Raw genomic sequence first — 72,089 nt, forward strand, 5'->3', positions numbered from 1 at the left:
TAGTTTTGATGTTTAAAACTTATTTTTAAGAATCATTTTTCAGACTTATTTATTATCTTTTATGATTTATGGGTACCCTACTATTGTTTTAATATTTGAAATGAATGAAAGTCTTTTGAACTTACCTTATTTAATTAGCATTTATTTCACCATAACCGAGTGTCGTTTTGAGTTCCATGCATGCATGTATTTAATAACGACCTAATTAAGTCCTAGGGGGTCGGGTCGTTATAGTTGGTATCAGAGCCCATGTTTTGGGTTCTGTACACTGACTTACTATGTAAGTCTAGATTGTCCCTGTGGCCCATGAATGGATTCCTCGTCATCGCCAGGTACGTCTTATCAATTACAAGTTTTATGATAGTTGTGTACTAAAATATTTGTTTAGCTTAAATGCACCAGTTATGTTCTAATGCTAGGTCAGTGACTCGTTAGAAGTTATTATAAGAGGATTATCAGGTATGATACTACAAAAGGAGAAAAGTAAAATAGAGTAAATTATGAGGTCACTTGGTACTAGTTTATCAAAAGCCATCGAATCCTACACATGCATACTATACATTATAACACTTATAATATACTTGCAATGCATGCTACATACTTATCCTATGGTGGAATTTTAAATCTACATAACATACAATATGCATACAATAGATAAATTATTTAATTCATACATTCACAATGCATAATTAAATAAACACACTAAAATGGACCGGTTTTGGCATCCTAAGCTAGCTAAAAGCTACATTTATTACAAAAATAAGCAGAAAATAACCTCGAACTACCTCCGAACACTTCAGACTAGCCCGAACCGCTTGAAAAGGGCTTGAACCAGCTTCAAAAACCGCCCAAGATCGATCAAAATTGGTCAAACCAGCTTGAACCGAACTGGTCCAGACCATCTGGACCGGCTGGGCCTCCAAACCGAGCGTGCGAATCGAACTCGGGTTGGCTGGAGGGGGCGTGGGTCACCACTGGGTCAGCTGAAGCAGACGGGCGAGCGCACTTGGGCTAGCGTAGACGGCTTGGGTGAAGAAAATCAGGCTAAAATCGGGCTGGGTCGCGCGCTGTTTGGGCCGTCAATACAGACTAATGTGGGCCAAGCGTGGGCGGAATTGGGCGTGGCCTTGGATCGTCCACCAGGTTGGGTTGACGGACAGGTTGTTGGGTGTGGATCGGGTCTAGAAGCTACATGCGTCAACCATCAGCTCTGTGGGTTGAATCAGCCGTCCGGATCAGGTCGTCAGGTCAGTATGGGAGTGGAATTCAGGTTTGTGAGCAATTTCACCAAATTGGAGCTGTCCTCTTTACCGGAACCGAGTAATTACAGCCTAATTCTAACTCTAATGACTCTAGCAAATTTACAGACCCTTCACAACACGTTAAAACCCTTAAAACACCGGACAATTACAATAATTATTACAATCCAAGAGGAAAAAACAAATGCCAAAATCGAAATTATCTATTTTAGAACACAAGCATTCATCACATGAATCAATATCCACCATATGCATAAATTATCCAAAAATTGAGTACTTTAAGCATGCTCTGATACCAATTGATGGAATGGACACATGCATAGCAAAAGAAAAATGGATCTAAAGTACTCTAATTAGATTAATTACAAAGATAAGCATGCATGCAATAAAACAAAAAAATGGGGAAAAGAATACAACCTTTGTAGTCTTTGAAACTTCTCCAAATTAGCTTCCATCTCCTCATGAACAGTTCGTAGACCACCACGAGAGTCTTCCCTACTATTCTTCGGCCTTAGAACGAGAAGGTGGGATCCAATGAATGTCTAATTTGCAGAGGAAAAAGCTAAAATTTTGAGAGAAAAAAGGGATGAGATTATCACATAACCTCATTAAAACCCACTATGGCCAAGAGTTCTTCAAAAACAATAAACACTCCCTTTTAAATATCATTACATGCAAACATGCAACTTTGTGTTTGATGAGAATTTGACACTAAAAAATCCACTAACTTAAAGTGGGATTTAGTGGGACAAGTGTCTTCAAATGAAGACAACATTTAGCCATGCAAAAGTTGGAATTTTCCACTCACAAATATTGGATCTTTCCACTAACCTGGTCAAAGTTTGACTCTCAAAGTCCAAAGTAAAAAAAAAATTGACTTTTTAACTTTCAAAGGTCAAAAGTCAACAATTTGACTTCCATTGCATTTTTTACCTAGTCAACAATTTGACTTTTAATGCAATTTTGACCAATTTCATTTAATTTCAAAACTAATTCTAATAATCAATTTTAAAAATTAAATTAATATTAAATAATTAATTAAAAATTTTAATTAATTTAATTTAATATTAAATCCAATAATAATCCCGATCAATATGAATCACTATTCATAATCTTGATATTTAAATCTTATTTAAATATCTCATATTTTCTCTCTCGTTATGTTTAATTCATAATTAAACATTAGGTTAAATATATCGTATATATTAACGCTTTGCTCCAAAATTCGAATTTGAACACTTCAAATTCGTTCATCACATTGTTCTAAGGTTTAACCCGACATGAGCTAGTAGAGGGACCTCATAGACCTACAGATCATAGGCTCCAACGATCCGCGATTAACTGGCTAAACTCTATAACCTAATTAACCATCATTCGTTAACTACCATGTCACTCCACTAAAGTTCAGTAGTTGCACTCCCCTCACTGTAGATATATTATGTCCACTTGAGATAACTATGATTAGTAAGTCAGCCCTTCACAGGTTATTCGTAATAACGGTTGGTTCAAAAACTGTTTTACCCTCGAGATTACATCTTACCCTTTAAGTCCCACTAATCCTCTAATGAGCATTTGGTTTGTGATCTAATCACTAAACCAAGTTCCTCTCAAGCCAATGAGAGAGTGAGACCCTTTGTGTATTTACTTTTGCTTTCGCCATTGTCAGTTTGGAAAAGTATTTTTTATTTATAAGTATTGTGTGTAGTTACACTGTCTGCCAAACAAAAATTACTAGATAGGTAAAAGAAAACAATAACATTAAGTCTAGATATTCTCAAAATAAGAAGAAATACTTGATGTTCTATCAACTATGTCAATCTTATCTTCAGGAGATTCAAAGAAATCCGCCACATCCAAATTTGTCATATGAGATGGGTCAAATATATCATTATCCCAGTAAGCAAAATTTACTTCCATAACTTTTTTTCCTTCAGGGAGGCTTGATAGAGGTCAACTAAGTGTTTTGACATACGGTAGGTACGTGACTAATGTCCAGTCATTTCACATCGGAAGCATTTATTTTCAACACTTTTTTAACTCTTATCTTGTGGAACTTTTCCTTTGTGATCATCATTTTGCATGGTTCTTTTGAAATTTAAATGATAAAAATGACCACCACGAAAAATAATAATTATTTCTTCCTCTACCACGGTCACGACCTCGACCGCGACCATGACCTTGACCACGAGTATTATTAAAATTCACAGCATTCACTTCAGGAAATGATGTCGTTCCGATTGGTCTAGATTCATGATTTTTCATCAATAACTCGTTATTATGTTCGGTCACGAGAAGACATGAAATTAATTCAGAATATTTTTTAAAATCTTTCTCTCAATATTGCTACTGCAGGAGCATATTTGAGACATGAAATATAGAAAATGTCTTCTCTAACATATCAACATCAGTAATTTTTTCTTTGCATAACAACAATTTTGAACTGATTTTAAATAATATGGAGTTGTAATCACTTACTGATTTGAAATCTTGTAGCCTCAAGTGCATCTACTCATAATAAGCTTTAGGAAGAATAACTATTTTTTTTAATGATCATATCTCTCTTTCAAATTTTTTCACAAGATATAGGGATCTTTTATTGTAAGATACTTCATTTTGAATCCCTCGTAGATATGATGACGAAGGAAAATCACAGCTTTTGCTTTGTCCTGACTGAATGTCGTATTTTTTTCGTTAATTGTTTCTCCCAAGTTCATAACATCCCAGTGAATTTCGACATCAAGTACCCATGACAAATAATTATTGTTGTTAATATCAAGGGCGGAAAATTCTAATTTTGTGAGATTTGTCATGGAACCACTATCATAAAATATTGTACTTATGTTAAAAATTTAATAGATAATGAATATGCAAAATAACATTAAATTTATTAATTATAACGAAGAGGGAAGAACCGACATACCTATAGGACCTATCTTTAGCGGAAAAACGACAAGGGCTCGTTCTGATAACATAATCTGAAATTGAGGAGCACAATAGGAATACGAATGGTAATATAATATAATATAATATTAAAATAAATAAAAAATAATATATAAATAAATTAAAAAAAAAAGAAATGAGAAAACTCTCAACTTTCTCTACTTTCTCCAATTTGTATAGAATTTGCCTAATGTATGTGTAATTTTAAGATCCACCAAATGTCACTATTTATAGGCAAAGTGGGCAAGTAGGATATTGACTTACATGGACACCAAACATGAATAATTACAAGGCAAATGGACAACATGAAGGTGACACATGGCTTTGGAACACTAAGCAATGAACATCTATTTATTATTATAATATTCATAATAAATTACAAATATTAAATTCTGATGTATATTTAGTATTAAATAACGAAGAGTGTCTCAATTACAATTGAGATATGCTCACTAAAAAGTCATTGCAAAATCATTGTCAACTACAACCTTCATCACATTGCTCATTATTACAATAACATTCTAATAGGACGAAGATTCAAAGTTCAATCTTTTGATGAAGGGTATGTATTTTATATCATTTGAACTATGCTTAATATTGTAATAATTATTGAGTGTTATTCAAACAAAAAATATCAAATAATATTATTGTTCAATAAAGATGTGACACTATGGTTTTTTTTAATTTTTTAATAGTGATTTTGAAATGGTAAAAATCACTTTTGTCGTTTTCAAAATTATTGTCAAATATATTTTTAATAATTCAAAATTAATTTTGATGATATTAAAATTGCATCTAAATGTTAAATGAAACATTAAATTTATTTTACGTGATTAAAGATGATTGAAATGATTTGAACGTGACAAAAGTGATGTTGATAATTTCAAAATCACTCTCATGCATGCACTAAGTAGTTGTTTGGAAGTGTTGAAGTTTCATCAACTTGATTTATTATATACCATTTAGGAAAAAATGATCAAAATTTACCCATAAATTTGTTAAATTGTATCGATTTAAATTCCAACTTTTAATTTCATCAAATTACAACATCTAAGTCTGATCCAATTTGATGAAATTATAAATTTATAGTAAAAATGGATACAACTTGACAAGCTGCATTGATTTTTATTCTAAACTTTCAATCTCATCTAATTGCATCCTTAGATAAGTATTACAATATTAACCTTAACTTTGTAAAATGTTGTAAATTTTATCCTTTGATGAGTTTTTTTTTTTTTTTTTCCATTTGAAAATCCATTAAAAAACTTTTCTCATATGCTTTGAATTAATTATAAAAGATAGGTATAATACAGAATTGACAATGAAGAAACCAAAATTTACTCATAAACATGTTGTGTTATATCAATTTTCAACCTAAATTTTCACTTTTGTCAAAATTGACCATAAACTTAATTAAACTCTTAAGCCTTGCAATTTCTATCCTTTATTCAATTTCTACCGAACTAATTAAATAAAAGTCAATAAACAAATCTTCATAAATTCACTAATTTGAAATAATATCAGATTTTCAAATTTTAAGTTTGATTAATATACATATTAACTAGTGAATACTTTGTCACAATTTCGCCACTTAAAAACAATAAATAAATAAAATGCTGACGCTAATATTGTTTTTCTTTTAAATCTTACCAATTTTTTATTATTCGTATGTTTTATAATTAATTAAAAGCAGATGAAAAATATTTTCAAACTCATTTTCAAACGAAAACTTATCAAATGGTAACCATTGCAAAATACTTTTAAGTTCAAGTTTAGATTCTAGCTTCGTATAAATTTGGAATATAATTTGATAAAATTCAAAGTTTATGGGTAATATATATATATATTTAAAAAAAGGAAAAGTATTTTTTAGGTTCCTAGATTTTGAGACTAGTTTCTATTTAGTCAAGTTTTAAAATATTACAAATTTAGTTCTTAAGACTCATTTAGTAACTATTTGATTTTTATTTTTTATTTTTTAAAAAATTAAGCTTATAAATACTCCTCACAACTCTGAGTATCTTGCTTTGTCCCGTGCCTTTTACCATTGTACCATTATTTTTTATAAAAAAAAACTAAGCCAAATTTGAAAACTAAAAAAAAAAACTGTTTTTTGTTTGGATTGTTTTCAAATATAGAAATATGAGTTAAATTATTTATATATATAGCAAATGTCATTGTCTAAAGTGTCTATCACCATTTTTGTTTTTGAAATTTGATTAGGAATTAAACTCTTTTACTTAAGAAAACTACAACAAACCATTTTGAGAAATGGAGGGAAAACATGTTTAATTTTCAAAAACTTAAAACAAAATAGTTACCAAACGAGACTTAAGTTTTGAGTTTAATTTCAATTTAATCTCAAAGTTTGGACATATTGCAATTTTACCTTTGAAATTTAAGTTTTATTTGAATTAACCTCAAATTTTCACTAAATAATCACTTTAGCTATCAATTTTTATTTCAATTTGAATCGTTAAGTTTTAAGATTTACGCTTTTAACATTAATTTTATTTTAAAAAATAATGTTTTGAAAAAAAAAAAAAAACTAATTTTATGATTAGTATGTATTTTCACTAAATAAACGCAGCCCTTGACGTGTTCAAGTGGACCCCACTCTCCCCCCAATCGGCAAAGCGGAAATTGAGAGTCTTGAGAGTTTGGAGTGCTAAAAAGCCGAAGGCAGCAAAATCTTCAAAGACCATAAACAAAATTTCTAGGCGACATGATGAATCTCCGGCGATGGTTTATGGATCCAACTATGGTGGATTTCTGCGGTTTGGCTCTCTAACGATTGGTTTCGTTAAGACTTTGAGAAGCTTTGTTTTGTTTCTGAAGTTTTTGCTTCGTGAGAGGAAAGAAGAAAGTTCTTCCCAATTCTCCCAATCCAAACGGATCGAAGTCGTCTGAGATTAAATCCGTTTCTGTAATTATTTTGTTCATTCATTCGAGTAAATTTCTCTCCATTTGAATCAAAGAAAGATAAAGTTTAACAAAATTTTCGAATATTCCATCGACCATTGTTCTGATTAGATATTATTACAATAAACTGAATTCCAATTTTTGCTTTCGTATGAAATTTCTCTACAACTATCGAAAATGGTGATCGTGGATTCCAATACGGAGAGATTAGAGTATTATTTTATTTCTATTATTTGTAACCATCCTGAAAAAGGAAAGAGACAACAAAAAGGACCTCTGTTCTTTGTTTCATTGTTTGTTTTGATGGCTTAAATTTCAACCTTTTTTAAGTTGTCTTGTTAGAAAATGACAAGAAGAAAGGTTATAGAGTTTGATATCATTGTGTTGTGTCCAATTCAAACTTGCCAGCTTGTTTTGTAGTTTATAAACTTTGATTCTTGATCTTTTCTGTAACACTTGTTTGGGAATATCCAATGTAGTAGAGTATTCCATAGGAATAAAAACAGATTTAAAGAAGACTTTTGGCTGTTTTTTTTTAAAGAAATCTCTGCAAGTGACATTGAGCTTAGGTTTATTCATCAGCTTGATTTAAAGTAGAATTTTGATTGTTTTGTTTAGAGAAATTTTTGGAGTGATACTGTGAAGAGTTTGTTCATCAGCTTTCTTCTGCTCTTTAATGGCTGATGGTTTCTTTTCCTTCACACCATTTGATTTCAGTGGCTCACAAGCAGGAACTTTCTTCCCCTCTAATGGTGTCCACGAGAAACCGGAGACTGAGCACAGAGGAAAAGAAGACGATTGTCCATTTAGAATGGAGGAGTTTGGAGATTTCAACTTTCTCTCAGCTAATCAATCTGGCTTCTACCAACAGGACATTCCCAAGATTGGGGATCAAACAAACTATCAACAGCCCAACTCAGATTGTCTTATTTTTGACGAATTGCTATTTGGCAACGATTTTACCATTTCCGAATTGATTCAGGAGAAGTCGAAGATATCAGAAAACCCGGTGGCATATTCTATCAGTTTGAACCCCAGTAAACAAGTTTTGAATCCATGTTTAGAATCTTTGCAGCTGCTAAACAGCTATGGTACCAAAGTCAAGAGGATGAAAGGGACAATTCTTAACAAAAGAGGCGGTGAAGCCAGTGAGGAGAACAACACATTGTCAACTGAAGAGATATTAAGGGTAGCTGGAGCAAGATATGTTCATTTCTTCCCTGAGGGTTATGACGACTTTTACATGCTGACGCATCCGTGTGATTTTGCTATCTCTGGTCTGTTGGAGGATGAGAGAGAAGATGTTGAGCTTGCCCATGTTCTCTTTGCTGCAGCTGAGAAAGTAGGCTACCAACAATTTGACCGAGCGAGCTGGCTGCTTCAACGCTGTGAATGGACTGCATCCGCCTATGGTAATGCAGTCCAGCGGCTCGTTTTTTACTTTGCGAAAGCGCTTAGGAAAAGAATCGAAAGAGAAACTGGACAGGAAGCAATTAAGGAGCAAAAAGAAGAGGAAATGAACCTTGAAGCACTTAAAGGATGCATGAAACTTCCTTTTCAGCAAGTGATGCATCTAACTGCTGTTCAAGCAATATTTGAGCATGTAAAACTGATCAACAGAATCCATTTGATAGATCTTGAAATCAGAAGTGGAGTTCATTGGTCAGGTTTTATGCAATCACTTGTAGATCTGAAGGAGCTTCCCATTAAACTTCTTAAGATCACTGCTGTTATATCAGACAAATGTCACTTGACAGAGCAGGTAGGAAAGTGGTTGGAAAATGTTGCTGAGTCTCTAAACATACCTTTCTCATTCAAAGCAATCTTGGTATCAGATATGATGGAGATAAAAGAAGAACTCTTTGAAACAGAAGATGATGAAATGGTAGCAATCTACTGCCCCTTAGTGTTGAGAAACATGATTTCAAGGCCTGCTAGCTTGGAGAATCTGATGAGAGTAATTCGAAATTTAAATCCATCAATAATGGTAGTTTCTGAGATTGAAGCAAATTATAACCTATCATCATTTGTCAATCGATTCATCGAAGCATTGTTCTTTACCGCTTCATACTTCGACTGCTTGAAAACTTGCATTGAAGAGGATGAAGACAGCAGAAGAAAGATAGAAGCCTTATGTGGTAAAGGGATTGAAAACATCGTTGCATCGGAAGGTAGCGATCGGGTTTCAAGGAGTGTGAAGATAGAGGTGTGGAGGGCATTCTTTGCAAGGTTTAGAATGGAAGAAATTGAGCTCAGTGACTCATGTTTGAGCCAAGCTAAGTTGGTAGCTAAGGGGTTTGCTTATGGGAACTTTTGCAGTTTGGAAAAGAATGAGAAATGTTTGATTGTTGGTTGGAAGGAAACTCCAATTATCTCTATTTCAGCTTGGCAGTTTCTTTGAGTTATTTACCCAGCACATGAAAAAGGAAAGGGAAGCAGTCAATTAATGAAAAAGGGCTTTGATGCTAATGCCCTTCTCAAGTACATTGTGCTTCTTAGGGGTATTATTAATCCTATAATTGTGTTTGTGTTAGCTATTTCTTATATTAACTTTATAATTACACAAATAGTTGTTTGTGAAAACAAGAATTACAAATATTAGATTCTGATGTATATTTTTTCAATACAACAAATAGGATTGGAAGGTTAACCTCAATATTAAAAAACGGAGTACGTCTCAATTACAACTAAGATATGTTCAGTGAGTATTGTAAAGTTATTGCAAAATCATTGTCAACTACGACCTTCATCACATTGATCATTATTACAAAAACACTATATTAGGATGAGGATTTGAAGTTCAATCTGATGAAGGGTATGTATTTTATATCATTTGAGTTATGCTTAATATTCTAATAGTTATTGAATGTTATTCAAACAAAAAATATTAGATAATATTATTGTTCAAAAAAGATGTGACAATAAGGGCTTTTTTTTAGTGATTTTGAAATGGTAAAAATCAATTTTGTCGTTTTCAAAATTATTGTCAAAACTTATTTTTAATAATTCGAAATTAATTTTGACGATATTAAAATTGCATCTAAATGTTAAATTAAACATTAAATTTATTTTGTGTGATTAAAGATGTTTGAAATGATTTGAACGTGACAAAAGTGATGTTAATAATTTTAAAATCACTATTAAGCCATTAAGTAGTTGTTTGGAAGTGTTGAAGTTTCATCAACTTGATTTATTATATACTATTTAGGAAAAAAGAATCAAAATTTACCCATAAATTTGTTAAATTGTATCGATTTAAATTCCAACTTTCAATTTCATCAAATTATAACATCTAACTATGTCTAGTGGTCCAATTTGATGAAGTTATAAGTTTATGGTAAAAATGGATATAACTTGACAAGTTGTATTGATTTTTACTCTAAACTTTCGATCTCATCTAAATGCATCGTTAGATAAATATTGCAATATTAACCTTAGTTTTATAAAATGTTGTAAACTTTATCCTTTAATGAGTTTTTTTTTTTTTTTTTTTTTCATTTGAAAATCTATTAAAAAAAGGTTTTCTCATGTGCTTTGAATTAATTATAGAACATGTGTATGGTACAGAATTGACAATCATAGAAAAACAACGTAGAAGAAACCAAAATTTACTCATAAACATGTCATGTTATATCAATTTTCAACCTAAATTTTCACTTTCGTCAAAATTGACCATAAACTTAATTAAATTCTTAAACCTTGCAATTTCTATCCTTTATTCGATTTCTACCAATTCAACCACTTATTAAATAAAAGTCAATAAACAAATCTTCATAAATTCACTAATATGAAATAATATCAAATTTTGCACAAATTTAAGTTTGATTAATATACAAATTAACTGGTGAATACTTTTTCACAATTTCCCAACTTAAAAAAATAAATAAATAAAACGCTGCCACTAATATTGTTTTTCTTTTAAATCTGACCAATTTTTTTTTATTATTCATATGTTTTATAATTAATTAAAAGCATAAGAGAAATATTTTCAAACTGATTTTTAAACCAAAACTTACCAAATGGTAACTATTGCAAAATACTTTTAAGTTCAAAGTTTAGATTCTAGCTTTGTATAAATTTGGAATGTAATTTGATAAAACTAAAAGTTTATAGGTAAAAAAAAAATATTTTTTTTAAAAAATGTTAAATTGTAAAGTCAGTCTTCTTCTGTTATGATTTTCATATAGTAGGTTGAGCTTTGTTAGGGGTTTTGTTAGCTATTTTTAGTTCTTGTATTAGCTATTTATAACTGTACAATTGTGTTATTGATCAATAGAATACATATAGAAATCATTCATTCAGGTCTTGTTTCTCAACATGGTATCAGAGCCTTGCTAGTTGGTTATCTTCTTCTCCTTGTTCTCTGTCATTGCTGCCATTAACCCAAATCTAGTTCCCATGCATCCCCTCGCACCAGTGAAGGCAACTCTGCTCGTCGAACACGTCGTCTGTTCGTTCCGTATATCTGCATTCCATCTGTCCATTCATTGTTGTCGTTTGTTCAACGCACCAGTGAAGGCAACCCAGATCTGGTCTCTGTCATCGCACCCGACCCGAGAAGACCAGAGAAGACAAGCCCCCTTGACCCGTGCCCCGCACCTGATCTGTGAGCTGCTTGGCACCCGTGAAGAATCGCACGTCGAGCTGGGTAAGCCCAATCAAGTCGAGCCACTGAGCCAAGTGCACCGAGCCGATCTATCCATTTTTTTTCCTTTTCCCGATCCTGTTGGTCTTTTTTTTTTTTGTCTTTCTTCTCATTATAAATGGAGAAAAATGACATCTTTCGTCCTATCATCACAATCCTTGATGCCACCAACCATATTATTTGGACCTATCAAATGAAGAACTTCTTGATTGGCCGTAAACTGTGGCGAGTTGTAACAAGTGATGTCGTTAAACCTGTCAAAGGAGTCGCTGAAGAAGACAGTAAGTTTGTGGACAGAATAGAAGACTGGGACAACAAAAACCATCAAATAATCACCTGGTTAGGTAACACCTCCATCCCAGCCATTCACACTCAGTTTGATGTGTTCAACACAGCTAAAGAACTTTGAGATTTTCCGTCCAAACGATCCCAAATCGTGGGTCTGGCTCACTACTATCAACTTCACACTACTCTAGTAGGCACAAATCAGGAGATCGGGCAATTCATGAATGAGTATCTCGCTGTTCTTCAGCCTATTTGGACCCAATTAGATTAGGCCAAGATTAGTCCAAATCATCTACGACTTATCAAGGTCCTTATGGGGCTTTGTCCTAAGTATGAGTCTGTTTGTGCTGCCTTGTTACATCATAATCCTCTACCATCTCTTGATGCTACGATTCAGAAAATTCTCTTTGAGGAGAGGCGTCTTGGGTTAGTCTCCTCTTCTTCCCCGGACGTTGCTTTCGTAACCAGCCATTCACAATTTCCAGCTGAGTCAATTTTCTGCAAGAATTGCAAATAGCATGGTCACAAGTTTTCCAGTTGCCCCACCATTGAATGCAAGTACTGCTACAGACGGAGTCATATCCTAGACAGCTGTCCTACCAAACTATCTCGGCCTCCAGGATACACCAATAAATCCAAGAATTCTCCTAAGCATGGTTCTCTATTTTTTAGAGCAGCTGCCACTGCCTTCGATGTGGTACCCTCTAATCTTCCAAGTATCTAGATCAGCGATCTTTAAGACTTGCTGAAACAGGTGCTCTCTCTTAATTCTCCTGCCCTTGTTGTCACACCAGGTACATCTTGGCTCTTTGATTCAGTTTGTTGCAATCACATTACCTCGAATATTGCCTTGTTGTCTTCTTCCACCCCTGTACAATCCTTGCTTCTGGTATCCTCTGCTAATGGTAACCACATGCCTATTTCATATGTTAGGACTGTTAGTACACCGAGTATTAGCCTATCCACTACTTATGATGTCCCATACTTGACCTTTAATCTTGTCTTTGTTGGACAACTATGTGACCTGGGACTAACTATTCTCTTTTCCTCCCATGGTTGTTAGGTTCAGGATCCGTGAACATAGATGGTTGGCACGGTTTGCAAGGTGGGAAGATTATTTGAGCTCACGTCCTTTCAGCCTCCTGCTTTGCCATCTGTGTCTGCAGCTGTCACAGATATTGACACGTATCAATGGAACCTTTATCTTGGTCATGCGTCACCTGACAAACTTCGTAGCCTAATTTATGTTGGTACCTTAAGTAATGCCTCTCAATTTCGTTCATTTGATTGTCGTTTCCTACTTCAATATCTTTACGTGATAAACCATTTTGTCTTATTCATTCTGACATCTGAGGTCTAGCTCCTACCCTTACAATAGATGGTTATCGGTATTTTGTTTTGTTCATTGATGACTACTCTCATTTTACTTGGATATATTTTCTTAAGAATCGTTCATCTTTACCCCAAGTTTACATTGAATTTGCTAAAATGATTCAAACTCAGTTTTCTCAAACCATCAAAATTCTCTGAACTTGAAGGAGCTCTTAAACAAGAGTACCCATGAGCAGAAGTGGATCATTCCGATTTCATTGTGACAGAATTACCACACATACATTCTAACATACAGATATGCATTGTAACACTAATTACTGACATGCTTTAACAAATAAAATACAAAAGACCGAGAAAACGTACCAGTTGAAGACTTTCTTCAATCGAACTCGGTCCAGCGGAACGAAATCCTCACTCTCCTTATCGTCCAACAATCGGTCGCCTAGCAGCACCACAGTCGTCTACACGATCAACAACGCATGAAACAAACAGCAACTGGGAACGACACCACCACTCGAAGCCCTCGGTATTCTCGGTGTGAGAATCCAAAGGGTGGACTTTGATGGAATTGGTAGAGGGGAGGAGGAAACAGTGATTGTGTAAAACAAACAAGCAAGTAGGAGAAAGGGATAACTATTGTATAGTCGGGTGCTTGTCGTTTAGGTCGGGGTACACGATCTTGTAGGTTTAGCTAAGCGATCATCTATCAAATGGTAAACGATCGTTTAGGTCTGCTCAGCGTGCTAAGCGATCGTGTAGTAAACTTAAGCGATCGTTTAGTACGTGGGTGTGCGATAATTTAGGAAGACAGGCATTATCATATAGGCTCTCGACGATAAGCGATCGTATAGATTCACACTGTGAACGATTTTTCTTGCGTGTCTTGTATCTTCTATCTCAAAATGAAAAAAAATTTCATTTTATTATTCAGTTACAAGAACTAAATTTGAACTTCTCACTTTCGCACGATTCTGGAGAAATACTCGGCCAATTCTCTCATATCCACCTAATTAATTAATTAATTAATATAATCATATTATATTCTTAACCTATAATTGATATCATATATCTACTATAGTGTTTTCTCCTCTACTTGATATAAATCATATTTATATCCAATTTCCTCCAAAATAATGTATCTCATACATTTAGTCAATTATATTATATATAATTAAGCAGTTCAATTATATCATATATAATTGAATTGCCTCTTGTCAATTTGAACATTTCAAACTGACCCAAAAACTGATTCTCAACTTTATCCAAGCTACCAAGGGGACCTTATGAACCTTTTCGATCTTCCCATTCATTACCCGCGGGTCCTTCTTCGCCTAATTCTTTCCATTCTACCAACGAATAATCTATAATAAGTCGCAAAGAAGAAAAAGAACGGACTAAAGCGAGGAGTTCTATGGCTCGAAGCTCCAACGGTACGTGAATAACTGAACTCTTTAGCCACGAGATCCGCCATCTGTTAACTGTCAGGCATTCCACTAAAGACCAACAGCTGAACTCTTCTTACCACAGATATATTTCTGTGTCCATCGGATATAACCAATCATGAGTACAATGACTCTTCACAGATGCTAGTAAGTACAACTGGGCCAAGTTACTGTTTTTCCCCTGTAGTTACATCTCACTCCTTAAGTACCACTAATTCCTCTAATGAACAATACAACATAGTCCAACTATGTGTGAATACCTCTCAGGCCAAGAGAAAGTGTATGACGCCACATTGTTCAAGCCCTAGAATCAGCCCTTAAGGGAGCTATCTATTTACTTACCCCTGCTTCGGGGAAGAAGTGAATTCCATCTTGTGTAGCTGAGTTCCCAACTCCCAAATCAGACGAATCCCCAAAGTGGTAGGTTTGAGACGGCGACCTGGCCACTCGCATCCATGCAAATCAAAGGACCGCCTTCAATGGCAGGAGTTCCCAACTCACTCAGGATTGAGGTCATGTTACCTATGGTCATCCTAGTGAAGTGAAGTCTCTATCATGAACAGTGTTATATAACGAGACATTAACACTTCATGGTCAGGTTTTATACAAACTCTTTATATAGATGATAATGGGCAGAAATGCACGTTATCATAGTACTGAATCCTTAAACAATGTCGGATTACGTTGATGAAATATGTTAAATTACGTCCATTAAGCATAAATTCTATAATATTGCGGTCGCATGCATCTAATGCATTAGAGCAGTTGATCTTTATATTTTTTTTGCAAAATAATGCATTAACGCAATGCAAAGAATGTGATCATAGGAATACATTGGTCGAGCGCAACTTCGCCGCAAGACTTTGCATTGACCGTGCTCACAAACATTCACCCAAGAAGAATCACCACAACATGGTGGACGCATCCAGACGAAAGGACAATTAAGATCGATGGGACAGAAAGCTGACAGCAGTCGGATCCAAATTAAGTTGACAGTTGATAACGGTCACAAAGTACATCCAGCTTTATCGGTGACAATTATCCGGCACATCAGTCAGGAATTAAAGCTGTCCCATCGGTACAACTAGGAGAGAGAAGCCGCCTTTCACCTTTGATGCCCTATAAATACCAAGTGCATTCTTCAGAGAAGGGATTAAGCAGTCGATTATTTCATCATTTACAAGTTCGCGTCTTTGTCCATAGTCTTCTTTTATTTTAAGGCGGACGAGAGGAAGAATGTGTGCCGATAGATTGTTCCGGCAAGCTTGGGAAAGCACCGGAAGCTCCAAGACAGAGAGAGGGCCGACGCCCGCGGAAGCGGGAATATTTGTAGATCAGAATAGAGATTCAGTGTAAAAGCCTCGGTCAGCAAAGAATTGTTGCCAGGCTCTCTACCTTTAATTTCCATATCATTTTGTACTCAATTCAGTTATAAGAATGGAACGTCTTCCTCTATATCTGTTCACTCTATATAATTCATGCATGAGTAGCTAAAATAGTTGAATGGGTTGAGAAGCATTTAGCTAACACAACTAGGAAATCTTCATTCATTGTGATTATCTTGTTTATGTATGCTTCATTTGTCTATTAGAGATACTCGAGAGGGTAATCTAAGGACAGGATCTAGACTTAGGAAGGTCAGGTCAGAATCTAGGTTTGGAAGAACCAGATTAGAACACATAAACGAGAGATAGGCGCTTAGGAATGAGCATTATTTGTTATTAACGCATCGCATGCATCTTAGCAATAAGATATGATTGTATGTGGTTACCTTGCTTACATGCATTTTGCATCAACGCATAGGACAAGAGTAGAGACTTAGGGATAAGCTCTATGGACATTTTGCATTCAATACATGTGTCCTAGACTTAGGAGCATCACATTTACATTGGGAAATGACTTGCTGTGCATGGTTGTAATATGATCACAAAGTCTGACGCATTCCTGAGTAACGCTAGCTAAAGATCTTCTCAACCTATTCATCGCATACTCATTGCATCTATCAACACAACTCTCTTTCTCAAATCCGCCGCCTTTACTTACTTTTTTTTCATCAACGCAACAACACACCCACACTTTATTTATTTACTTGTTTACCACAAAGTTTTCATAAACATTATCAATACAACTATTTTCACAAGTCCCTGTGTTCGACCCTAGACTTACCAGGAAACTCAGAGGAATTTACACTTGAATTCTACTGAGGAAACTTGAGCGCACACTGCATTCCATCAACGCATATCATCCATATTTCCACTTCATAAAGTTCAAGCATCAAGTTTTTGGCGTCGTTGCCGGGGACTTCGGCAAAATAGTTGTTAACGGTAATTTTTGTGATTTCTTTGCAGAACTCTCAATCTTAGGCGAACTACGACCCGGAGATTGAGAGAACATTCCGAAGGAGACTATGAGACCGCCAAAGCAACCACAATCCGATAAAGAAGAGATGGCGGAGCAGCCTGAAGGAGGAGCACCAAACAACAACAATGTCATGGTAAATCCAATTCTATTGGCAAACGATCGCAATAGGCCCATTAGAGACTATGCATCACCAAACCTCTATGATTTCTCTCCGGGAATCATGAGACTTGCCTTAGATGGAAGAAGATTTGAAATGAAACCGGTGATGCTGCAGATGATCCAGGCTGTAGGTCAATTCGGAGGAAGGCGTGGCGAGGATCCGCACGCTCATCTCCGAAGTTTTATTGAAATCTGCAATACTTTTGTGTTCCCAAACATCTCTGCTGAAGAAGTTCGACTAATGTTGTTCCCATTTTCTCTCTGTGATCAGGTTAGGAAATGGGCTTATTGGCTCGAACCAGAAGAGATCACTTCTTGGGAGCAGGTGGTGGAGAAGTTTATGAAGAAGTATTTTACACCTACCGAAAATGCAAGACGAAGAAAGCTTATTACTAATTTTGAACAAGATATGGACGAATCGCTCAGCGATGCTTGGGCGAGGTTTAAAAGGTTGGTCCGAGATTGTCCGCATAATGGGCTACTAGATTGCCTGCAAATGGAAATTTTCTACCACAGTTTGAATCCTGCTTCGCAGACCGCTGAGAATGCGGCAGCAACTGGTAGTCTGCTTGACAAGACTTATGATGAGGCGAAGAATATCCTAGACCGCATCTCCAAGAATCATGAAGATTGGAGGGAGAGTGACCAGAGATTGAGATTCAAAGATTCTGATGCAAATAACGATGCTATTGTCTCATTGCAAAATCAAATGACTGCAATGATGAATTTGATTCAAGGAATGACGATCAGCAGCCCAACACCGCAAGGTGGGCAGATTAACGCAATAAGTCAAAACACCGCAAGGTGTGTGACTTGCGGTGATGAGCATGCGATGGAGGATTGCTCGCAAAATCCACAGTCTGTATATTTTGTAAATAATAACCCCTTTTCAAACACCTACAACCCCGGGTGGAAAAACTATCCCAATTTTGCTTGGAAGAATCAACAACAAAATTTTCAATCTGTGGCACAAAAAGAAGGGTCACTAGGAATCTTTCAATGCAGTAACGGTCAATAGAGAAACGAAGCAAGTAGCTCACAACAACCACCACAATCTTCTTCTCTAGAAAGCTTATTGAAGCAATACATAAAGAAAAATGAGACAGTGCTTCAAAGTCAAGCTACGTCCATCCACAACCTCGAATTGCAAATGGGCCAGATTACGAGTGAGTTGAAAAGTAGACTGCAAGGGGCGTTGCCAAGTTCAACCGAGCTTCCACGCAACATAGGGGGATCAGGTAAGGAGCAATTTCAGGTTGTGACATTGTGCAGTGGAAAGACTGTGGAGGGAGAAAAGAAGGATCAGAGTAGAACAACTTCCATCGCAACTGAACCCGAGATTGCGGTAACGCAAGAAGAAGAAAGAGAGAATGAAGCAGTGGAGCCTGAGGCTGCGTCAACCTCAAAGTCAAATGAAACATGAACCATGAAAAACATGAACCATGAAAGTTCAGTTACCACCTTTCCCTCAGAGGTTAAAAAAGAAGAAAAACGAAGAGGTATAGTACCAACGTTTATTATCTATGTTAAAACAATTACATGTTAATATTCCTTTCAGTGAAGCAATTGAGGAAATGCCTGCCTATGCCAAGTTTCTGAAGGACATGGTAACTAAGAAGAGAGGCGCTGGAAAATTTGCCACAGTGGCATTAACGCAAAGTTCCAAATCTATTATCCCACCGAAGATGAGCGATCCTGGGAGCTTCACTATTCCTTGCTCCATAGGAGGACTCTATATTGGGCAAGCCCTGTTTGACTTGAGGGCCAGCATAAATTTGATGTCGCTATCAATCTTTCGACAATTAAATGTGGGGCTACTTGTGCCCACCTCCGTGACTCTCCAATTGGCAGATAGATCTCTGGTTCATCCAGAAGGTAAGGTGAAGGATGTGCTGATCACGATTGATAAATTTATTGCCAGCTGACTTCATCAACCTAGACTATAAGGTCGATAAAGATGTGCCCATCATTTTGGAGTGACCTTTTCTATCAACGGGTCGTGCTCAAATTGATGTGCACAAGGGAGAAATCACTTTGAGCATAAACGAACAGAAGCTCAAGCTTAATATAATTCGTGCCATGAAATTTCCTGATGAGGAAGACCTGCAAGATTCTGATGATGACATGAATTTGATTGAAGAAGAAAAGTTTGATGAAGAGTGTGAAGAAGTGGATACCAACACATCCGTAGCTGCCTGTAATACGATCGTAGCAAAAACAAACAAAGAAGAAGGATCGATCGCAACGCATGAAGAAGAGCCAAAAGAAGAAAGAAAAATAACGCAACCTTCTCTCGTGGAACTACTAACCCTTGAACTAAAAACCTTACCAACACATTTGAAGTACGCATTTCTGGGGCAGGATGAGACGTTGCTAGTGATTATTTCCTCTGTGCTCAATGCAGATTAAGAGAATGCGTTGATGAGCATTCTCAAGAAACATGTGCGAGCAATTGGCTGGATGCTCGTTGACATTAGAGGAATTAGCCCCACGTACTGTATGCACCACATTCATCTTGAGGACGACCACAAAGCAACTATTGAAAATCAACGCAGACTTAACCCTGTGATGAAGGAAGTCGTCAAAAAGGAAATTATCAAGTGGCTGGATGCAAGCATTATCTATCCAATTGCAGATAGCACGTGGGTCAGCCCCGTGCAATGTGTGTCGTAGAAGGGTGGAATGACGGTAGTCCCCAATGAGAACAATGATTTTAATACCGCAAAGAACCATTACTGGATGGCGCATCTGCATGGACTACCACAAATTGAATGCGGCCATAAAGAAAGATCATTTCCCTTTGCCATTCATCGATCAAATGCTGGACAGATTAGCAGGGAACGATTTTTATTGCTTCTTGGATAGATATGTCGGGTACCAGATCATGATAGCTCGTGAAGACCAAGACAAGACCACATTCACCTGCCCATATGGGACATTTGCTTTTCTCCGCATGCCGTTTGACCTCTACAATGCGCTAAGCACATTCCAGAGGTGCATGATGGCGATCTTTTCAGATTATCTCAAGGACTCAATAGAAATATTTATGGATGACTTCTTCATTTATGGGAACACTTATGAAGTCTGCTTGGCCAATTTGGAGAAAATTCTGAAAAGATGTGAAGAGACGAACCTGGTGCTCAATTAGGAAAAATGTCACTTCATGGTGAAGGAGGGAATAGTGTTAGGACATAATGTCTCCCGAGACGGGTTGGAGGTGGACAAAGCAAAGATTGATGCAATTGAAAAGCTTCCACCTCCAACCATCGTGAAGGCTGTGCGAAGCTTCTTGGGGCACGCTGGATTTTACAGACGATTCGTCAAGGACTTTTCTAAAATATCTATTGGGAACCAAGGTACTCATTCACACTGACTTGGCAATCAAATATTTGATGACAAAGAAGGACACAAAGCCGAGGCTGATCAGATGGGTTCTCCTCTTTCAAGAATTTGATATCGAGATAATTGATCAGAAGGGGACAGAGAATCAAGTTGCGGATCACTTGTCCAGATTAGAAAATCTTGAGGTTGACCGCAATGAATCTGAAGTGAGTGCCGTGTTCCTAGATGAGCAGCTGTTTCGCATAGAAGAACTGCCCTGGTATGCAGACATCATTAATATTTGGTTTGTGAACAATTTCCTGAAGATTACACCTACCATCAACAGAAGAAGCTCAAGAATGAATGCAGACAATATTATTGGAATGAGCCGAATCTGTATAAAAGAGGTGCAGACCAAATCATTCGATTATGCATCCCAGATGTTGCTCAACAACGCATATTATCGCAGTGCCACGATTCTCCATATGGAGGGCACTTTGGAGGACAAAGTACTGCAGCCAAAGTTTTACAAAGTGGATTCTTCTGGCCTTCATTATTTAAGGATGCTGCTGACTATACAATGAAATGTGATCGGTGTCAACGCACTTGCAACATTTCATGGAAGAACGCAATGCCAATGAATACTATCTTGGAGCTAGAACTATTTGATGTATAGAGGATTGATTTCATGGGACCATTCCCTCCTTCAAATGGTAAGCACTATATTCTACTAGCCGTTGACTATGTTTCCAAGTGGGTAGAGGCAATTGCATGCGTCGCAAGTGATGCGACAGTAGTCTCCCAGTTCCTGAACAAAAATATTTTCATTCGTTTTGGCACTCCTCGTGCCATCATAAGTGATGAAGAATCACACTTTGTCAACCACAATATAAAGGAGCTGTTGCGCAAGTACAATATCCTCCACAAGGTGGCCACCGCATACCACCCGCAAACAAATGGCCAGGCTGAAGTGTCCAATCGTGAAATTAAATTGATACTTGAAAAGGTAGTAAAACTTTCACGGAAGGATTGGGCAATGAAGCTTGATGATGTGTTGTGGTCATACCGGACCGCATTTAAAACACCAATAGGTATGTCTCCCATGCGTTGGTATTTGGCAAGGCGTGTCATCTACCTTTGGAGTTGGAGTATAAAGCATTGTGGGCGGTCGAAAAATTGAATTTCAATCTAAAGAAAGCAGGAGAAGCGCGGAAACTACAGCTGGTCGAGCTAGAAGAATGGAGGATCAACGCATATGAGAATGTGAAGATTTATAAAGAGAGCACCAAGCGTTGGCATGATAAACGCATATGCGCTAGAAACCTCCAAATCGGGCAGAAGGTCTTACTCTTCAATTCAAGATTGTGGCTCTTCCTAGGAAAATTAAAATCACGCTGGTCCGGTCCTTTCATCATCAAAGAAGTATTTCCACATGGCGCGGTGGAACTAATCACCGAGGATGGCAGTCGAACATTTAACGTTAATGAACAACGGATCAAAGCATATTGCAGAGGAGATTCTCAGCCAGAATAGCCTCCACAAGGTTGAAAAACCCAGACTATCCTTTACTCAACTCTTGAACATTTAACTCTTCGTCACGCTACTACTAGCTGTATTTTACTTATTTTTCTCTCAAAAAAAAAAAAAAAAAAAAGAGAAAGAGAAAAACTTATTGTTTTGTTTTGAAATCATTTGACCATCTCTTTGTCTGTTTATAAGGATTAAGGCACAGGATTGTGGAGATACTGCAAGACGAAGCAAATATTCTGATTCCATCACCGCAATCCACAGAAGCAAAGATCACCGCAAGGATGGATGCATCAATACTCAATGCGGGCGACAACACAAAATTTGGGGGTGTACTCTTCCTTATCTTTATTTCAAATTTTGCGCTATCACATTGTATGTTATTTTTCAAAGTTTTATCACCGCATCCTCCCTGATTACCACAATCATTTGCCGAGTAGATAAATTTAGTAGTTTACCGCATGTTGTTTCTTCACCAAGTATGATTTCAATGATGAAAAATATGCTTCTATCTCTTTCATCTATACTAGAGTCAATTTAAATCTTAAGGTAGTCACCTCATGAAATATTTCTAGAAGTTAAGGGTTTGCTAGATTTCTTTCAAACTCTCTTTACAACACATTCTATGACCATCACATGACTTATTTTAATTTCTTTTGGCAATGAGGACATTGCCATATTTTAAATTTGGGGGTGAGGTATTTATGGTATTTATTTTCGACCTTGCTATAAAAAAAAAATTGAAAATAAAAACTCCACTATCAACACAATGAAGAACCCATGTTGATAAGAATTAAGTTGTGAAAGGTACTTACCCGTAGTTGGATGCCTGCATGATACACGTGGGGGCAAGCCAAAACGAAAGCAAGTCACCAGGATCAACGCATAAATAAATGACTGCAACTCCACTACCAAGTTGGTATGAGTTTAGTCTGAGAAAGAGTGCATTGCTCGTAGTTGGATGTCCGCATGACACACGTGGGGGCAAGCCAAAACGAAGGCAAGGCACTCGGATCGGTGCAAGGTCAGAAAAATAGCAATGAAGAAAATTTTTGTGCAAGGAGAAATCATTTGACACTCTAGTGGAAAATTTTCTTTTTGAAATAAATCATGCGATGTTTCGGAATTCAGTAAAGTTCTTTTGAAAGTTAAGCTTGCAATCCCTAAGTCTTAGAAGTATTTTAGGAAGAGATTTGAATAAGACTTAAAGAAATTCTAGCATATAGGATTTGAACGAAGTATCCTTGAGAAATCTAGGGAAAGAACTTTGCGGCTAACTTGCTGATGGAATCTTTAGCTTATGCTTGAGGATAAGCATTGTTTAAATTTGGGGGTGTGATAACGGGCAGAAATGCACGTTATCATAGTACTGAATCCTTAAACAATGTCAGATTGCATTGATGAAATATGTTAAATTGCGTCCATTAAGCATAAATTCTATAATATTGCGGTCTCATGCGTCCAATGCATTAGAGCAGTTGATCTTTATATTTTTGTGCAGAATAATGCATTAACGCAATGTAAAGAATGTGATCATAAGAATACATTAGTCGAGCGTAACTTCACTGCAAGACTTTGCGTTGATCTTGCTCGCAAAAATTCACCCAAGAAGAATCACAGCAACATGGTGAACGCATTCGGACGAAAGGACAATTAAGATCGATGGGACAGAAAGCTGATGGCAGTCAGATCCAAATTAAGTTGACAGCCGATAACGGTCACAAAGTACATCTAGCTTTATCGGTGACAATTGTCCCATCTGTACAACCAGGAGAGAGAAGCCGCCTTTCACCATTGATGCCCTATAAATACCAAGTGCATTCTTCAGATAAGGGGTTAAGCAGTCGATTATTTCATCCTTTACAAGTTCGCGTCTTTGTCCGTAGTTTTCTTTTATTTTAAGGCGGAGAGAGGAAGAAGGTGTGCCGATAGATCGTTCCAGCAATCTTGGGAAAGCATTCGAAGCTCCAAGACAGAGAGAGGGCCGACGCCCACGGAAGCGAGAATATTTATAGATCAGAATAGAGATTCAGTGTAAAAAGCCTCAGTTAGTAAGGAATTGCTACCAGGCTCTCTACCTTTAATTTTCATATCATTTTGTACTCAATTCAGTTATAAGAATGGAATGTCTTCCTCTATATCTGTTCACTCTCTGTAATTCACGCACGAGTAGCTAAAATAGTTGAATGGGTTGAGAAGCATTTAGCTAGCATAACTAGGGAATCTTCATTCTTTGTGATTATCTTGTTTATGTATGCTTCATTCGTCTATTAGAGATACTCGGGAGGGTAATCTAAGGACAGGATCTAGACTTGGGAAGGTCAGGTCAGAATCTAGGTTTGGAAGAATCAGATTAGAACACATAAATGAGAGATAGGCGCTTAGGAATGAGCACTATTTGTTATTAACGCATTGCATGCATCTTAGCAATAAGATTGATTGTATGCAGTTACCTTGCTTACATGCATTTTGCATCAACGCATAGGACAAGAGTAGAGACTTCTATAGACATGTTGCATTCAACACATGCATCCTAGACTTAGGAGCATCGCATTTACATTGGGAAATGACTTGCTGTGCATGGTTCTAACATGATCGCAAAGTCTGACGCAGTCTCGAGTAACGCTCGCTAAAGATCTTCTCAACCCGTTCATCGCATACTCATTGCATCTATCAACGCAACTCTCTTTCTCAAATCCGCCGCCTTTATTTACTTTTTTTTCATCAACGCAACAACACACCCACACTTTATTTATTTACTTGGTTACCACAAAGTTTTCATAAACATTATCAACGCAACTATTTTCACAAGTCCCTGTGTTCAAACCTGGACTTACCAGGAAACTTAGAGGAATTTACACTTGAATTCCGCTGGGGAAACTTGAGTGCACAACTCAATCCATCAACGCATATCATCCATATTTCCACTTCATAAAATTCAAGCATCAATAGGACGCCCCCACTCGTATGTCCCCAACACGAATGATCAGGATCAGACCATCTGTGACAAGTTACAACACTTACAACTATTCCACAAAACGGGCCACATCCGTAGCATTACCAGGATAAGGTTTCCCTCTTATATCCATATACTACTGACCATTTTGGTTATCCCTTAAGACATGATCCACTTGTATGTCACCACATACATACTTAAGCTATATATAGACAATGAGGGATTTTAGGTTTATTGGTTTGTGGTAAAGCAAATAAAACATTCAACTGAGCAAAATCAAGAAGTGAAGTAAAATATCATATATTATACATCACAAGCATTCGTACAAACTGTTTACAAACTACAGGACACGAGACTTTAGGGCATCAACCCCAACAGGACTAACAATGCCATTGAGTATAAGGACTTTCACCTGCTCTCCTTCTTAACCCAAAAGGGCATTCTTGTTCAACGCTCATGTCCTTATACTTCTTAACAAAATGGTCAGACTGAAAGAAAGCATCGTCATATTCTTGACTCTGTCTGTGCACAACTTCTCTCCACATCTTGTCCTGAAAAAGTTTTAGGGAGAAGCTACATTTGAAGGATTTCATTGAAGAGAACCTTGAGCGGAAGCGAGATTATCCCAATTCCCATTTTTCATAGAATGAAATTTTTATAGAAAAGAAAGAAAAAATTCTGCATTTACATAAACTACAACATGCGTTCAAAAAAAAAAAAAAAAAAAAGGATTTCAGAAACCCTTACCTTTGAAGACATATCTTCAAGAATCCTTCGAATTGAAAATGGGCACTACCATGATGGCGACCTTGGTATTCACAAGTATAGAACCCAGGAGTGGTGGGCTCTAGTTATTTTGGAATGAGGGAATCAATTGAGAGTGGAGAGGAGGATGAGGAATTGTGATTAATCTCTAAGAACAACTCTCTCTCAAAACGTTTATGTCTCTTACTCTTACTCAGTGAAGAAGAAAACTCTCTCCTTTCAAATGCCAAATATATCATCAACCTAAATTCAAATAAATTAATTTTAATAAATAAAATAATAAAATTAATTTATATAAAAAATATATAATATATACATAAATATGATAACGAACTTATCATAATATATATATTAAACTACATGGTATATCAAATATAACTTATAACCTATAGTTTTAATATTGTATCATATACAATATAACCTATAGATTCTTTTCTCTCTCATATGACATTTAATATAAATCACATTTATATTAAATTTAATAATTATGAATCTAATTCATATAATTAATACTTGAATCTTATTGAAACATTTATGTCCTTTCACAAATGATATAATGTATCAAATACATTATAATAATTGCATCATATATAATTAAAATAACTTAATTATATCATATATAATTAAATCCCTCAATTAATTTGAACAATTCAAATTAATCCAAAAATTGATTCTCATTTAATCCTATTGAGCTACCAAGGGGACCTCATGTACCTGTAGTTTGAAGCCCCAACGATACATGAATTATTAATCATGTTGGGATTGGTGTCCTAATTCTCTTGGAGTCTCATTGTTTTGTAAAGATACACATTGTTCAATGAATAAAATAAGTGTTATTTAATTTTGGCATTTACTCATATCCAATAAACAAAGCTCCTTGGTTATCTTATGTGAATTTAAGCATGTATATGTGATATACAAGTGGATCATGCCTTAAGTGATAACCTAAATCGGTTTGTAGTATAAGGATTAAGGTGGGATACCTGATCTTGGTGACACTACGAATACGACCCGCTTTATAGAGGTTTGCAAGTGTTGTAAACTACTACAGATGGTAGATCCTGACCATTCATGTGGAGACGTGGAGTGGGGGTGTCCTATACAAAGAGTTTGTATAAGACCTGGACCACGAGATGACTAGACTCTGTATATAACGTCGTTGATACTAGAGACTTACATCTCACCTAAACGACCATAGGTGACACGACCTCAATCGTGAGTGTTTTGGGAACTCCTACCTTTGAGGGCGGTCCTTTGATTAGTATGGGTGAGAGTGGCCAGATTGCCAACTCAACATGCCTACCTTTTTGGGGACTTGTCTGATATAGGAGCTGGGAACTCAATCCACAATATGAAATTCACTTCTTTCCCGAAGTAGGGATAAGTAGTGAGATTGCTCCCTTAAGGGCTGATTCTGGGGCTTGAACATAGTGGCCACCGCTTTTCTTTGGAAGAGAAGACTCAGTCATAGTAGGACTATGACTTATGTTCATTAGAGGGATTAGTGGTACTTAAGGAGACATATGTAACTACAGGGGCATAACGGTTATTGGCCCGGCTGTACTTATGAGCAATCTGTGAAGGGTTGTCGCACTACTGATTGGTTAAGATGGACACATAATATATCTATAGTAAGAAGAGATCAGCTATCAGTCTTTAGTGGAGTGCCTGGCAGTCAACGGATGGTGGATCCCATGGCTAAAGAGTTTAGTCAGTTATTTACGTATCGTTGGAGCTTCGGAGCTATAGGTCCATGAGGTCCCCTTGGTAGCTTGGATTCCGTTGAGGATCAGTTCTTGGTGTTGATTTGAAATGTTCAAATTGACAAGAGGTATTTTGACTATATATGATATAATCGATATGATGTATAAGATATATCTAGTGGAGGATTGATGTAAATGAGATTTACATTAAGTACCATGGAATAGAAAAAGAATTATGGTTTATATGTTTCATGAGATGAAATATTAAAACTATAGGTTATAAATATAGCATGATAAGTTGGTTATCATTTATGTTTATAATAATATTAATTATTGGATAATTAATTCTTTTTCTTTTAAATAACCAAAGTAGTGGGTGGTTATTTGATCATGGTAACCGTGAGTTTAAAAGGAAAGTGGTTTCCTATTTTCAAAAAGGAGTTTTTACAAACACTTGAAAAGGTTTTTGAGTTTTCTCTCGCGAAAAAGAAACTCACGCGTTGTCAAGTAAATTTGGATTTACTAAACGACGACTGGGCGAGCTAAACGATCGTGCAGGTGCGAGCTAAACGATTGTGCAATGTTTACTAAACGATCACATAGTTTTGCTAGACGATCGCTGGCCCAAGTGATAACGGGCAGAAATACACGCTATTACAGTGCTAAGTTATGAAACTATGAAGGGTTGCATTAATAAGATATGTTAAATTGTGTCCAAAAAGAATTAAGTTCACAACATTGCGGTCGCATGCGTTCATCGCATAGAAACAGTTAATTTTTGTATTTTTATGCAGAATATGCGCTGACGCAAGGCGAAAAGCGTGATCACAAGAAATCAATGGTCGAGCGCAGCATTACCGTAGGGCTTTGCGGTGATTTTTGCTCGCAAACATCTGCTCGAGAAGGATTGCCGTATAGAGCCGGTGCAACTTGGTGGGTGCATTTGGATGAAAAACATAATTAATCACGATGGGATAGAAAGTTGATAACAGTCGAATCCGAATTAAGTTGACAAGCCGCTAACGATAACAAGTACACTCAGCTTTTCAGTGAAAAATATTTGGCACATCAGTCAGAGAATTAAAGCCATCCCATCTGTGCAATCATAAGAGAGAAGTCGCTTTTCACCCCGAAGCTCTATAAATATCGAAGGCATCCTTTAGAAAAGAGGTTGACGAGTTCAGTAGTTCAGCTAGTTTTTGTTCATAGTTTAGCCTTGCCCATAGTTTTCTTTTATTTTTAAGAAGGTGGAGTGAGAGAAGAGAAGACACGCTAGAAGGTCGCTCAAGGAAACTCGAGAGAGAACCCAGAGGCGTAGAAAGCAGAGAGCGAGATTATCTCTTGAACGAGAGTAGAAAAGACAGTGTAAAAACCTAGGAGGCAAGAAATTGCTACTAGACTCTTTATTCTCTTCTTGCATTGTTATTTTGTACTTCAACTTTATATTTATACAATAGAAGTTCTTATTCTACATCTGTTCACTCTCTTAGCACGCATGAGTAGCTAAACTTGTCGAATGGGTTGAAAAGAACTAAGCTAACATGACCTAAGATCTTTATTGCTTGGGATTATCTTGTTTCATGCTGTGCCTAACATCTTTTTAGAACTACTCGAGAGAGAGTCTAAAGAAAGAACCTAAGACTTGAGAGAGTTAGGTTAGAATCTAGACTCGAGAGACCAAAATTAGATATGCATAAACAAGAGAAAGGGACTTAGAGATAAGCTTTGTTTGCCAACATACATCGCATGCACCCTAGAGAAAGGTTATGACATTATGTGGTCGCCTTATTTGTGTGTGTGTCATTTTTTCATCGCATGGGTAAGAATAGAGGCTTATGTGTAGGTCCTATAGACTCATCGCATATATCGCATGCGTTCTAGTATTAGAAGCCGTAGCCTTCACATCGAGAGATGGTTTACTATTGTATGTGTATTGCATGGTCGCATAACATGAACGCATCCTAGGAAGTGTTAGCCGAACCCTTCTCAACCCGTTCACTGCATACTCATCGCATCTTCCGTTTAATCAACTCTTTTCGAAACTCTGCTGCATTTACTTATTTTATTACTACAACCAACAACACTAAACAACTATTTGAGTTACCGGTTACCGCAAAGTCTTCGTGAAAAATTATCACCGTATACTGTTTTCCCAAGTTCCTAAGTTCGACCCTGGACTTACCAGGAAACTCAGTGGGGTTTATACTTGGATTCCACTGAGAAAAATTGTTGGTCAACGCAATTCCATCACCGCATTTTATTCCACATTTTCACCTCATAAAATAACGCATTAGTAAATGATCGTGTAGAGTCTGTAGGCGACAGATCAAGCTAAATGATAGACTAAACGATCGCATAGCTTTTGCTAGACGATCAGATAGCTTTATCTAAACGATTGGGCATCGACCTATACGATAGGTCTCCACCATCTCCCACTTGCCCAATCGTGTATGCGATCGTTGTTTCCTCCATTCGTTAGCCTCATACCAAGTCCGAACAGAGCCCACCCTCTAGATTCTCACACCGAGAATACCAAGGTCGCCTTGTTGGTGGTGTCAGACTCAACTTGACACTGTTGAGGTTTTCTAGAGGCCGTTCGTGGTGCTGTGGAGGCCGTTCGTGTTGCTGAGGAGTTAGTGACCGAGGAGATCATTGAGGACGAGCGCGAAGTGTTCGTGTTGTGTTCATTGCGGTGTTGCGGTCGTGTAGATCGAGTACTCGTGGTTGTTGTTGTTCAATCAGAGTCGCGCAACGGAGCATGGAGATGCTTCTGCCATTGTTGTACAATTTTCCCTTTGTGCTTTTGAGACATTCATGCTGTAATTTCTTTATGATTTGCATAACCGTTTATGTTTGAAGTCAACTGTAAATATATCTTCATACATGATTGTAATTTGGAATAGTCTTATTCCGCTGCTCATGGAAATCTCAGTCTCGATTTCCTTCAAATCAAACTCTTTAATTAAATTATTCACCATCTGTTAACTGTTGGGCATTCCACTAAAGACTGATAGTTTCACTTTTTGCACCATAGATATATTTCTGTGTCTATTGGATATAACCAATCAACAGTACGATAACCCTTCACAAATTGCTCGTAAGTATAGCTGGACCAAAAATATCGTTTTTCCCCTATAGTTATATCTAACTCCTTAAGCACCACTAATCCCTCTAATGAATAATAGATCATAGTCTAGCTATGACTAAACCCCTCTCGGGCTAGGAGAGGGTATGACGCCACATTGTCCAAGCCCCGAAATCAGCCCTTAAAGGAGCAATTTATCTACTTACCCTGACCTCGAGGAAGGAGTGAATTCCTTCTTGTGTAGCTGTGTTCCCAGCTTCCCAATCAAACGAATCTCCAAAATGGTAGGCTTATTAAGTTGGTGATCTGGCCACTCTCACCCATACAAATAAAAGGATAACTCTCATAGGCAGGAGTTCACAACTCACTCAAGATTCAGGTCATGTTACCTATGGTCATCCTAGTGAAATGTAAGTCTTTATTATGAATGATGTTATATAATGAGACTAAACATTTTGTGGTCCAGACTTATACAAACTTCTTTGTATAGAATATTCCCACTCACATATCTATACATAAATGATCAAGATCAGATCCTTTGTAGCACTTTACAATAATTGTAACACCTATAAAGCAGGCCATACTTGTAGTGTCACCAGGATAAGGTACTTAGCCTCATCCATCTACTACATACCATTTAGGTTATCAGTTAAACATGATCCACCCGTATGTCTCTATATACATGTTTAAGCAACAAGTTAACCTTGGATGTTAGTTTATTGGTTTGTAGTTAATGCAACTAAAAAGTGGAATAAAATATCATATATTTTATTAAATAAACAATTAGTTTGTTCAAAACATTTACAAACTATAAGACCCTACGAGATTTAGGGCACCAACCTCAACAATCTCTCACTTGACTTAAAGCTAGTGGGGTGTACAATATAGTCAAAATACAAAGTACACAAATAATAAACTAGGGCATAGCACACACCCAGTACAAATCTCCCACTTGTCCTAGTCTAGACATGGCATGTCCCATAGACCCATACTCTGTAGGTGACCCTCAAACACCTTAGCCGTGAGAGCCTTTGTAAACAGATCAGCAACGTTGTGCTCTAAAGTTATCTGCGTGACGATCATGTCCCCTCGATGCACAATCTCTCGGATGAGATGATACTTTTGCTCTATATGCTTCTCACACTTGTGACTCCTAGGCTCTCAAGAATTAGCAACAGCACCACTATTATCATAATAAAGTGCGATAGGCTTTGACATATCTAGAACGACTTCCAGATCAGTCAGGAATTTCCTGAGTCGAACAGCTTCAAGTAGCAGCTTCACAAGCCACTACATACTCAGCCTCCATGGTGGAGTCAGCGATGCACCCTTGCTTGGTGCTTCTCTAGACTATTGCCCCTCTGTTGAGAGTGAACACTGATCCTGACGTGGATTTCCTAAAATCCTTATCAGTCTGAAAATCAGAGTTCATGTATCTCGTAAGGATCAAATCCTTAGAACCATACACGAGCATGTAGTCCTTCGTTCTTCTTAGATACTTGAGGATATTTTTAACGACGGTCCAGTGATCTAAGATTGATATGTACTGACTATCCCCAATGCATAACAAATGTCAGGTCTAGTAAATAACATAACATATATCAGGTTGCCCACAACTAATGCATAAGGGATCCGTCTCATTTTCTTAATCTCTTGAGGTGTCTTAGGACACTATCCTTAGACAATGTAACTGTGTGCCTAAAAGGCAATAAGCCCCTCTTGGAGTTCTGCATTGAATATTTGACAAGCATCTTGTCAATATACGATGCTTGAGACAAAGTAGGCATTTTGTTCTTTTGATCTCTAAAGATCTGAATACCCAGAACAAACTGAGTCTCTCCCAAATCTTTCATTTGAAATTGGGTCGCTAGCCAGTTTTTAACCTCAGTCAATAAACATACATCATTCCCCATGAGTAGGATATCATTTACATATAAAACTAGAAAAACTACTAAACTGTTGATGATCTTCTTGTATACACAAGGCTCATCAACATTTTGATCAAAGCCATAAGATTTTATCGCAGTATCAAACCTTATGTTCCAAGATCGAGAAGATTTCTTCAGTCCATAAATGGACCGATTAAGCTTGTAAACTTTTTGCTCTTGACCTTGGGTTATGAATCCCTGGGGTTACTCCATGTAAATGGCCTCTTCAAGATTGTCATTTAAAAAGGCAGTCTTGACGTCCATCTGTCAAATCTCATAGTCATAATATGAGCTAATGGATAGGAGTATTCTGATAGATTTTAGCATGGCAACAGGTGAGAAAGTCTCCTGATAGTCTCTCTCAACCTGGGTATAATCTTTTGCCACTAATCTAGCCTTGAGGTTTGCACCTTCCCATCAGCACCCCATTTCCTCTTGTAGATCCATTTACAACCTATAGGTTTAACCCCATCAGGTTGATCTACAAGATCCCATACGGAATTGAAGTACATAGACTCCATTTCGAGATCCATTGCTTTGATCCATTCATCTTTGTCAATGTCCTCCATTGCCTTTTTGTGACAATGGATCCTCAACTTCACCATCAGCTACCATAGCTAGGATTTCTGTTAAACCCAAATAGCGAACAGGTGGGTTTGCAACCCTCCCACTACATCAAGTTTTCCTAAAAACTTGATGTGGATTTGACCTACTGGATGATCCTACTTCAATAACTCTTACTAGGTTTTTCAACAACTCTTGTTGAAGATTCAATAGATTCTTTGGAAATTTCATTCAACACAATCTTACTTCGGGGTTTGTGCTCCCTTATGTGGTCTTCTTCAAGAAAAGTAGCATTTTTCGATACAAACACTTTGTTTTCTTTAGGATTAAAGAAGTAACCACTTCTCGTTCCTTTGGGGTAGCCTACAAATATGCACAATTTTGAATGTGGTTCCAATTTCTTAGGATTAGCCTCAAACATGTATGTTGGGTAACCCCAGATTCTGAAATGGTGTAAACTAGCTTTACGACCATTCCATAATTCCAAAGGTATTTTAGCAACACTCTTGGATGGAACGCAGTTCAGGATGTACGCTGCAGTCTCTACTCCATAACCCCAAAACGAGTCAGGTAAGGAAGCGTAACTCATCATTGATCGAACCATGTCCAATAGGGTTCGATTTCTCCTTTTTGATACACCGTTCTGCTGAGGTGTACCAGGTGCTGAGAGTTGAGATACTATTCCATGTTCTATCAAATAGTTATGGAATGTTAAATCCATGAACTCTCCACCTTGATCAGATCGAAATGTTTTAATCGTTCTGCTTAATGCATTTTCAACTTCAAACTTGAATTCTTTGAACTTTTCAAAAGATTCAGACTTATGTTGCATTAAATAAACGTACCCATATCTTAAATACTCATCAGTCAAGGTGATGAAATATTCATAACCTCCCCTTGCTTTGACATTCATCGAACCACAGAGGTCTGAATGTATTAGCTCTAGAGGTTCTTTGGCCTTATGACCTTTTCCAATAAAAAATATTTTAGCCATTTTGCCTTCAAGGCAAGACTCACACACAGGTAAAGAATTTTCATCTAACTCACTTAGAAGTCTATTCTTCACCAACCACTCAATCCTATTGAGATTGATGTGTTCTAGTTTTAGATGCTAAAGTTGGACATTTTCTTTAGGAGAAATTTTAAGCTTTTAATGTTGAGTTACTACAGTCTTAAACATTTCCGTGTTATGGAGGACGTTAGTTGCTAATGGTCTTATCACATAAAGATTATTTTCCAGTTTTGCAGAACAAATATCAACACCATTCTTAGAAATAAGCACTTTATTTAAAAGAAAGTTGATAGTATAATATTTTTCAATCAAACACTTTACAGAAACAAGGTTTCTTTTTAAATAAGGAACTACATATACATTTTCTAAAATAAGAAATTTGTTCTGTAAAGTCAACCGGAGACCTCCCACTGCTACAATCGAGACGACTTGCCTAGTTCCAACCCACATCATCATCTCACTTGCATTTAGTTGCCGCTAGGAACTAATTCCCTAAAATGAAGAACAAATGTGGTTAGTGGCCCTAAATTCTATAATCCAGGCAGAATCATCATTCTCCACTAAGCAGGATTCCAATACAAGTAAATCATATTTACCTTACTTGGCCTTCTTCTTTTTTACCAAGTATTTGGGGCAGTTCTTCTTCCACTGCCCATCTTGATTGCAATGGAAACATATTCCCTTTGCAGCCTTGATTGGTCTTCTGCCCCTTTGAGCAACAACTACAAGGTTAGCTTTCCCTTTTCCACCCTTCTTCTTCTTCTACTTTTTGATGTTGGAGGAAGAAGGTACAGACTTAGTCCCAGAGGTCAAACCTCTGTGGAACTTCTTAGAAGATGAAGCAATATTTTCTTCACCCTTCTGTTCCTTGCTTGTCATCAAGGATTGGAAGGTCTGTAGCTCATTGAGTAGAGTGGTCATATTGTAGTCAATCTTGTTTAAAACAGCATTGCTACGAAAATGTAGGAAACTTTCAGGAAAAGATTTTAAAATGAAGTTAATCTGACTGGCTTCATCAATGCTAGACCCATTCATCTCCGCCACGTTGAAGTGGACCATCATGTTGAGGACATGTTCTCAAATAGATGCCCCTTCTTGCATATAGGCATTGAAGATGTATTTCAAAGCATCATGTCTGAGTTGTGCAGACGGTTGTCCGAACATTCCCCTTAAGGACTCCATGATCTCACGAGCTATAAGCATGGGTTCATGCTTCTTGGCCAAGACTTCGTTAAGACTTGCCAAAATATACTCTCGGGCCTTATCATTTGCCCGTGTTCAACGCTCATAAGCTTCTCGAACATTTCGAGGAGCATTGGAAGTTGGAATAAGAGGACAATCCTCTATAAGAACAAAACGAAGTTCATCGATGATCAGTATTGTGTTGATTGTTCTTTTTCAACTTGTGTAATTTTCTCCCATTAATTTTTCCACGGCGAGCAATTTTAATGTAGCGCTAGCCATTATAAAATCATTGTTGAAAAGGAATAAACTATTTGCAATTAATTTACTTTGCATTAAACCATTCATACAACCAATCTATTTTAACAAAACTTTGATGTACTCTAAATGACATCTAATTTTGCAATGATGTTTCAGTGAGGCAGGATCAAAGTCACCGTAAGGCGATCAAGTGTCCCTTCATTGGAATGAGACATTCTCAACCATTAGACAGAAACAACACCTTGTTATTGTAACTAATAGTCAACATTGTTCGGTCCAGAATTTGTTAACTTGCTTAACAATTCTTGTAAGTGTAACCCCTCATTTTAGGTTCTAGAGTTCTGCCCTAATGAGGCAACCATAGGGAGATACCGATTGGGATATGAAACTAAAGCAACCCTATCCATTTCTAGAGATTGAATAAAGTGTCATGCAATACTGCCATCCTTTAGGGGGACACCCAAGATGCCATGCGGCGATGCATGAAAACTTTATTTAACCGAATGAGAGAGACTGAGGGATGTTCTGTCACACATCCCGCTCCCACTTACTATAAAAGTTCTCTCCATTCACTTTGTTATTGACCTACCCAAATGCCACCCGTAGGGGGACACCTATGGTGTCTCGAGGCCGAGTGTAGATCTCATGGTGTGAATTTATAGGGAGAAACGTGTAGAGGATAAATAAAGTATGATATACCTTATTTCCTCCCACTGAGTGTTTTACCTAGGGTCAATTTGTTGGGGTTGATGCCCTAAAGTCTCGTGTCCTGTAGCTTATAAACAGTTTGTACGAATGTTTGTGTTGTATAATATATGATATTTACTTCACATCTTGTATTTTGCTCAATTGCATGTTTTATTTTCTTTTCCACAAACTAATAAACTTAAAATCCCTGGTTATCTGTATATAACTCAAGCATGTACGTGGTGACATACAAGTGGATCATGTCTTGAGTGATAACCAAAATGGTCTTTAGTATATGGATATAGGAGGGAAACCTTATCTTGGTAACCTACAGATGCGGCCCACTTTGTGGAATGGTCACAAGTGTTGTGACTTGTCACAAATGGTCTGATCCTGATCATTCGTGTTGAGGACATGCGAGTAGGGGTGTCCTATACAAAGAATTTGTATAAGACCTGACCACGAAGTATTAACGTCTTGTTATATAACACTGTTCATGACAGAGACTTCACTTCACTAGGATGACCATAGGTAACTTGTAGAAATACAAGTTATTTATACTATTTTATTTAGATATTGCGGCCAAAAGAAACGGAAGTTGCGTCAATTGTATGGAAATTAGCTAAGAAATGCGAGATATATAAATTGTCATCAATACACCCACGACATCATTGCGATGATAGAAAAGAATATTTCAAGTTTGTTTTGCAGGAAATCAAGTCACCGTATGCGTTCATGGCTCAAGATAATAAGAAAGACGCATCTACATCGCATTATGCCCATCATTCAGGAATGAATAGACGATCAACGCAATGACGGCACATGCGACAATCTATCAAGAGCTAAGCGATCAACACAATCTCAACCGCATGCGGTAATAAAAAACAACACTGCATGTGGACAAACGATCGAAGATGTAAAGAGCAACGCAATTGCGGAGGATTCTGACACGTGTACAACTGACCGTTGTGCATTTCTGAAGAGATTGATTGCATAACAGAAGGAATATTCACTCCACCATTTTCAAAATTGCCTTAACAATATAGTGGGGCCACAATGCAGAGAGTCAAAGCTTAGCCTATAAATAGCTTCAGCCATTCCACTGAGAAATGATGCTTGAATACAGAGAAAAGTGTATATACTGATTTGAGAGAGAAACTGGTTGAACGACTAATCAGAGTAGATCCGAGAAGAATTAAGAGACAAGTCCGAGAGGTGAGTCTCCGGGCAAGAATCCTTTTGATCCCCACCGTTGAAGCTCTGTACGAAGGTCATTTCTACCAAACGAGCAAGCCTGAGAGGGAAGCTCTTCTCTTCATCCACTTTACACGCCGGTAAGAAAATCCACCGTCCAGATCTGTGTCAAGACGTTGACACTCTTCTATATTTGTTTCTATCTCTTTTCACCATTTGTACTCATCTTCTTAAATCTCTATCATTCACACCATGTATCAGACGCTTAATTCTATAATTAAATGTTATGATCATTTTCATCTCCATCTCTTTGCCTATTTTCGTTCATCCATATTTCACTTTTTCCACGATGTTTTCTTAATCCCTTGGATAATTAGCAATAATTGAGCAAATGAATTAATTGGGTTAAGGAAATAATTATGTTTAGTCAAGGCATGCTAGACGACATCTTCACCTATGAGAGCAGAAGTGAAGATGCCATTCTGTCTATCAAGAGAGGGTTGGAAGAATGCATTAACTAAAGCGAGAAGTACTTCCAGAAATGGAAGCAACCTTGCATTCACCACGTTCATCCCTGTTTCACCATAGAGATATGGAAACGCAGCCGATCACTGAGAGGTGTACGCCAAGGGAAAGCGGAACCTTAGTTGTATCTTTAATGCAATTAACAAACTTGTGATGTTTGTACTAATTATTCTTTCGCTTTCTGATTCATCCATTAAGCCTTGCCATCGCATACCACGATCCTTTGTGTAAACTTCACAGTCAGTCTCGAACTCAGCATCATGTATATCATGTTTCTTGTATCCTGCATCACGTTAGCTTAGGTTTATTTTTATCGCAATTTATTTTATTACCGCAACTTTAGTTTATTTGCACAATTTTACTTTACCGCAATTTAATTTCCTATATACACACACTCTTTATTAATTGCAAAAACACCGGTCACATACATCACAAATGTAACACACTAACGACAACAATCCCTGTGTTCGACCTCGGATTACTCTGAGAAACTTGCGTTGGAATTATACTTGGTTTCAATGCAAGGAAACTTGTGACAACGCATAGTATACTACAAGCATTTCATTAGTAACGCATACATCTAGAAGTAGTATCGCATAAAATGTGCATGAGAGCATAAGATTACATTTTACGTTACAAGTTTATGGCAACATGAGCTTGTAGCACATCATCATGCATGCACACTACATTCACCACCACAAGTCAACAAGTTTATGGCGTCGTTGTCGGGGATTGGTAATGGTTAGTGTTGAGTACATTTGTAGTATGTGTAGGGCAGATCTCTTTGTACTGGCTGTTTATTGTGAAGAGCAGTCTGACGGCTTATGAGTACTGGAGTGATCTAGAAATTCTAAGCTGACTCAGAGATCAGGTGTATTTTTCGCGCAAGAGCACATCAGAACTAGATTAAGCACCGGAACTTCAAGACCTATGGTTGTGAAGGAATTAGAAATGTGCAACGCATTCTCCATAACTGGTGTGATTCCTGAAGGAATTAGATAATCTTTCTCCCCATATACATTGCGGGATGAAACCAGGAAGGAGCAATGTCCCTGAAGACATTGAGCAGGCAAGCTGGACCGCCTAAGAGGTGTGGATTGCATTCATCAGGAGAAAATTGTCTTCCGGTCCTTATCTCAATTCTATGTTTACATGCTTTCTTAATTCCTGTCTTTATTGCTTTATGAACTTTGTTATTTATTGCTTCATTTAATTTGTGTTTCAATGCTTTATGAATTTATGCTTCATTTAATTCTCTTGCATTTATCTCTGTACTTTTCCGTCATAAATGCGTTATTCTTAAAACCTGGTGAATGATTGGTTAATAAGAAGAAAATTATTACCGCAAGGTCCTTGTGACTTGCGTTGATGAAAAATATATATTTATATAAGAATAACAACAAAACAATCAACACCCGGTATGCATTGCGATGATGGGTGCATCTTGTACCCACATGATACACTTTGCGTTCATCCAACTTAAATGCATTGCATTAAGGGCTGTGTTGCACTCGTATGTGTTCTTAGCCCGTCCTTAGTAAAAATGCACTATGTTAAGGTAGTGTTACGCTGGTAGAAATATTGTGTGCCCATCCTCTAGAAATGCATTGAGTTAAGGGGTGTGTTGCGAGGATACATGCGTTGTTGCTCGTCCTCTGCAAAGATGCATTTGCGTTGATGAACTCATTGCGTTAATTCTTAACCTTGCGCCCATCCAAATAAAATACAAAGAAATTTTTTTTTGCAAATTGAGAAGTCTAAACACTTCAACTTCCAAGGACATGATGAATCTGTAGTTGAAAGGACGTATGATTCTACAACTTCATAGATGTGAGAAGTGCAAACGATAGGCTTTTTGAGTAGCTCGAGGCCTGCCACTGTAAAATTCGTGTTGGGCCCATCAAGGCCCAACCTATAAATTCCATCTCCTCCGTCTGTGAGTCCATTTGATCTCATTTGCAAACAGAAATCCTAGAGCACTCTGCATACCAGATTGTTTCCCTCTTCCTAAAACCCTAAAGAATTTCCAGTTTTCTTTTACTTCGGCATCCATGGTAGACTAATCTTCCCAGCAATCTTCTTCACCCTCATCACCCTCGGAAGCCCAAATCTCTATGCGAGAGGCGGCATTCCTTGCAGCCAGCCGTCGACTCGTCGCCCAGCCACACACCATCCCTCGAGTCGCCGGAAGACCTCGGCGAAATCCCTTAGCAGCCAGGCCACTCTAGTTCAGAAGGGGGCAGAGTTCTGAAAGCACCCCACTCCTAACATTCTTCTCTAAGAATGAAAAGAAGAGAGGACGATAAGGAGGTGTTTGGGAGCATTCTCAGCAACTTGGAGAAAGGACAAGGACTGCCTGAAGCTGGGGTTGTGAACCAACCAGTGCCTTTGAAGGAGGCAATGGAGGAAGAGTCAAGGAGAAGCGCTCTGGACATTTTGGATCCTAAGGAAACTGCTAATGCAGAATCCTATGAGGGACCCATCAGGGTCGCTTTGGAGGAAGCGGCGGCAGAGAGGCAGCTTGAAGGGGCTGAAGAGAAGAAGAAGAAGAAGAAGAAGAGCAAAGAGAAGAGGGATGAAGAAGATGAGCAAGCCCATCGAAGCAAAGAAGAGAAGAAAATCAAAGAGAAGAGGGATGAAGAAGATGAGGAAAACAAGATAAAGAAGAAGAAAAAAAGAGTGAAAGAAAAGAAAGCAGGCGGGAGGAAAGGCGCCTGAAGAAGGAGGAAGAGAAGAGAAAGAGGGCTGCAAGCCCAGAGCTGGATGGAGAATCCACCTCTGTGAGGAAGAACAAGGGGGAATCAGTGCAACCTGCAACACTGCAAACGGTTGCGACTGACGAAGGAGAAGATGTAGAAATCACCCCCTTGACACGGCGTTGCAAGGAGAATGCGCCGCAAGGGTCAACAATCGACCCTCCAATTTTGATAGATGCGTTAGAAGAGCAGAAGAAGAGAAGAATGGAGGAAGAAGATAAGCAGGAGAAAATGTTGCGAGCAAAACTTATCATCACAGAAGGTAATCAAAGAAGAAAATTACAAGATGAGAAAGTGCACCGCAACAATGAGATTGTGGTAGAAGAGGAAAGGAAAAGGCTCAAAGAGGAACAGCGCATTTTGCTAGCCTCCGAGCAGTTTGAAAAAGAAATTGAAGAAGAAGAGAGAGAAGAAGAAGAAGAAGAAAGGAAGAAGAAAGAGGAGAAGGAGAGAAAGCGTCGAGCAAACGTTCAGTGCATAAGAGAGAAGAAGGGCAAGGAAATTGATAAACGGGAGAAGAAGGAACAACACAAGGAAGGGAAAGGAAACAAAGGCAAGAATCCCGCCTTGCATTGACTAAAGAAAAGGCAACGCAGTTGTAGAAAGTAGTGAGCCCGCGTTTGTAAAGGGGCGTCCATCGAAGAAAAGAGAAAATGATGATATGCTAATGGAGATGGGATTTTTCTCCATGCCAACGCCACTACTAGAACTGATTACAAACGTTATACTAGAGCACGAATGGGAAACATTTTGCCAGTGCCCAGCCATTGTCATTCCAAAGGTAGTGCGCAACTTCTACAACGGACGGCTACATGGCACCAAGGATGTGGTGACCATAAAAAGGCAAATGGTGTCTTTCAGCACAAAGGACATCAATGAATTATTCTTGATGAAGAGAAAACCAGATGCACTAGGTAATAAAATCATTGATGATCCTACTAAAGAGCAGATGGAAGATGCGTTGCAAACATTAACGCAATCGGGCACTAAGTGGACGGTCTCATTAAAAGGCATCAGAACTCTAGCGTCCAAGACACTGCTTCCCGAGGCGCGGCTTTGGGTATATTTGGTAAAACGGCAACTCATCCCGACTTCCCATGATAAAACAATTTCGAGGGATCGAGTCATGGCCGCATATTGCATTGCGCGCGGCATTCCAATCGATGTGGGCTAGTTGATCGCAAGACAAATTCGAGGTTTTGTGGGACACATAAGAGGTCAGTATTTCTTCCCATGGATTGTCTCAAGTTTATGCTTATCAATGGGCGTAGGCATTGAGGATGAACCCATGCCTAAAGTTCATAGCCTCATAAACGTCAAAATTTTGAGGTTGCTCCTCAAAGATTCCCCACACTACCCTGAAATCCCATTGAAGAGGCCCGTCATTAATTTGAATGCGCCACAGCAACCCAAGCCAAAGAAACAGCAAAGATGACAAAGTAAAAGGGAAAGTCCAAGACTCAACAATGCAAGAATCAGAACCCTTGGACCCTTTACCTTTGATAATTCGCCCTCCAAGCCCTCATGCACAACCTTCTTCTTCCCTTCCCGAGCATTTCACCAACCTTCTCCTTGCCCCTAATTCTCCAACCACATATCCAGTAGCTCCATCCTCACCTTCAACATCATCACCGTAACTTCCCCTTCCACCGCCGCATGTTGATGACCCATGTAATTTGGGTGAAGGCACTTCTGCCCAACACCAAAACATTGATGGCGAAACATCGCAGGCATAACCTACCATTGCCTCCTTAGCTACTGAACTAGCAGGTATGCGAATCCTTTTTGCCCAACAACAAGAGCTCTTCTCCTAACAACAAGCCTTCTTCTACTAGAGAATATATGCGGTACACGAGCAAGTAGAAGATTTACAATGCAATGCTGCGATGACAAGAAAGGTGATGATCAATATTCAACGCAACATCTATACGATCCATCTGAACCAGAGGCGACTAACGGAGTGCAACCATGAGTACTTCAACTTCTTGACAGCGTATCTTCATGGTCCCATGGTGCCTCCACATCTCCAGCAGCATCTACACTTTGAAGAAGCTCCTCGTGTACCTCACCAAAATCCTCCACCAGAACCTCCTCCTCCTCAATAACTTTACATTTTTTTTTATTATTGCGGTCATTCTTCTATTTATAACTTCATTTATTATTTTTCTGTGTATAGAAGCTAATTTTCTAATTCTTTGTACATGCAAAAAAAATTTATATTGCGTTAGTTGTAATTCTTTGTATACTTAGTTAATTTTCAATACAACTAAGTAACATTTCTTTCAAGTACGCAATAGCCTCTTCTTTATCATCCTTTGTCTTTATTTGTGATATTCTTAATCTTTTATTTTGCGTTATTCATTGCACTGCGATGATGAGTTATATGCATACACTTAGAAACATTTCCCACACTTTGTATTTTCTGACTAACACTTAGTTAATTCGTAGCTATAGCAATACTTGTCTAAGTGTCTAAGTGTTTGTCTATTTTGTCCAAACAATGCAATGAAGACCTTGCGCATCTCTAAATTTGGGGGTGGGGAAGGTCTGAGCAAGTGAGATCAAGTGGTGCGGTCATTAAGAAAAATGCACTCATTATTTCAAAAAAAAAAAATTGTTTTCATACAAAACTCCAATGTTAGCGCAAGGGAAACCTAAAAAACAATCCCAACCTGATAAGAGTTAAGTTGTGAAAGGAGTCTGCTCGTAGTTGGATGTTCGCATGACACCCGTGGGAGCAAGCCAAAATGAAGATGGGTTTCCAAGAACAACGCAATATGAAAAGAGAAAAATGTAAAAAAAAAAAAAAAAGGAAAAATAAAAGAAACAAAAGACAACTCCTCTGAAATTCATGAGTTAAAGTTGAGATTGGCACACAACCGTAGTTGGATGTTCGCATGACACCCGTGGGAACAAGCCAAAATGAAGGGTGTAACCATGATCAACAATCTCTAAATAAATGACGAAAAGTTTGACCATCGCATCTAGACGCATTAAGTTGTTTTGACAAGAAGAGGTAAACATTCTTTTTTAAAACTAGAAAAGCATTTTTGAGCAGAAATTTGTAGTATAGAAGAATAAAGTAAAGCTTTGTTATGAATTTTCAAGGATAGAAAGAAATTTCGATGTTAAATAATGTGCCTAGGTGGAGCATTTGAAGCAACCAATCAACGCAAAATTTAGGATAGGAATTGAGCAATATTGCTTTAGTAGAAGATATGCTTGAGAAGAAGCATATATCTAAATTTGGGGGTGTGATAACTTGTAGAAATACAAGTTATTTATACTGTTTTATTTAGATATTGCGGCCAAAAGAAAGGAAAGTTACGTCAATTATATGGAAATTAGCTAAGAAATGCGAGAATTATAAATTTTCGTCAATACACCTACTGACACCATTGCGATGGTAGAAAAGAATATTTCAAGTCTGTTTTGTAGGAAATCAAGTCACTGTACGCGTTCATGGCTCAAGATAAAAAGAACAACACATCTACGTCGCATTACGCCCATCATTCAAGAATGAATAGACGATCAAGAGCTAACCGATCAACACAATCTCAACCGCATGCGATAATAAAAAACAACACCGCATGCGGGCAAACGATCGAAGATGTAAAGAGCAACATAATTGCGTAGGATTCTGACGCGTGTACAACTGACCATTGTTCATTTCTGAAGGGATTGATTACGTAACAGACGAAATATTCACTCCACCATTTCTAGAACTACCTTAACAATACAGTGGGGACTACAATGCAGAGAGTCAAAGCTTAGCCTATAAATAGCTTCGGCCATTCCACTGAGAAATGATGCTTGAATACAGAGAAAAGTGTATATACTGATCTGAGAGAGAGACTGGTTGAGCGACTAATCAGAGTAGATCCGGGAAGAATTAAGAGACAAGTCCGAGAGGTGAGTCTCCGGGCAAGAATCCTTCTGATCCCCACCATTGAGCTCTGTACGAAGGTCACTTCTACCGAACGAGCAAGCCTGAGAGGGAAGCTCTTCTCTTCATCCACTCTACACGCCGGCAAGCAAATCCACCGTCCAGATCTGTGTCAAGACGTTGACACTCTTTTGTATTTGTTTCTATCTCTTTTCATCACTTGTACTCATCTTCTTAAATCTCTATCATTCACACCATGTATCAGACGCTTAATTTTATAATTAAATGTTATGATCATTTTCATCTCCATCTCTTTGCCTATTTCCGTTCATCCATATTTCATTTTCTCCATGATGTTTTCTTAATCCCTTGGATAATGAGCAAATGAATTAATTGGGTTAAGGAAATAATTATGTTTAGTCTAGGCATGCTAGACGACATCTTCACCTGTGAGAGCAGAAGTGAAGATGCCATTTCGCCTATCGAGAGAGGGTTGGAAGAATGCATTAACTAAAGCGAGAAGTACTTCCAGAAATGGAAGCAACCTTACGTTCACCACGTTCATCCCTGTTTCACCATAGAGATATGGGAATGCGGCCGATCACTAAGAGGTGTATACCAAGGGAAAGTGGAACCTTAGTTGTATCTTTAACGTAATTAACAAACTTGCGATGTTTATACTAATTATTCTTTTGCTTTCTGATTCATCCATTAAGTCTTGCCATCGCATACCACGATCCTTTGTGTAAACTTCACAGTCAGTCTCGAACTCAGCATCATGTATATCATGTATCTTGTATCTATCATGTTAGCTTAGGTTTATTTTTATTGCAATTTATTTTATTACCGCAACTTTAGTTTATTTGCACAATTTTACTTTACCGCAATTTAATTTCCTGTATACACACACTCTTTATTAATTGTAAAAACACCGGTCGCATATATCACAAATGTAACACACTAACGACAACAATCCCTGTGTTCGACCTCGGATTACTCTGAGAAACTTGCGTTGGGTTTATACTTGGTTTCAACGCAAGGTAACTTGTGATAACGCATAGCATACTACAAGCATTTCATTAATAACGCATACATCTAGAAGTAGTATCGCATAAAATGTGCATGAGAGCATAAGATTACATTTTGCGTTACAAGTTTATGGCAACATGAGCTTGTAGCACATCATCATGCATGCACATTACATTCACCACCACAAGTCAACATCTTTAGTGGAATGCCTGACAGTTAACGGATAGTGGATCTCGTGGCTAAAGAGTTTAGTCAACTATTCATGGACCATTGGATCTTCGAGCCACAGTCCATTAGGTTCCCCAAGTAGCTTGGATAAAGTCGAGAATCAGTGTTTGGGTTAATTTGAAATGTTCAAATTGACAAGTGGAAGTTCGATTATATATGATATAATTGGACTGGTTAATTATATATGATATAATTGGCTAAATGTATGAGGTACATTATTTTGGGGAAATTATATATAAATATGATTTATATCAAGTAAAGGAGAAATTACTATAGTAGATATGTGATATCAAACTATAGGGTAAAAATATAATATGATTATATTTATTAATATTTTAATTGGTTAATTATATGATAATTAACTCAAAATCACGCTCAAACGTGCGTTAGTGGGGAACAGCGTCGGTTATTGTAACCGATGAATAAAAATGAAATTTGTTTCATTTTGAATCGTTCGTCTGGAAAAAAAAGATCGAAGGAGAGCGTTGGTGTGAAAACATAATCGATCGCTTAAAATCGAGAGCCTATACGATAGTCGCTCAATGCCTAAACGATCGTCTACCTAGCGTCTAAACGATCGCACACTAAGTCCTAAACGATTGGTTAGCTTTCCTAAACGATCGTATAATGTGTCGTGTTTGCTAAATGATCTCCCTCTGTTTTCTAAACGATCGTTCAGTAAAATCTACACGATCGTGTAGCTTATTCTAAGCGATAAGCATCTTGCTATACGATAGCTTCATATTCCCTCCCACTTGTTTATCGCCTACACGGTCTATTCTTCCTTCTACCTCTACCAAACTCACCAAAGACCACACTTTGGGTTCTCACTCCGAGAATACTTGGGGCTCTATTTTGGTGGTGTCGTCCCCGTTGCGTTCGTGAGTTTGCTATTGTTCGTGCTACTGTAGTCGACGCATCTGTTGGGTGTTGGTTGATCGGGTAGAGGTCTTTTGCTACGTTGAGTTCCAAAGTTTGAAGACCATCTTCAACTGGTATGAGAACTCTCTCCCTTGTTTTTTCATGTTCAAAGCATGCCGTTAATTATTGTTTATTTGCATAACTGTGCGTTTGAATGTATCTGGTGTATTTTGGTCACTGTGAAATTGGAGCGATCCGAACGCGCTCACGGAACTCTTCGTTAAGAGATCCTTCAATTGGTATCAGAGTCAGGTTTTGATACTCCGATTTCATATGTTGCAACGAAATGACATTTACGTTCTTGGTGGGTGCATTTCTACACTGTTTAGTTGTTAAATGGTTGTAGATGTGTGGATTAATGGATGTTTTCGTGGATGGAAGCCTCAATTTGATCTAATTCTTTTACATTTGCAGTTGTTTGTAAAGGCCCCTGCATTTTTTGGGCATTAATAATCATCATCGAGTCTGTATTCAAAGTTTGTTTGAAGTTTTGAGTTGTTCGTGAAGAAGATCAGAGTAAATGTTGCGGTTCTTCGAGGAAGGAAGCGATCAAGGGTTGATCGCATCGTGTAGACGATTGAGTACGCGATCGTTGTTGATCGCATCGTGCAAACGATGGGGTATGAGATTGCTGTTGATCGCATCGTTTAAACGATGGGGTATGCGATCAAGGGTTGATCGTATCGTATTGACGATCGGGTACATGATCGCAGAGTGTTAGGTCGTATAGATGATGGAATGCTCACGTATCATTTACCGCACGCGTTCACTAGACGATCGTGTAGGTCAGCAAGCTTCATCGTTTAGTAACTGACTAAACAATCGCTTAGTAACATAAGGTAAATCGTTTACCTGTCACCGCGTTAAGTGATCACATAGACGATCAGGCTTCGCAGCCTTTTTGTCGTCTACGCGATCGTTTAATTTTGCTTCTATCGTCTAGTGCGCATTGGACGATTGTTTACCTATGGCGTCTACTACATGATGGAGTCCTCCTAGCTGTTCAAGACCCGGTTCACCTATGAATCGGTTTGCTCGTTGAAATATTTAATAGATAGGGTTATTTCATTTTGGTTTTTGTAAAGGCTCCTCCCGGTCCATTAATCCTTTATTTATTACATGTGATGTATGTTTTTTATATGTCATATGGTATACACATATAGTAAATCCCACCTTAGGTTATGCAATGGTCATGCATCATCTGTTTATTGTAATTGTTATAAGTTAGAGAAGCATAATTTAAATTATGTAAGAGCATGCTCATGCATCATATAATATAAGAGTTATATTTATGCATGCATAAAAAGCATTGATATGCATCATCTTTATATTATAATTGTTATAGTATAAGGGTGAATGATAACATGTTTGCTTGTTTATTACGCATTATATAAAAGTTATATATAATAATGACCGGACATTGCATGAAGCATGACACATAGGTTTCTTTATAAATGTTATATACACCTCGTTGTGCGCTATGGTTTTTTAGTTGTTTCTTTTTAAAAGTTAAAGAGAAATTAGAACTAAAAGAAATAAGAAATACATGTATGCTCAGTTAGGTTTATTCATGGTTTTAAAGTGTTTAAAACTTGGATCACATAGACCTAAGATCATGGTTCTAATACGATTAGCAACCCTAAGGCTTTAATCTTTTAATCAGTTTAATAGGATTGAATTGGCTAATAAAAGGTTAAAGTGTAGCAAATCTATCTATAAGAGACCTTTTTTTTAAGGCGGGTTTTGTCTAGGTTGGGGTATTTATGTTGACGGAAACGTAACACCCTTACCTGGGAACTTACCTGGAAAGGTGAATTAGATAGATTTGATGCATGCATGCAAGTTAAGGACTGTTCATTAAAGTGTTTAAATGTGACTACTTGAACTTGTTCATATTTCATAGACAAACATTGTTTATGAGCAGAGTTTAAAAAGACGACTTAGACTAAAATTAGTAGTCGGATTGTCTAGGTTAATGAACCCTAGGTAGAACATTCAGTGGGAGGTACTTAGGGTATAAAATGCTTCACTTAAACCTTTCACGTTTCTCCTAAATAGTCCACACCGTGAGATCTACCCTTGGCTTCGCGACAACTTTGGCGTGTCTCCCTAACGGATGGTGTTTAGGTAGGTCAATATCAAGGTGGATGGAGAGAGTGTTCATAGTGAGTGGGAGCAGAAAGTGCAATAGCATATCCCTCGATCTCCCTCGTTAGCCTAAAGGATGGCAGTTTTGCACATTTCTTTATTTGATCTCCTGTAAGAGGATAAGGTAACTTAGTCTTTTGTCCTAATCTACTTCTTCCCTATGGTGGACTCATTAGGGCAGGACTCTGGCACCGAAAGCGAGGGGTCACACTTACACGGAATTGTTAAAGGTTAATAGTTCTGGACCAAAAAATGGTAGCTGTTAGGTTCAGTTCCAAGAGTTGGTTCTGCCTAATAGTTGAAAATGTCTCATCCCAGCGAAGGGGTAACTAATCACCCCACTGGTGACGTTTGTCCTGCCTCACTAGGGCATCATTGCAAAATAGAAATCTATAACTGTTTTGCAAAATTGATTAGTTTAGCGGTTTAGCAAAATCTAATAAAATTTTGTTCGTATTTTCAACAAATTTTTCAAAATGGCAACAACCACGTTAGCATTGTTAAGCGCCGAAAAACTTACTGGCGATAATTTCGCAACATGGAAACACATGATCACGATGATTCTGATCATCGAGGATCTCATGTTCCCTCTCACTAAGGCTTGTCCTTCTATTCCAGCTCCTAATGTTGCTTAAAATGTTCAGGAGGTGATGACATGTAGATATGCATGTCATCTTAGGCCTTTTACTTAGAATTATGAAGGTTGTTAGGCAGAATATGCGTCGATCATGCTAGGAATTCATGAGAAAAAGAGTTTGCGGCGATCAACATATCGAATCTCAGCTAACCCATTACTTTGCGTTAATTATGCATTCAATGTTCTTTTTTTGTAGCCAATGCAGGAAATGAACGCAAACGCGGAAATCGGACCATCGCATAGACGACCGCATGCAGAGAAACACTCCATCGCAAGGCAAACGCATCGATTAATGCATGGATGTTGCGATAATTAGCCGTATGCGTCCATCGCATGGGAATTGCGCTCGTCAAACGATTGTGGTCATCATGTAGAGTTGCGGTGTTAAGTGAATGCGGCCATTGAATGACTGCGGCTGCGTGACAACGCATTCTAATGGGATCAATGCAAAATTTGTGGAATGAACGCATCAACACATCTACCTCGATAAAATCCAAAGCTGATGCTGACATTTCACCTACCACACCGTTAGTGGCAGAGGTTCAGAAAGGACGAACGCGCCGAACGTCAGACTCAAAGCAATCCAATTAATGTTGTCAGCAGCCAAGCTCTATAAATAGAAGCCGATGAGCTCAAATTCGTTTCATCCAGGGTTTTTGCCCAAGGTTGAATCCAAGGTTTTCGCCTCAGGTTCGCCTATGGCAGATCCTTGTGATCTAGACAAACTGCGTGAGAAGACATTGAGAGTTCTTCATCTCCTTCATCCATTTCGAGTGACGACCGGAGCCTTCGACCGGAGCTAGATCTCGAGAGAGTCAGCTTCTTCGCCCATCCATGGCACCACCGACAACCTTGACGCACATCCGTTGGAAGCAAATTTTTGCTTCCAGCCGGTCATTTCTTTTCCTTTCTTTTCTCATATTGTATTGTATAACAGTTTTGAATTAAGAAATTAATACAATGTGTTTTTCAATTCATTTCTCTTTTCCTTTGACTTCATCTCCATCTTCTTGCTTAGAATCTTTACTTTCATTGTAACACTTAGTGGGATTGCTTAGGTATTGCATACTTAGTCACGTGGATTAGAGATATGAAGCATGTAGCAACCTACAGAGAGGTATGCGTTGCGTGAGTGTGTGAGTAACCTTATTTGCTTAGTGTGAAGCTGTGGCAACGCCTGTCTATAGGCTACACAATGCTTGTCTATAAGTAAAGTCAGAAACAACCAACTGCCCAGGAGGGTAAGTGGTTGGTCGCATTAAGCAATGTTTGCGTTGTTCACTAGGGATAGTAACAACCTTGCGTCAACCAAGTTCATGCATTTATCTTGTCTTATGTTGTGCCCAACACCCCTTTAGAGCTACTCGAGAGAGAGTCTAAAGAAAGAACCTAATGACTCGAGAGAGCTAGGTTAGAATCTAGACTCGAGAGAGCGAGATTAGATGGGCATAAGCAAGAGATAGGGACTTAGAGATAAGCTCTGTTTGTCAACACTGCATCGCATGCACCCTAGGAATAGGAATGATGATATGTGATCGCCTTGTTTGTGTATCATCACATAGACAAGAATTAGAGGCTTATGTGTAGGCCATATAGACATGGTCAACGCAAGAAAACTTGTGGCAGGATGCATGGTCATCGCATACATTCTTTAACGCAATTTTCATTCCAACGCATGACTATCAACGCATATCTTAGGAACATGCATCGCATAATGCGTCCAAGGAAAGTTGGTTGTCGAGTAAAATTGACTGCCAATTTTCGCCCATCAAGTTTTTGGCGCCGTTGTTGGGGACTTGGCAACTAAATGTTTGTTAAGTTTTGTGTTTTTGCGAGCAAACTTTTTATCTTGGGTGTATTGCAACTTATGCGACCAAGTTGCAAACAATGTTGAAGTGTAGGCGATGCGCTAAAAGCCAATGTTGACCCCAAGGTAGAAGGGCAATCAGTCGCAAAAGAGCTGAAGGCAGTTCTAAGCACATGACGGCCGCATGCGCCCAACAATTGCCGGAAGTTCCAATTGTCAAGGGAACTTGACCCAAGAAGTTGAGAGCAATCTTCTACATGGAAGAATCCTTGTAGTGACAACACTCTTATTTCTCCAGGGACGTCTTCTACTCTATCTTTACTTTGCTTTCTTAGTATAGGTTATTTATTTTAATTTTATTGTTATTTTGGATATATGGTTTGGTTTTGGGTACATTTGCTCTTATAGGTGCAACAATAAGTCTCCTCGGTTCGTATTTCAACGGAAGAATTCCTTTCATCCTTCAACGCAAGGCTTCAATCACGTGTATTCCAATGCATGAGCGCATGCGTTGTTCTGCCTAAGGTCTTTTCTTGTTATCTTGTATACCTTATCCTTTTGAAATTCTCTTTTTCCCAATTGCGTTGTTTTGCAATGTTTCTATGATGGTACGTATAGTTCACCGCATTTTCTAACTAATCAACGCAAAGCATTCTTTACTTTTATTAGCTTCTTCAAATTTTGAAAGTCTTAAGTTTTATTTTGCGTAAACCTGTGTTCAAACAGTTATTATCGCATTCTTGTAATTTCTTTTTAGCTTTGCGGTGAGAATGCTGCCAACCTCTAAGTTTGGGGGTGGCAGCGATCACGGAGAATTGCGTTCATTATATTGCGATCATTTGAAGAAAAAAAAATTTGAAGTGAGATTTTGGGAATAATAACTCCACTGTCAACGCAATGGGGAAACCCATGTTGATAAGAGTTAAGCTGTGAAAGGCACTTGCTCGAAGTTGGATGTCCACATGACACACATGGGGGCAAGCCAAAACGAAGGCAAGTCGCCAAGATCAGCACATTAGCGCAACTCCTCTGTCCGGCGCAAGCCAAAACAAACGAGACAAGAGTTGAGTTGAATATGGAACGCAACCGAAGTTGGAAGCCCGCATGAAACACGTGGGGGTAAGCCAAACCGAAGGGTATAACCAGGTTCAACGCCGCATTTGAATAAGTCATCGCAAAGTTTTGAAGTACTTTTTTGAATGAATGTAATCTCAGAAGCTAAGAACAAAATTGTGGTGAATGAATAAATTTTTTTTTTAGCAAAGGCTTGCCGGATTTAACTTAGACAAGATCTTTTTGAAGAGGCGGCCAAAGTGGAGGAGAGCATTGCAGTGATGGTCAAAGGTGCGTGTAAATTATATTATGAGAAACTAGTCATCGCAAAAGAAAGCATAAAGGTGAGTTAGAATTTCTTGAGTATAACGCATGCTTGAGGACAAGCATGATTTTAAGTTTGGGGTATCTGCATGTCATCTTAGGCCTTTTACTTAGAATTATGAAGGTTGTTAGGCAGAATATACGTCGATCATGCTAGAAATTCATGAGAAAAAGAGTTTGCGGCGATCAGCATATCGAATCTCAGCTAACCCATTACTTTGCGTTAATTATGCATTCAATGTTCTATTTTTGTAGCCAATGCAGGAAATGAACGCAAATGCGGAAACCGGACCATCGCATTGATGACCGCATGCAGAGAAACATTCCATCGCAAGGCAAATGCATCAATCAATGCATGGATGTTGCGGTAATTAGTCGTATGCGTCCATTGCATGGAAATTGTGCTCGTCAAGCGATTGCGGTCATCATGTAGAGTTGCGGTATTAAGTGAATGCGGCCATTGAATGACTGTGGCTGTGCGACAATGCATTCTAATAGGATCAATGCAAAGCTGGTAGAATGAACGCATCAGCGCATCTACCTTGAGAAAATCCAAAGCTGATGCTGACATTTCACCTACCATACCATTAGTGGCAGAGGTTCAGAAATGGCGAACGCGCCGAACATCAGACTCAGAGCAGTTCAATTAATGTTGTCAGCGGCCAAACTCTATAAATAGAAGCCGATGAGCTCAAATTCGTTTTATCCAGGGTTTTCGCCCAAGGTTGAATCCAAGGTTTTCGTTTGAGGTTCACCTATGGCGGATCCTTGTGATCCAGACAAACTGCATGAGACGATGTTGAGAGTTCTTCACCTCCTTCATCCATTCCGAGTGACGACTGGAGCCTTCAACCGGAGCTAGATCTCGAAAGAGTTAGCTTCTCCGCCCATCCATGGCACCACCGGCAGCCTTGACGCACATCCGCTGGAAGCAAATCTTTGCTTCCAGCCGCTCATTTCTTTTCCTTTCTTTTCTCATATTGTATTGTATAACATTTTTGAATTAAGAAATTAATACAATGTGTTTTTCAATGCATTTCTCTTTTCCTTCGACTGAAATCCATCTTCTTTCTTAGCATCTTTACTTTCATTGCAACACTTAGTGGGATTGCTTGGGTATTGCATACTTAGTCATGTGGATTAGAGATATGAAGCATGTAACAACCTACCAAGAGGTATGCATTGCGTGAGTGTGTGAGTAACCTTATTTGCTTAGTGTGAAGCTGTGGCAACGCCTGTCTATAGGCTACACAATGCTTGTCTATAAGTAAAGTCAGAAACAACCAACTGCCTGGGAGGGTAAGTGGTTGGTCGCATTAAGCAATGTTTGCGTTGTTCACTAGGGATAGTAACAACCTTGCGTCAACCAAGTTCATGCATTTATCTTGTCTTATGTTGTGCCCAACACCCCTTTAGAGCTACTCGAGAGAGAGTCTAAAGAAAGAACCTAATGACTCGAGAGAGCTAGGTTAGAATCTAGACTTGAGAGAGCGAGATTAGATGGGCATAAGAAAAAGATAGGGACTTAGAGATAAGCTCTGTTTGTCAACACTGCATCACATGCACCCTAGGAATAGGAATGATGATATGTGATCGCCTTGTTTGTGTATCATCGCATAGACAAGAATTAGAGGCTTATGTGTAGGCCATATAGACACCTCTGCACATACATCGCATGCGTTCTAGTATTAGAAGCCATAGCATTCGCACCGAGAGATGGTTTACTATTGTATGAGTGTTGCATGATCACATTAGTTTGCATTGACTAGGGTTTCCCTTGCGATCACTCTTAAGGGTTGCAATGAAAACATCTCTGCATTTTATCTACTTTCCTATACATTTATTTCATGTCAAGGTTTGTCGCACCTCTACCTTTCATGCATATTCTCATTGCATTGTCTGTTAGATAGAAGTAGGAGTAGGATTAATTTAACAAAAACCCTTCCATTCTTTTATTTATACCGCTGCATGCACATCACCGCAAACATATAGTTATAAGTCCCTGTGTTCGACCTCAGATTACCCAAGAAACTTGCGTTCGTGTTATACTTGGTGTGAACGCAAGAAAACTTGTGGCAGGACGCATGGTCGTCGCATACATTCGTTAACGCAATTTTCATTCCAACGCATGACCATCGACGCATGACTATCAATGCATATCTTAGGAACATGAATCACATAATGCGTCCAAGGGAAGTTGGTTGTCGAGTAAAATTGACTGCCAATTTTCGCCCATCAAAAGGCATACGAGCAATGGACAAGGGCGAATGAGAAGGCCTGAGCCTATATCTTGGCAAGTCTTTCTGAAGTTTTGGCCAAGAAACATGAGCCTATGGACTCAACACGTGAGATCATGGAGTCCTTGCGGGGGATGTTTGGACAACTGTCTGAACAGCTTATGCATGAGGCTCTTAAATACATATTCAACTCCAAAATGGAAGAATGCACCTCTGTTCGTGAACATGTGCTTAACATGATGGTCCACTTTAATGTGATGGAGTTGAATGAGTCTACCATCGATGAGGGCAGCAAGGTTAGCATAATCCTGCATTCATTGCCGGAGAGCTTCCTGCACTTTGTTAGCAATGTGATTCTTAACAAAGTGAAATATCACCTTACATACCTAATCTTTACTGAAAAGTAAGGAGAGGAACAAGGGTGAGGAAAATTTTGTTTCATCCTCCAGGACGTTTCATAGAGGTTCGACCTTAGGAATGAAGTCTGCACCTTCTACTTCTAACTCTACGAAGGGGAAGAAAAAGAAGGGTGGTAAGGGAAAAAGGGAAGGCACCTGCTAACCTACCGCCTGTCGCCTCAATGGGGCATCCATAGGTTGCTAAGGGAAAGTGTTTCCACTACAACTAAGATGGACACTGGAAGAGGAACTGTCCTCGGTATCTGAAAGAGAAGAAAACATCCAAGGCTAAGGCCAAGGTCGATAAAGGTAAATGTGATTTACTTGTACTTCAATCTTGTTTAGTGGAGAATGATGATTCTGCCTAGATAATTGATTCGAGCACCACTAACCATGTTTGTTCTTCTTTTCAGGGGATTAGATCTTGGCGACAGTTGAAGGCTGGTGAGATGACGATGCGAGTAGGTATCGGGCACGTCGTCTCAATTGTGGCAGTGGGAGGGCTCCAATTAGCTTTACAGAATAGGTTTCTTATTTTGAATGATGTATATATTGTTCCCAAACTAAAAAGTAACCTTATTTCTATAAAGTGTTTATTGCAATGTAAATATACTGTCTCTTTTAATGCGGATAAAGAGTTTATTCATAAAGATGGTGTTTTTATTTGCATAGCAAATCTGGAATCGAATTTATATGTGTTAAGGTCGTTAGCCATTAATTCCCTCTATAATACTGAATTGTTTAAAATTGTCGTAACTCAATCAAAACGTCGAGAATTTCTCCAAAAGAAAATGCCTAACTTTGGCATCTTCGTTTAGGGCACATCAATCTCAATAGGATTGAGAGATTGGTGAAGAATGGACTTCTAAGTGAGTTAGAAGAAACTTCTTTACTAGTGTATGAATCTTGCCTTGAGGGTAAGATGACTAAACGACCTTTTACTGGAAAAGGCTATAAAACCAAGGAGCCTCTTGAGTTAGTACATTCTAACCTTTGTGGTCTTATGAATGTGCGAGCCCGAGGTGGCTATGAGTATTTTATCAGTTTTATCTTATGCAACGGAAATTTGAATCTTTTAAAAGTTCAAAGAGTTCAAGGCTAAAGTTGAAAACGCATTAGATAGATAGATTAAAACATTTCGATCGGATCGAGGTGGAGAGTTTTTGGACTCGACATTCTTGAACTATTTGATAAAACATGGAATCGTTTCCCAACTCTTAGCGTCGGGTACACGCCAGCAAAATGGTGTAGCGGAGAGGAGAAATAGGACCTTATTAGACATGGTTCGCTCGATGATGAGTTATGCTTCCTTACCGAACTCATTTTGGGGTTTCGTAATGGAGATTGCGGTTTACATACTCAACTGTGTTCCCTCCAAGAGTGTTGCAAGAACACCTCCAAAGTTGTGCACCGGGCGTAAAGCTAGTTTACGTCACTTCCGTATTTGAGGTTGCCCTACACATGTGCATGAGGCTAATCCCTAGAAGTTGGAACCACGGTCGAGGTTATGCCTCTTTGTCGGCTACACAAAGGTACACAAGGGGGTTATTTTTATGATTTGATGGAAAATAGGGTGTTTGTTTCAAAAAACGCTACTTTTTTGGAGGAGGATCATATAAGGAAGCACAGTCCACGAAGCAAAGTCTATTGCGTGAGCTTTCCAATGAAACTACTGAAACTTCAACAAGAGTTATTGAAGAGCCTGCTACATCAGCAAAAGTTATTGATGGGAGTTCATCCAGTAGGTCGGTTCCACCTCAAGAGTTGAGGGAACCTCGACATAGTGGGAGGGTTGCGAACCCACCCGTTCGCTATCTGGGTTTCATGGAAATCCTTGCTATGGTAGAAGATGGCGACGTTGAGGATCTATTGTCTTATCAAAAGTCAATAGAGGATGTTGATTGGGATGAATGGGTCAAGGCCATGGATCTCGAGATGGAGTCGATGTACTTCAACTCAGTATGGGATCTTGTAGATCAGCCTGATAGGCGACCTATAGGTTGTAAATGGATCTACAAATGCAAACGGGGTGCTGATGGGAAGGTACAGACCATCAAGGCTCAACTTGTGGTAAAGGGTTATACCCAGGTAGAGGGAGTCGACTATGAGGAGACTTTCTCGCTTTTTGCCATGTTAAAGTTGATTCGCATCCTCCTGTCCATTGCAGCCTATTATAATTATGAGATCTGACAAATGGACGTCAAGACGACCTTTTTGAATGGCAATCTTGAGGAGACCATTTATATGGTGCAACTCGAGGGATTCATAGACTAAGGTCAAGAGCAAAAGGTTTGCAAACTGAATCGGTCCATTTATGGACTGAAACAGGCATCTCAATCTTGGAACATATGGTTTGATACTGTGGTCAAGTCGTATGGCTTTGACCAAAATGTTGATGAACCTTGTGTTTACAAGAAGATCATCAACGGTTCAGTAGTCTTCTTAGTGTTGTACGTAGACGATATCCTACTCATTGGGAATGATGTAGGTCTACTAACTACAGTTAAGAACTGGCTAGCGACCCAATTCCAAATGAAAGATTTGGGAAAGGCTCGGTTTGTTCTAGGTATACAAATCTTTTGGGATCGTAAGAATAAAGTGCTAGCGCTGTCTCAGGCATCGTACATTGACAAGTTATTTCTCAAGTACTCGATGCAGGACTCCAAGAGGGGCCTACTGTCGTTCAGGCATGGAGTCACTTTGTCTAAGGATATGTGTCCTAACACGCCTCAAGGGGTTGAGGAGATGAAACGGGTTCTATATGCGTTTATCGTTGGCAGTTTGATGTACGCGATGCTCTGTACCTGTCCAGACATCTGCTAAGCTGTGGGAATAGTCAGTAGGTATTAGTCTAACCTAGGTTAGGGTCACTGGACCACAGTGAAGAACATTCTCAAGTATCTTTGGAGAACGAGGGACTACATGATCGTGTATGGTTCTAGGGATCTGATCCTTATAGGTTACACGGATTCTGAATTTCAGACTGATAAGGACTCTTGCAAGTCCATATCAGGGTCAGTCTTTACTCTTAACGGAGGAGCTGTAGTATAGCGAAACACTAAGCAAAGGTGCATCACCGACTCCTCTATGGAGGCAGAGTACGTGGCGGCTTGCGAAGCTACTAAGAAGGTTGTCTGGCTCAGGATGTTCTTGACAGAACTGGAAGTTGTTCCATATATGTCTAGGCCCATTACCCTCTATTGTGATAATAGTGGGGTAGTGGTGAACTCCAAAGAGCCGAGGAGTCATAGGCGTTGCAAACACATAGAGCGGAAGTATCATCTAATCCGTGAGATCGTGCATCGAGGGGACATGATTGTCACGAAGATCACTTCGGAGCACAATGTTATTGACCCGTTTACGAAGGCTCTCACGGCTACCGTGTTTGAGGGTCACCTACGGAGCATGGGTCTACAAGATCGCCCGCGGCTGGACTAGGGCAAGTGGGAGACTTTTTTGTACTGAGCTTTTATGCCCTACGTTTATTGTTTTGTACTAGTTTATTGTACACACCACTTCGCTTTAGGACAAGTGGGAGATTGTTGGGGTTGATGCCCTAAAGTCTCGTGTCTTGTAGTTTGTAAACAGTCTGTACGAACGCTTGTGTTGTATAATATATGATATTTACTTCACATCTTGTATTTTGCTCAGTTGCATGTTTTATTTTCTTTATCACAAACCAATAAACTTAAAATCTTTAGTTATTTGTATGTAACTCAAGCATGTATGTGGAGACATACAAGTGGATCATGTCTTGAGTGATAACCAAAATGGTCTGTAATATATGGATATAGGAGGGAAACCTTATCCTGGTAATGCTACGGATGTGGCCCGCTTTATGAAAGGTCACAAGTGTTGTGACTTGTCACAGATGGTCTGATCCTGATCATTCGTGTTGGGGACATGTGAGCAGGGGCGTCCTATACAAAGAGTTTGTATAAGACCTGACCACGAAGTGTTAACGTCTTGTTATATAACACCGTTCATGACAGAGACTTCACTTCACTAAGATGACCATAAGTAACATGACCTCAATCCTGAGTGAGTTGGGAACTCCTCCCGTTGAGGGTGGTCCTTTGATTTGTATGGGTGCAGTGGCCAGGTCGCCGATTCAAACCTACCATTTTGGGGATTCTTCTGATTTAGGAGCTAAGAACTCAGCTATACAAATTGGAATTCACTCATTCCCCGAGGCAGAGGTAAGTAGATAGATAGCTCCCTTAAGGGCTGATTTCGAGGCTTGAATGATGTGGCGCCATACACTTCTCTTGGCCCGAGAGATGTTCACACATAGTTGGACTATGTTGTATTGTTCATTAGAGGAATCAGTGGTACTTAAGGAGTGAGACGTAACTATAGGGGCAAAATGGTAATTTGGCCCAGATGTACATACGAGCATCTGTGAAGGGTCATCGTACTCATGAATGGTTATATCCGATGGACACAGAAATATATATGTGGTAAAAAGAGTTCAGCTGTTGGTCTTTAGTGGAATGCCTGACAGTTAACTGATGGTGGATCTCGTGGCTAAAGAGTTTAGTCAGCTATTTATGGACCATTGGAGCTTCGAGCCACAGGTCCATTAGGTCCCCTGAGGAGCTTGGATAAAGTCGAGAATCATTGTTTGGGTTAATTTGAAATGTTCAAATTGACAAGAGGAAGTTCGATTATATATGATATAATTGGACTGGTTAATTATATATGATATAATTGGCTAAATGTATGAGATACATTGTTTTGGAGGAAATTAGATATAAATATCATTTATATCAAGTAGAGGAGAAATTACTATAGTAGATATGTGATATCAAACTACAGGGTAAAAATATAATATAAATTATATTTATTAATATTTTATTTGGTTAATTATATGATAATTAACCCAAAATCACTCTCGGACGTGCGTTAGTGGGGAACAGCGTCGATTATTGTAACCGATGAATAAAAATAAAATTTGTTTCATTTTGAATCATTTGTCCGGAAAAAAAGATCGAAGGAGCGCGTTGGTGTGAAAATATAACCGATCGCTTAAAATCGAGAGCCTATACGATAGTCGCTCAATGCCTAAACGATCATTAACCTAGCGCTTTTACGATCATACACTAAGTCCTAAACGATCGGTTGGCTTTCATAAACAATCATATAGTGTGTCACGTTTGCTAAACGATCGCCCTCTATTTTCTAAACGATCGTTCATTAAAATCTACACAATCGTGTAGCTTCTTCTAAGCGATAAGCATCTTGCTATATGATAGCTTCATATTCCCTCCCAATTGTTTATCGTCTATACGATCTGTTCTTCCTCCTACCTCTACCAAACTCACCGAAGACCACACTTTGGGTTCTCCCTCTGAGAATACCTGGGGCTCTTTTCTGATGGTGTCGTTCTCGTTGCGTTCGTGAGTTTGCGGTTGTTCGTGCTACTGTAGTCGACGCATCTACTGGGCGTTGCTTGATTAGGTAGAGGACTTCCGCTGCGCTGAGTTCCAAAGTTTGAAGACCGTCTTCAACTGGTATGAGAACTCTCTCCCTTGTTTTTTCATGTTCAAAGCATGACGTTAGTTACTGTTTGTTTGCATAACTGTGCGTTTGAATGTATCTGGTGTATTTCGGTCACTGTGACATTAGAGCAATCCGAACGTGCTCATGGAACTCTTCGTTAAGAGATCCTTCACAATTAACTTAGGAAATATCCGGCTACTAATTTTAACTAAGTGAACGTTTAATTTGCTAAAAAAAAACACTTGTATTTGATGATTAAACAATTTTGATTGAAATCTCATTAAACTCTTTAATAGACTTTAATAAAACATGCATGCATGTAACAAATCTACTAATTCACCTTTCTAGGTAGGTTCCCAGGTAGGGAGGTGTGATGCGCGGAAATCAGAGGTCAATTTTACTCGACAACCAAACTCCTGTGGACGCATTATGCGATGCATGTTCCTAAAATATGCATTGATAGCCATGCGTCGATGGTCATGCGTTGGAATGAAAATGCGCCAACAATGTATGCGATGACCATGCATCCTGCCACAAGTTTTCTTACGTTCACGCCAAGTATAAGTTTTCTTACGTTCACGCCAAGTATAACATGAACGCAAGTTTCTTGGGTAATTCGAGGTCGAACATAGGGACTTGTAACTATATGTTTTTGGTGATGTGCATGCGGCGGTTAAATAAAAGAATGAAGGGGATGTTGCTACGTCAATCCTACTCCTACTCCTATCTAACAGACAACGCAATGAGAATATGCATGAAAGGTAGAGATGCAACAACACTTGATATGAAATAAATGTATGGGAAAATAGATAAAATGCGGAGGTGATTTCATTGCAACCCTTAAGAGTGACCAACAGGGCACCTTAGTCAGCATCAGACTAAGCGATCATGTTACAACTATACACGGCAAGTCATTTTCCAATGGAAATGCGGTGCTCCTAATTCTAGGATGCATGTGTTGAATGCAAAAGTGTCCATAGAGCTTATTCTTGAGTCTCTACTTTTTTCCTATGCGATGATGCAAAATATGCACAACGCTGCGGTGACCGCATTCAATCGTATCCTATCTCTAGGATGCATGCGAAGCGTTAATAATAAATAGTGCTCATTCCTAAGTGCCTATCTCTTGTATTATGAATCCTAATCTGGCTCTCCCGAGCCTAGATTCTGACCTGAGACTACCCTTCCGAGTATCCCTAATGGACAAATGAAACATATATAATACAAGACAATCGCATAAACTTCGCTGACCTAAGGTTGTTACTATCCCTAATGAACAATGCATACCTTACTTAATACATCCAACCACTTACCCTCTCGGGCAGTGATTGTTGCTGACTTCACTCATAGACAAGCAATGCATTAGCCCATAAACAGACGTTGCAGCAACTTCACACTAAGCAAATAAGATTACTCACATACTCGTACAATGCACACCTCTTAGTGGGATGCTACATGCTTCAATTCCTAATCCACATGACTAAGTATGCAATACCCAAGCAATCCCACTAAGTGTTGCAATGAAAGTAAAGATGCTAAGCAAGAAGATGGAGATGAAGTCGAAGGAATAGAGAAATGCATTGAAAAACACATTGTATTAATTTCTTAATGCATCCAGCGGATGTGCGTCATACAATACAATATAGGAAAAGAAAGGAAAAAGAAATGACCGGCTAGAAGCAAAACTTTGCTTCCAGAGGATGCACGTCAAGGCTGCCGGTGGTGCCAGGATGGGTGGAGGATCTGACTCTCTCAAGATCTAGCTCTGGTCGAAGGCTCCGATCGTCACTCAGAATGGATGAAGGAGGTGAAGAACTCTCAACCATGCAGTTTGTCTGGATCGCGGGGAAAATCTCTGGTTGAGGGATAATCTCTGAATGACTTGGAATTTTGCTCATTGGCTTTTATTTATAGAGTTTAGATCGCCAACAACATTAATTGGATTGCTCTGAGTCTGACGTTCGGTGCATCACTCCTTTCTGAACCTCTGCCATCAACGGCGTGGTAGGTGAAATGTCAACATCAGCTTTAGATTTTCTCGAGGTAGATGCGTTGATGCATTCATCCCACCTACCTTGCATTGATCCCATTAGAATGTGTTGTCACGTAGCCGCAATCATTCAATGACCGCATTCGCTTAATACCGCAACTCTACATGATGACCGCAATTGTTTGACAAGCGCAACTCCCATGCGATGGATGCATACGGCTGATTACCACAACATCCATGCGTTGATCGATGCGTTTGCCTTGCGATGGAGTGTTTCTCCGCATGCAGTCGTCATGCGATGGTCCGATTTCCACGTTTGCATTCATTTCCTGCATTGGCTATAAAAATAGAACATTGAACGCATAATTAACGCAAAATAATGTGTTATCTGAGATTCGACATGCTGATCGACGTAAGCTCATATTCTTGTGAATTCCTATCATGATCGATGCATATTCTGCCTAACAACCTTCATAATTCTAAGTAAAAGACCTAAGATGACATGCATTTCTGCATGTCATCAGGGTGCGAAGTTTTCGTCAACTTAAGTACCCCAGCCTAGACAGACCTGCCTTAGACATGCCTTAAACAAAATGTCCCTTATAGATACATTTGTTACATATTTAATCTTTTATTAAGAATCAATTAGTCTTATTAAACCGATTAAAATATTAAACTAAGATTTCTAATCTTATTAGAAATATGATTTTAGGTCTATCTCAATCATGTTTTAAAACAATTTTTAAAAAATGATTATAACCTAAGGTTTGCATGCAACTCTTACTTATTGATTTTAATTCTAATTTCATTTAGTTATAACAATTATAAATAAATGAAATAATTAAAACATTCATTGCATTCTTGACATACTTCAGTTAATCATAGCATTTATAAATTAACCTAAGGTAGTGTCATGCTTCATGCAATCTCAATTCATTACTTACATATATAACAATTATATAACAAGGTAATGGATCATTTTATTAACATACTTCCATACATTCATTCAACTATATATTATAACAATTATAATATAAATGATGCATGGATATGCTATAAATGCATGCATACATATACTATAACATTTATACTATATGATGCATAAACATGCTATATAATTTAAATCATGCATATACATATATTATAACACTTATAATACAAATGATGCATGAATATAAATGCATAACCTATGGTGGGTTTTAAAACTATATGACATACAATATGACATATAAAAAAAACATACATCATATGTATATTTAAAAGCTAACAGTTAATGGATCGGGATAGGACACCTAAAAGGAACGTAAAGGCTAATTATTAGGGGAATAAGAGCAATCCGGTTCGAAATAAGTGAACCAGGCCTTGAACCGCTCGAACTGAACCACCCACCATGGAACTCTCTATTGTGATTGTGTAGCAAACATTGTAGTAAAAGATACAAAAACTTATTGCACGATATTGTAACAAAAACTACATGATCGTATAGCAAAACCTACACGATCGTGTAACAAAAAGCTATATAATCATGTAGAGATGCTTTCTTCCTCATCAAAGTAGTGCTTTGAATTTCCTCTTTGAAGCTCACCAGGAACAATATGTGTGACTCAAAACATTAAATACAGACTCTATTGCATAAATATGCTCAAAACAGGGGCCTTTACAAACCAAATTTGTAAAATAAAAAGCCTTAAACTAAGTATCCTATCCCGAAACATCCATCATCAACACCACATTGATCACAAAACCATTCATTGCATGAATCATGAACAGAATGCAGAAAAGACAAACCCACCAACACTGTAAAAAGGAATTCAATAAAAAAAATGGAATTTGGGATCAGTAAACCAACAACCTGGCTCTAATACCAATTGAAAGATCTCATTGAAGAGAACCTTGAGCAGAAGCAGAATCGTCCCAATACCCATTTTTCATAGAATGAAGTTTCTACAGAAAAGAAAGAACAAATTATGCATTCACATAAATTATAACATGCTTTAAAAAACAGAAAATATGATTTCAGAAACCCTTACCTTTGAAGACAATTCTTCAAGAATCCCCCGAACAGAAACGGGCACTACCACGATGGCGACCTTGGTATTCTCAGGTATAGAACCCAAGAGTGGTGGGCTCTGGTTATTTTGGAATGAGGGAATGAATTGAGAGTAGAGAGGAGGATGATGAATTGTGATTAATCTCTAACAACAACTCTCTCTCATAATGTTTCTGTCTCTTACTTACTCAGTGAAGGAGAAAACTCTCTCCTTTCAAATGCCAAATATATCATCAACCACCCACTTACTATTGAGATTGTTGTTCTAATTCTTCTGAAGTCTCATAGTTTGTAAACTTTATACACATTGTTATGAATAAAATAAGAGTTATTTTATTTGCATTTACTCATATCCAATAAACAAATATCCACGGTTATTGTATGTAAATTTAAGCATGTATATGAGATATACAAGTGGACCACGCCTTAAGTGATATCCTAAAAGGTTTGTAGTATAAGGATAAAGGAGGGATACCTTATCCTGATGACACTACAGATATGACCTGCTTTGTAGAGGTTTACAAGTGTTGTGAACTACTATAGATGGTTTGATCCTAACCATTCATGTGGAGACATGCAAGCGGGGGTGCCCTATACAAAGAGTTTGTATAAGACCGGACCACCAGATGATTCGTCTCTTTATATAGCATCGTTGATACTTGAAACTTACATCTCACTTAAACGACCATAGGTGACATGACTTTAATCCTGAGTGTTTTAGGAACTTCTGCCTTTGAGGGCAGTCCTTTGAATAGTATGGGTGAGAGTGGCCAGATTGCCAACTCAACAAACCTACCTTTTTGGGTATTTGTCTGATTGGGAGCTGAGAACTCAGTTACACAAGATGGAATTCACTCCTTCCCCGAAGCAGGGGTAAGTAGATAGATTGCTCCCTTAAGGGATGATTCCAGGTCTTGAACATAGTGGCCACATTCTCTATTTGGAAGACAGGACCCAGTCATAGTAGGACTATGACTTATTGTTCATTAGAGGAATCAATGGTACTTAAAGAGTTAGATGTAACTATAGAGGCAAAATGCTAAATTGGCCCAGCTGTACTTACGAGCGATTTGTGAAGGGTTATCGCACTGTTGATTGGTTGATATAAACACAGAAATATATCTGTAGTGAGGAGAGTGCAGTTGTCGATCTTTAGTGGAGTGCCTGACAGTAAATGAATGGTAGATCCCGTGACTAAAGAGTTTAGTCAGTTATTCACATACCATTGGAGCTTCAAGCTATAGGTTCATAAGGTCCCCTTGGTAGCTCAATGGATTCAAGTTGAGAATCAATTCTTGGGGTTAGTTTGAAGTGTTCAAATTAACAAGAGGAAATTCAGTTATATATGATATAATTTGTGTGATGTATGAGATAAATCAAGTGGAGGAATTAATGTAAATATGATTTACATTAAGTACCATAAAATAGAAAAAGAACTATGGTTTGTATGTCTCATGAGATGAAATATTAAAACTATAGGTTATAAATATAATATGGTAAGTTGGTTATCATATTTATTTATAATATATTAATTATTTAATAATTAAATCTTTTTCTCTAATAACCGATTGAGTGGGAGGTTATTGGTGGTTTTATGGTAACCATGAGATAAAAGAAAAAATATTTTTCCTAAATTTAGTAGCTACTTGATTCAGAAAGTCACTCACGGACAAGCTATCAAGTGAAAGTGTTTCACTAAGCGATAGCGTGCAGATACTAAACGATTTTGGAGCTTTGACTATACGATAGTCTTTTAGTTGATCATAGCTAAACGATCGCATGGCTAAGTCTATACGATACGCTATCGTTGACTAAACGATCGAGTACATTGTCTATATGATAGACTGTGTTATCTCCCACTTGCTCGATTGTCTACACGATCATTGTTCTCCAGTCCCTTCCTCAAGCCAAGATCATACAGAGCCTACAACTCCTGGATTCTCACACCGAGAATACCAAGGTAACAATTGTGGTCGTGTCCTCACTCACTTCGTGGATCGAGTAAGACTCGATTGGTTTCGTAGAGGATCCATTTATTGTGTTCGTTGTATTCGTGCTGTGTACCGGTCGTTGGTTCGAGCGTTTCTGTTCTTGGACGCTTAGAGACTGATCGAGGGAGTTTGAATAATGTTTCTTCAAAGGTATGCATACTCTATCTCTTGATACTTTTATAGCATGCTGTAATTTCTAGTTGTGCATAACCTATTAGTTTCTGTTCTTGTACAGTAATTGTTTATGTTCAACTCGAATGGAATTTGGAACGATTCTTTCGCTGCTCATGGAAATCCTCATGCTTGATTTCCTTTAATTGGTATTAGAGCCAGGTTGTTCTAATATTCCAAATTTCACTTCTATTTTGAACTTATTTTGCAGTCGTGGTGGGTTTTTAAGGTTTCTGCATTGCGTTTAAGTGTTAAATGCGTTTTTGGATGTGTTGATGAATGTTTATAGGATCGTTGCCTCTGTTTAAGTGTTAATTTGTAAGGGCCCCTGTATTTTTGGGCATAATTAACAAGCAATCGAGTCTATAATTCAAAGTGTTCGAGATGAAGTTTCGAAGCATGAAGATGCAATTCTCATCGAGGAAGAAAACCAAGGGTTGGTCGTATCGTGTAGCCTAAGGTAAACGATCGTTGAGATTTGGCTAAACGATCATGTAAAGAAGTTCTACGCAATCGTATAGTATTTACTAAATGATCGTTTAACTAATCCTAAACGTTGGGGTAAAGAGTTTGCTCTATCACGTAGCATTGGTTGCTCGATCGCGTGGCTGCTGGAGGTAAACGATCGCATGGAGCATTTGATGCTCATCGTTTAATAAAAGGTGCACGCACTAAACGATCATGTAGTTAGCATGCTTCATTGCATAGTCACTGACTACATGATCACGCAGTATACAATACCTTGGCGCTTGCTCAGTGATCATTTAGACGATTATGCTTCACCGCATCGTTGTCGTTTAGTTGATTGCTTAAGGCTTGTGTTGCATGATGCGTGCTGCACGATCGCATACTTCATGCTTCATTGCATAGTCAAAGGTACATGATCGTTGCTAATCGATCTTTTAAGCTCAGGAAGAGTTGGTAAACGGTTGAGTAAAGCGTTTACTCTTTCGTGTAGACGATAACAAGGATTTAGTACACGATTAAGGAGACACGTTTCTTTGCCCAGACAATTCAAGACCCGATTCGCCTGTTTGAACTGGAGACTCATTGCTATTTGTAATAGTTAGCTTTGATTATTTTTTTTTTTTTTTGAGGATTTGAGGCTAATTATCCTGATTCATCAACTTTTATTTAATATACATGAGATGTATGTTATTTATATGCCATAGTGTATGACATATAGATTTAAAACCCACCTTAGGTTATGCAATTATTCATGCATCATATATTATAAATATTATAATATAGCTTTTGGCACGATGAAATTATAAGAAAGCGTGCACATGCATCATGAAGTATAAGAGTTATATTTATGCATGTAGTTAGCATATTCATGCATCATCTTTATATTATAAGAGTTATAGTATAAGCGTGAATAGAAGCATGTTTGCTTGGTTCATTGCTTGGTCGTATAAGTGTTATATAAAAGTAGCAATGAATGAACAATGCATAGAGCATGACACTTAGGCTTATTTGTAAATGTTATGAATGTCTTGTATGTGTAGCTTCGCATTGTGTTGATTTTGGTTGTTTCTAGTTATAAGTGTTATAATGAAATTAGAACTAAAATCGATAAGAAAGAGTTACATGCGAACTTAGACAAACTCATGTTTTAAAAGGGTTTTAAAATTGGATTGATATAGACCTAAGTTCAAGGTTCTAATGAGATTAGATACCTAAGTTTAATCTTTTAGATCAGTTTAATAGGATTAAATTGATTGGCATAAAAGATTAAAATTGTATTAAATTTATCTATAAGGGACCTTTTGTCTAAGGCAGGTTCTATCTAGGCTGGGGTACTTAAGCTGACGGAAACGGAATACCCCTACCTGGGAACCTACCTGGAAAGGTGAATTAGATAGATTTTCTGCAAGCATGCGACAGTTGATCAAAGACTTCGTTAGAGAGTTCAATGGATGATGATCAAAAGTTGTTTCAACTTTCCAAGGTAAAAGTTACTCTTGGCAAACCTAAAAAGTCACTTAGTTAAAATCCTTAGCCGTGTTTTTTCTAAGTAAACTAAATCCTAGGTTATAAAATACTCGGTGAGAGGAAGAGATATATATGATATGTCAATGATTCCATTCATGTTTCTCCATGAATGTTCACGCTGTGAGTTCATGCTTGGCCTCGTGGTGCCCTGGGAGCATCCCCCTTCGGATGATGTTTGCATGAGTCAATATCAAGGTGGACGGAGATAGTATTTATAGTAAGTGGGTGAAGGGTGTGTGTCAAAACATCCTGCAGTCTCCTGGTTTGCACTGTGAGATCATTCTTGCACTCCCTCGTGGTGCCCTGGGAGCGTCCCCCTTTGGATGGGTTTTGTGCAGTTGGTCAATATCAAGGTAAACTCCAGAAATGGATAGGGTCACTTTGGTTTTTACCCCAATCAATTTTTTTCCCTTCAGATTGGCTGCTTGGGGCAGAACTCTAGGGCCTAAAATGACGGGTCACACTTACAAAAAATCGTTAAACAAGTTAATGATTTCTTGACCAAATCAATGATGGCTAGTCATTATAGGAACAAGAGTTGTTCTAGTATTAATGGCTGGTTAAGAATGTCTTAATTCAGAGGCGGGATAAATTGACCACCCTTTGGTGGCTTTTATCCTAAACCTTTGAAGCGTCATTGCGAAACTAGATGTCACACAGGGTTCATTTCAGTTTTGCTAAACCGTATTGGATGTTGTTTTTCAACGAGTATTTGCTTAAAACCTAATGTAGGTCAATGTATTTCTTTTTCAGTAACATGAATGTTTTTCCATTAAATGCCTCTAGTTTGATCGATTACGTACAGTGGAAAGAGTTCGTTAAAATATATTTCGTGGTAAATGACCTCGACTAACTCAAACTCTTTGAATTACAGTGGAAAGAGTCCGTTAAAACATATTTCATGGTAAAAATCTACACGATCGCTTAGATAAATCCTAACGATCGTTTACCTTAGGCTACACAATATGACCAACTCTTGGTCATCTTCCTTGTTGAGAACTACATCTCCATGCTTCGAAACTTCATCACGAATGACTCGACTAACTCAAACTCTTTGAATTATAAACTCGATAGCATGTTAATTATGCCCAAAAACATAAGGGCCCTTACAAATTAACACTTTGTAATTGAAGAAAGCTTTAAACAAAGGAAATTAAACCCGTAAACATCCATCAACGCCATCCATAAAAGCATTTAACAATTAAACACAAATGCAGAAAACCCACCATGACTATAAAAGAAGTTCAAAACAGAATTGAAATTTGGAATATTGGAACAACCTAGCTCTGATACCAATTGAAGGAAATTGAACACGAGGATTTCCATAAGCAACGGAAGGATCTTTCCAAATTTCAATCATATATGAACTTTACAATTACAATCACAAAAAAAACCAAACGGCTATGCAATAGAAATTACAACATGCTTTACTACAGATCAAGGGAAGAATCAACAAACCTTTGCAGACTCATCCTCAAGTTCCTTGATCACGAACGCTCGATCACAGCAACACAGCAACATACGAACGCTCGTCCAACATGACCACTACACAGCACGATTACCGTGCACTCAAACTAAGCGATCACCAAGGTCATGAACTCCCCGAACACCGTAAATAGCCTCCATAGAACCTCGACAGTGTCAAGTTGAGTATGACACCACCAGGAAGGTTACCTTGGTATTCTCGGTGTGAGAATCCAGAGGGTGGGCTCATTGTGGACTTGGTTTGAGGCAGAAAACCAAAGGAACCACAATTTGTAAACGATTGAGCAAGTGGGAGAATGGAAAAACCTATCGTATAGGTCGATGCCCAATCGTTTAGGAAAAGCTATGCGATCGTCTAGCAAAAGCTATGTGTTTGTTTAGCTCATCGTCTAGCTGAGTGTCTATCATGTAAGAACACTCCATGATCGTTTAGCTAACTCCAAACTGTCGCTTAGTAAATCTGATTTACTTGACAACTTCTCCGTGAGAATTTTTCGAGAATGGAAATCTCAAATTAACTTCTTCCTAAAATTAGGAAAACATTTTTCCTCTTATCTCACAGTTACTGTGAAAACACCAATAACCTCCCATTCGATTGGTTTTAGAGAAAAAAAGATAATTATCCAATAATTAATATTATTATAGATATAACTGATAATTAACTTACCATAATATATTTATAACATATAGTTTTAATATTTCATCTCATGAAACCTATAAACCATAGCTCTTTTTCTATTCCATCACACTTCTCGTCTAAATTAATCCTCCACTTGATGTATCTCATACTCCATACCGATCATATCATATATAATTGAATTACCTCTTATCAATTTGAACATTTCAAATCAACACCAAGAACTGATCCTCAACTTGAATCCATTAAGCTACCAAGGAGACCTTATGGACTTGTAGCTCAAAGCTCCAACGGTACATGAATAACTGACTAAACTCTTTAGTCACGGGATGTAACGACCTGACCCCCTAGGACTTAAGTTAGACCGTTACTAAAATACATGCATGCATGACACTTAAAACGACACTTCTTTATGTTGAAATAAATGCTAAATAGATAAAGGGAGTTCAAAAGTCCTTTATTAAATGCAAATGTTAAAAAAACAATAATAGGGTACCCATAAATCATAAAAGGTTAATAAATAAATATGAAAAACAATTCTTACCAATAAGTTTCAAACATCAAAACTAAACATTTAGAGAAACATGAAAGAAACTCTAAATCTCAGATGTGGAAGCGTAAAAACTAGTCCCAGTGGCTTGATCATGAATTTCGCTTGTCCATCGCCAGTGCATCTCTACTCTTACCTGAAACAACAACATGAAAAAGAATGAGTAAAAAATAATCAGTAAGTAACCCCACTACTGGGGTCAGGCTGGGCATCTATGTCCTCTAAATATCCACCTCTGG

The 72,089-nt window shown here is 38.2% G+C and overlaps 1 protein-coding gene across 3 annotated transcripts; it reads left to right on the forward strand.

The window, feature by feature from the left end:
- Nucleotides 1–6,824: 6,824 nt before the first annotated feature.
- On the forward strand, nt 6,825–9,654 carry LOC120087313 (DELLA protein RGL2-like). 3 transcript variants are annotated; one of them, XM_039044281.2, is made up of 2 exons: nt 6,825–7,125; nt 7,839–9,654. In XM_039044281.2, exon 2 carries the CDS (start codon nt 7,933–7,935, stop codon nt 9,520–9,522), a length of 1,590 nt encoding a protein of 529 aa, XP_038900209.2. In that variant the 5' UTR covers nt 6,825–7,125; nt 7,839–7,932; the 3' UTR covers nt 9,523–9,654. The 3 variants fall into 3 exon arrangements, with proteins under 3 accessions (XP_038900209.2, XP_038900210.2, XP_038900208.2); XM_039044282.2 differs by having other exon boundaries at nt 6,881–7,150; XM_039044280.2 differs by lacking the exon at nt 6,825–7,125 and having other exon boundaries at nt 7,185–9,654.
- The last annotated feature ends 62,435 nt before the right edge of the window (nt 9,655–72,089 follow it).

The sequence above is a fragment of the Benincasa hispida genome, chromosome 9 (genome assembly GCF_027475165.1).
Source record: "Benincasa hispida cultivar pf3 chromosome 9, pf3_genome.v1.1, whole genome shotgun sequence".
Taxonomy (NCBI): Eukaryota; Viridiplantae; Streptophyta; class Magnoliopsida; order Cucurbitales; family Cucurbitaceae; genus Benincasa; species Benincasa hispida.

What these genes read in the sequence shown, in the direction of transcription:
- LOC120087313 (XM_039044280.2), top strand. Translation starts at nt 7,798, where the DNA reads ATGGCTGATGGTTTCTTTTCCTTCACACCATTTGATTTCAGTGGCTCA.